This window comes from Streptopelia decaocto (assembly GCF_964273445.1).
Source record: "Streptopelia decaocto genome assembly, chromosome: 2".
NCBI lineage: Eukaryota > Metazoa > Chordata > Aves > Columbiformes > Columbidae > Streptopelia > Streptopelia decaocto.
In genome coordinates this window covers 31305123-31377211 of record NC_138655.1, presented here as the reverse complement: position 1 = coordinate 31377211, position 72089 = coordinate 31305123, and the positions used below count along the sequence as shown (strand labels likewise).

General features: G+C 39.0%; 2 protein-coding genes across 3 annotated transcripts; one reads left to right on the top strand and one right to left on the bottom strand.

The window, feature by feature from the left end:
• Nucleotides 1–12255: 12255 nt before the first annotated feature.
• Nucleotides 12256–49154, top strand: ZC2HC1A (zinc finger C2HC-type containing 1A). 2 transcript variants are annotated; one of them, XM_082046961.1, is made up of 10 exons: nucleotides 12256–12356; nucleotides 24079–24152; nucleotides 24831–24947; nucleotides 25157–25292; nucleotides 27963–28111; nucleotides 29094–29193; nucleotides 30102–30210; nucleotides 36537–36659; nucleotides 42430–42531; nucleotides 43230–49154. In XM_082046961.1, the coding sequence occupies exons 1-10, from the start codon at nucleotides 12341–12343 to the stop codon at nucleotides 43408–43410; spliced, it is 1107 nt and encodes a 368-aa protein (XP_081903087.1). In that variant the 5' UTR covers nucleotides 12256–12340; the 3' UTR covers nucleotides 43411–49154. The 2 variants fall into 2 exon arrangements, with proteins under 2 accessions (XP_081903087.1, XP_081903088.1); XM_082046962.1 differs by lacking the exon at nucleotides 36537–36659.
• Nucleotides 49155–51841: 2687 nt separating this feature from the next.
• IL7 (interleukin 7) lies at nucleotides 51842–63179 on the bottom strand. The gene is made up of 5 exons (XM_082046306.1): nucleotides 62604–63179; nucleotides 59105–59247; nucleotides 55415–55501; nucleotides 54450–54602; nucleotides 51842–52991 (listed from the first exon to the last, which is right to left on the bottom strand). Exons 1-5 carry the CDS (start codon nucleotides 62611–62613, stop codon nucleotides 52839–52841), a joined length of 546 nt encoding a protein of 181 aa, XP_081902432.1. The 5' UTR covers nucleotides 62614–63179; the 3' UTR covers nucleotides 51842–52838.
• Between the last annotated feature and the right edge of the window lie 8910 nt (nucleotides 63180–72089).

Here is a 72089-nt window from a genome sequence, read left to right as displayed (position 1 = left end):
TGCTTGCATATATTTAATTCATGACAAGTAATTAATTTAATTTAATGTTATGTATCAGCAACAGACATCTCCTACATGCCTCCAAGTTTTATCCTTAGGACATATCCACCCTGGGGACTGACGTACCAGTGAAACCGGGTGATGCCATCTCTCTACTTCACCCATACTTTTTTAATGAGAGGGGAAAATAGGAGGGTCTCATATACTATTAATAAACCCTCTTTTCCTCAGACATGGTGATTTTTGGAACTTATTAACTATATTTGCTGAGGTTGAGTGCTGTCTTCAGTACATCCGACTTTCACATTGTCCAAAACAGCAGCTTTTTAGGCCCGCAGATGCAATTTCCTTCTAATGAAAACCATTACTGTGAGTGGGAACTGTGAGTTGATGCACACAAAATTTTTACCTCCCCATGGGGCTGAGGGGCACAAGAGCCTGGGTCCTTCAATTGAGATGTTCAGTGCTGTATTCTAGAAGAGATCATCCCATGCTTGCTAGACCCTACAGACCAGATACTTTCTAAGATGTGTCTGGTACAGATTGTACATTTTTCCTTCATTCAAAGTATGTAAAGAGAAAGGTAACTTTGTCAACACGATACACTGCAATTAAACATAATTGTAGTAATACATGTGAAAACTGTTGGAGGAATTCTTCATGGTTTGAATGCTTTCAGAGCTGACAGAGGATGTTTAAAATTAAAACATTTACAAGATCAGAGAACACAGCAGACAGCCAGACAATGTGCAGAGAAATTCTGAAAACCTGATGCACACCAAGCTTCTGGTTCAATTTCTGGTTTATAGCAGTGTTTTTAAGAGTACAGTAGGACAGTCAGATTTCTTCTGCAAGGACATGTCATATTAACTGCTTCTGTGAATACCTTTCTTCAAACTTTCCCAGCCTGGTTCTTCTCTTTGAAGGGTGTCACTAGCAACTCTGGTTCTAAAAATGCTGAGCTTTGTCCCCAGTCCTGCTGGTCACAGAATATGTTACCTTTCTGCTCCAGCTGGGACTGGACCTCTCCAAGAGCACACAGGCTTTTGGCTTTCTGTTGCAGCCCCTTGGTAGGTGTGAAGCAGCCAGACATGCCAGACTGAAGAAGAACTGTACAGTCAAGTCAGAATTTTAAAAACTTAAAACATGTTCATGGGTGAAAGGCTAAGAGCCACATATGAGATGTGGATGTAAACTCACACAAAATAAAAAAATATTTATTTGAGGAATTTTGCCCTGGCACTTTTATCTTAATGTTATTTTATACATTATCTGTTGAGAAAATAAAATAGAATACTTCTTAAAATCAACAAACTCCTCAAGGATAACATAGAAGGGGTATAAGGAAAATATCCACCAGCACCACCACACTGCAGTCATAAATGTGTTTTAATCAATGTGAAATACCGTCTTCTTAAAATGTCCTTTGGCACGCAGTATTAAATAAAAGCCAAATTCACATACTTTTTTTATTATTATTATTTTGCGAGTATTTAGCTTTCTTCATACAAAAGAAAGATGACTGTAAGCAAGAGTCAGGGGACACAATTTCAGCTCTTCATTCTGCTTGTGATTTTTTTGTGTGATTTCACTTCCCCTTTCCATGCCTTACACTGCCAGTGTCAGTAACAATTTAAGATCAAAAGATTTCCTTAGTTTCTGGCCATTATTTTGATAAGTAATAGCTTCTATATCCAAATGGGGTTTTTTAGACTGAGTATCTTAGAGCAAAGATCAGCTTAATTCAGGCTCTGAGTTCCTGGTGTGTCTCACAGTATTGAATAAAAATGGAAACCTTCACTCAGTTCCAGTTTTGAGACCAATGTATGCAAATCTTTTAAATCAATATGAAATTCCACAGGTAACCAGAGGAGAGATGGAAACATTAAGCTATGTCTAATCAAATACTCCCCAGTGAAACAAATAATCAAAGATTTTTGCACTTCTGAATTCTACAGTTTGATCAAATAACACAAAGTATTTAACAATATACTTGTGAAAATAATTCTGTGCTAGCATGTGTCCCTTCTATTTCTGTTTTCTGTGATTAAAATGGAAGTATGCCACCACCCAGCTGTTGAATTAGTTCAGTATGATGGGCCAATTACTGAAAATGAAAGCATCGATTAATATTTTTGTGTTTCTTGTTGGATCCCATGTATATTTGGTGACTTTTTATAAAGATGTGGAAAGCTTCATGCCAGGTAATAAATCCACATTAAAGTGGAATATTATATGAGTTCTTTTTAATAGAACTTACATTAATTATCAAAGTCGCTCATGAGCAACTATTCATCATCATGAATAACGTTTTACAATCTAGTCTGTGCCAAATGTGTCAAGACTCCTAGTAAGTATTCACATGAATCTGGAAGTATCAGTGGAGTTGTATCATATGGTCAAATTAATCTTTTATCCAAACATCTAACTACATAGCAAAGCCAACTTGTACAGAGGAAGCCACCTCAGAGTAGCTCTGACTGAGAGCCACTACCTTAACCACAATAACTTTCAGCTTGTTGATAACTTTGATCTATACCTAAAAAGCCATTATTGCAATATTTGGTTGAGTTGGGTGATAGAGAGGCTGAAGAGTCAATTTTTACCACACACATTAAGCAGATGTAGTCACTGATATTTCTTAGTACTGGAAAACAACATGGGACATGCAGATATCTGGCATTTGGAAAAAGAATACCACAAATCATTATGAGACAGAGGGAATTCTCACCATGGTTAGGTACCAAATGCTACTAGTAAGACGTGATAGAGGGAGAAAGGGCAAAGACACATCTGGAGTGAGGTGGTGGTTCTGAAAAGACAAATACTATAAGGCAATCACTGGGAAATCAGCTACAACTAGAACAGGCCTGGAGAATTCATTGATTGGGCTCTTTTTGTTTAATTTAAGGAAATAACATGCAATTTAAACATACTTGGATGAGACAAAACTAATTATTCATCTAAAACTAGATGAAGCTTTAATGGTTTCCTTCTTTGCTGAAGTACTATGCAAAAATGCTTTGTTTTAAGAAGGATTTGTACCACCATGTCTATGGCTACATATTCCTAAAGAGAAGAACGGCAACTGTGCGAATTTAGTCACATCTCACAAGGTGATAAGGGATGATATGGACTACATAATCTATCTAGGTTTTTGTCTAAAAATAGGAGAATTACGAGATCACATTCTGGGACAGAAGATGGCAAGAAGGTGACTATATTAAGTGGTAAATAAAAAAGGAAACCAATATGTGTAAATATCTTCTTTTGAAATAAAAACGAAGTTCAGTCAATAAATTCTGCTCTCACTGTGATTTAATATGCCCTTTTCCTCTGAATGGTAAAGATACACAGTAAAACCACAAGTGATTATAAATATAGATTACATTGTAATGCCTTTTTAATTTCTCAATTAAAGAAAATTTCCTAGAAGGGTCAAACCACCTTATGCCATCCACATTACCATGGTATACATGTGTAATTGTAATTTTAATTGCCATACAAAGCATTTGGAGAAAAGCAGAATATTTCATCATCTGTGTGGTCAATTCTTTTTCCAATGTATAGAAGCAATGAATTTTTACATGCCTACCCAGCAAAGTCCATCTTCTAATCAAACACTTAGGGAACAGAGACTCGTAAAGTGCTTTGTGGAACTCCCTCATATAAAATGGCTTTGTAAAATCAGCTTTACAGCAGTGCTTTGTTTCGCAGTAATCTCTCAGCTCTGGTTTGTGCTTTGCCTTAGAAAACAAGATTGTGTCCTAAACCAACAAGCTGGAGAGTGGAAGTGTGTTGGAAATGAAACATAAACAGTGCAGGGGACTTACTAAAAGTCAATCTGTTTGGCTTACATATTCTGTAGTCTGATTTTGCCACTCATTTTTTAAGAAGTATTCTGCTAGCAGAACTGTGAAAACTAACACCCCACCATTCAAAAACTGTTATATAGGTTGCAAATGCCAATATATATATAAGAAGAAAACAGCAGAGGTACTACATGATGTGAAACTTTAACTGTGTCTCTAATCAGGTCTTGGAAGCAGATAATATACAAAAACTGTGTGTACTGTGTAATTTGCAAGTTCAGCATAAAAATACAGAGTCATAAAAGAGCAGAATTTTGTGCTTAATTGCATAAATTTGGAATTACTGATTTTCTTGAGCCCTGGTTATTGCAAAGTAAATAAAGCTCCTTCAGATAGAGAAGAGCAGCTGAGGCAGTGAGATGGTGATACAAACACAATCCTGTTTTAAGAGAGAAAATATGAGCAAAAGCTGTAAAACAAAAGGAATATGTAAGCAAAGAACTCAATAATCCTCCTGTTTCTTCAGTCTTGAAACTTCAGTTTATCAGTACTGGCTTTACAGATGCCACAAACATACCTTAGTCTGCAGAAGAAAGATGGTATCCTAACCAGAGGAGAGTGACACCACACCTTGGGCAAGAACGAGCTGGTCTTGCTGTCTTCTGGAGCTCTGGTTCCTCCCCTCTGCTCTGGGCAGTATGAGGTAGTTCAAGGACTAGAAAAAGGGTGATGGGAGAACATGTCTGGCAGAAGCACAAACAATTTGAGAAATTGACTTCTCCACAAGTTTCTACTGTTCTAACAGTTTAACATTTTCCATACCTGCTATTTTGGTCCAGTCTCTAAATATTCACCTATCTGAGGGAGCAAAATGTCAGGATTTCTTGAAAACATAAGGAATAAGAAAGGGTAACGTGCAACAGTTCATATTTCAGCCAGACTGAACAGCAATGAACAGGAATGCCTACCTTCCTCATTTTGTCCCTTCTATTTTTGAAATGGCTGCTACAAAACCATGAAAGGATTTGAGCCCATTTAAGTAATCAAAAAATTCACCCCTGTGAGACTTGTATAATGGACCCATTAAGGTTTCATACAGAATCTTAGAGACAGAAAAACCCAATCCTACACACAGAGCTGTATTTTAAGTGTTGAGGTTTTTGTGCTTCTGGATCAGAAAAAGATGAAGCATTTTAATGGGCATTGGATATTAAAACAAACAAACAAACAAACAAACAAAACAAAACAAACAAACAACAACAAACAGAGATCAAGAAGGATATTTCACATCAGATGTGGGAGATCAGAAACTTAGTCTTTTTGCAAATCCTTGGCTTTATTGCTGGAGAAAAACCTCCACATTTTGTCCAACAGGCTGAGCTGAAGTGACTCTTGATTTTATCTGCTCTTTAAACATAAACTAGCAATGGAAGTGTCAGCTCTTTCTTATCCAAAGACTGGGTAATAATTCTAATTTTGATGCAGACAGCCTTCCCTGTCCTGGCACAGCTGTTCATGTAGCCAGCAAGATGGACAAATCTGATAGGGGGGTGTTGGAGCTGGGTAAGTCCCCAAACCACTTGAGCACGTGAACATCTGGGCCAGCACAAGGAGGACAAGGTCAGAATACAGAGCTGAGAAACTATGGTAATTGGAGAAGGACAACTGTTTCTGGTGGCAATGATGGTTTACTGATAATGAAGGTATAGCATTGCTCCAGCAATAGAGTGTCTGGTGGAATAAAATAGTTTTCTTCTGTTGTTTGCTATCCAACTGAAGAGTTAACGCCTCAGATAAAGTCACAGTCCCTGTACTCCTCCTATTACTGGCTACTTCACCTAAGAATATACACCTAACATCATGGCATCCTAGAATTTAAATTATTGTTTTATTTTTGGTTTGGGCATTATTACATCTCATCTGCTCTAATACTTCCAGCTTAGACTCAGCTTTATAAATTGAGCAACTCACGTTTGGAGAAAGTAAAAACTGTTCACTTCAGCACAGCTTACGAATTTTCATTTTGGCCTCTGGTCTTGTTCTATCTAATTGGGGAGTCCTGTAGCAAACAAAACTATAAAAGTGTATTGAAAAAAACCTGGGTGGGTAAAAAGATTGATAGTAAAATCACAATACTGCAATCCTGAATATAAATTTGGACTATAACCCACCAAAGGACAAAAGGCACTCTTGTAGTAATTTAATTGCACAATTATTTTAGTAGGAGAGTAATCATTCTTGTCTGTAGTCCTCGATCAGTGTTAATTGTAAGAAAAAGCTTATTAGGAATATTTAGATTTTAAAGTCCATGTGTGCAAACATATCTGAATTCCCAGAAGCTAGTTGTAGTGCAAAATGTATTAATTAAAATGCCACTGTGGGAAATACTTCTTTATCCAATGTTCATTATTAACATGAAAGACAGCAAACAGGTTTTGATTTTCTATAAAGATTTTAGTCATCACAACAAAGATTCAAATGGTGAAGAAAAGTATTTGAAATGTTAATGAAATTCTGATCATTTTACAGGGCTTAGTCCTCTTATGACACTTCTGCCCCAAATGAAGGATTTGCACAGCTCTGCAAAGATCCAGGACAATGTATTGTCAGACTCTGGATCCCAGAGTCATTTTCTAAAGTGACTACAGATTTGGAGTGCTTTGCTTTAGGGATTTTTTTTATACTGATATACACAGTAAGCCACATTTATTCCATAGTACCTATTGGCCTGTCTGAACTATCTACGAGACTCACAGCCCATTGCCCACAGCAATCTTCCTGACCTGGGGAGACTGTTTGCTATATGAATACTTCTAAATGCCAGAATCCTCTCTCCATTGCATTTTACTAAATACATCCTGTGATCAGTATGTGCCTTTCAGATGATAAGAATCCAGCTATTTTGATAGAGATCTGATAGGACAAGGAGCTGCATGACAAATGGGGCTTACACATAGGCGATGGCTTATGTTTATTGTGTGACCAGTCAGGCTCTGCCAGTCACGAGCATCAAGCCCAGGGAAAAAGACAACCTGGTGTATCAGTCATACACCTGGGATCTGTGAGTATAGTCCTCCAGTTCTTCTGCAAGAGGCCTTGACAGATTCTGGCAGAAATATTTGGTATCACTGCTTCCCTGGTTTCTGAAATTCACGACCCTTTCAAACATCTCTTTTGAAAATGCTGATTTATGCAACCAAAGATCCAGACTAAGCTGTAACTTTTATCTATGCCCACAAAATGTAGGAAATGTCTTTGTAATTTATCAAAAACTTATAACTTATCATTCAGAACTTATCCCTGTGAGCAGACTATTGTTTTTTTACCAACTGTGGCAGGATGCAAACCCCCCTCTCTCCCCCTCCCTCCTTCAGTATGGAAGGAGTAGGCACATCTCCCTCTCTCTCTGCTACTTGAGGCTAACAGCTTCTTTTGTTTGGCCACAGAGCACCCTGGCCAGGGCCATTAAGAGAAGGGAGTGCCCAGGTGCCAGTGAGCCACTGGCCACCTGCGGCCAGTGTGGGGGAAGTTTGGAGGCTTCAGGGGCACCCACAGCCAGGGTGGGGGTGCAGAGAAGCTTCTGGAATGCCTACAGTCAGATCTGATCAGGCTATAAAAAATGGGACTCTCGTCGAGACTCCGCCCATTGTCACGGATCTCTTGGAGCATGAGTGAGATGCTGCCGCCGAGAGCCCCCCCGGGATGGAGACTCCGCTTGCCTTGCCGACACGGGTGTAAGTAAATTAACCCTCACAGGATTGCGAGTGTATCTATACTTTCCACGCACATATGCACGTGTAACTTTCTGTGCTCAATATGAGCACGTGTAAAATTAATCCTCGCATAATCGCGGGCGTATTTTCCTCCCGTGCTTCCACATAAGCACGTGTAACTTTCCGTGCACATTTGCCTGCGTACTTTCCGTGCTTAATACAAGCACATGTAACTTTCCATGCACATTTGCACGTGTAACTTTCCGTGCTCAATACAAGCATGTGTATAAATTATTTCCTCACACAATCACGAGTGTATTTTCCTCCCGTGCTTCCACATAAGCACGTGTAATATTCCGTGCACATTTGCACGTGTATTAACCCTCGCAGGATTGCGAGTGTACACTTTCCGTACTCACTACGAGTACGTGTATCTCTTTAAAATAATCCCACACCGTGTTCAGGCAACTGTGTACTCCTCCGGGACTCAGGGATGGCTCTGGCATTGTTTTGGGTGAAGCCATGTGCATGCACTCTGTGGACCGCCTGTTGTATTAGTTGCTGCCCCTTACTAATTTTCCTCAACTGATATCCGAACCTGTATTTAAGTCACCTTTGGAGTGCTAAAACCCTGTTTCTCACTGGTTTAATAGAAGTTGTTTTGGACGCTGTTGTCCCTTAAACTAGCCTCGGGGTGCCTCCGTGACACCAATTAAAACTGAAAAAAATATCTCTTTACCAGCTGAATCATCGAATCATAGAATGGTTTGGGTTGGAAGGGACCTTCAGAGCTCACCTAGTCCAACCCTCCTCCAATGAGCAGGGACATCTTCAACTAGATCAGGTTGCTCAGAGCCCCGTCCAGCCTGGCCTTGAATGTCTCCAGGAATGGGGATCTACCACCTCTCTGGGTGTGCTGGTTTGACTGAAAATGAGTTAATTTTCTTCATGCAGTTAGAAACCTTTCTTTTTCATAACTAGCACGGTCATTATTTGGACTTAGTTTGAGAACAAGAGATAACACCCCAGCACAGTGTTAATGTTTTTAATTCCTCTGGTCTGAGAGCCAAGGACGTTCCGAGTATTCTACCCACAGCTGTGGTTTCTAACTGCGTGAAGAGTATTAACTCATTTTCAGTCAAACCAGCACACTGGGAAACCTGTTCCAGTGTTTCACCACCCTTATTACAATAATTTACTTCCTCATGTCTAGCCTGAATCTCCCCCCGCCTTTATTTTAAAACCATTACCCTTGTCCTGTTGGAATAGACCCTGCTAAAAAGTCTGTCCCTATCTTTCTTAAAGGCCCCTTTTAAGTACTGAAAGGTTGCAATAAGGTCTCTCTGGAGCCTTCTACAGGCTGAACAACCCCAACTCTCTCAGCCTGTCCTTATAAGAGAGGAATTCCATGCCTGTGATTGTCTTGGTGGCCACTTCTGGCTCTTCTCCAGCAGATCCATGTCTTTCCTGTACTGAGAACGGGGCACATGACTCCAGGTGGGGTCTCACCAGAGCAGAGCAGAGGGGCAAAATCACCTCCCTCGACTTGCTGGCCACGCTCCTTTTGATGCAGCCCAATATACAACTGGCCTTCTGGACTGCAAGTGCACATTGCCAGCTCATGGCCAGCTTTTCACGCACCAGTACCCCCAAGTCCTTCTGCCCAGAGCTGCTTCCAACCCCTTCATCCCCCAGCCTGTATTGATACCAGGGCTTACCCTGACTCTTAGGTGACACCTCTATATTCCTGCTTAATTTCTGAGTTTACTACAGATTACGTTTTACCTCTTTTATTTGGAATTCCTGGAATTTGGCCATCAGAAATCATGTCTATGTTAATGGTTTTGTTTCAGTTCTTTAAAACAAGTGTGAGCAAGGAAGATGTGACTTTTGCATTTAAGGCCATACTTTCTTGGTCCTTCTCAGAGATACTGAATAATCTGAACAGAAGGTATTCAGACTGTATTACTCTCTAGAGGCAAAAATTCCTATCATCATTGCTGCCTCTGCAAAACAACCCATATGGAAAAGGAGCTAAATATATACTGCTGCCTACAAGCTTACCATAACATAGCAAATGTAACCTAAGATGCATTAGTAGAAATACTCCCAGCAGAGATGAAGACCTCAAAGTGATGCAGTAAGATCACCTTTCAGGGACGGTTTAAAATTCTGATCATGTATGAAATATGAACTACCATGGGATAGGTGCAAATAAAGGGTACTGGGATTAATATGGAAATGGAAACCATAGTTTCTGAGGACAGTTCAGTAGAGATATATTCTGTTCAGGCTAACAAGCCAAATACTGAAACAGAATGCATGCTTATGGCCTATAAATACATCAAAGAGATGATAAACAATAGGGAAAATAAAATGAGCGAGAAATCAGTGTTGGTGCAAACATACAAGGTGCAAACTAGCAAATAATAAATTTAGTATAGAATTTGAAAAAAAAAAGTTACAGTAATGTCGTTGCAGAACAGACTTGTATTTGGAGTAGTAGGTCTACAGCAGAATAACACAGGCTGCCTTTTTTTCCCTAGCATGGAGCTAAGGTAAATTTATTAATGCATTCCTGTAGCACAGTGGCTATAACAGAGAACTAGTCCCCTGTTGCCCACATGGACATCACAACTAAAAGCTACTTTTCAGCGTCAGGAGTCTTTTAAGGTATGCTGTCCAGATGCATAGTTACGCAATGGGTATTCACACACCAGCCACAAGAGCCAGGAGATCCTTGTAGCTCTGCAGCAGATGGCCACTTTCCCATTCATTTTATAAGCCAGCTCCTATTTCTTTTGCTTCTTAGATGAGTAATGAGATGGCAAAGTCAATCAATGATCTGCAATCATGTTTGCAGAGTGAAACTCAGCAGTATGTCTGTTTTCAGTAGAGGATTCAGCCTGAAGAAATCTAGGGTAGGATTTGACTACTCTAATGGGGGTGTTGACTATCTACCTGCCTCTTATTCTGAAACAGGCTTTACATTTGGCCAGGTGGGTTGTACCCTCAATCCTATAGACTATATTAACTACAGAGGCAAATCTCTATAGACTACATTGGTGAACTTGACAGGTAGCTCAGATGTGAGCATCACATTGTAGACACCTAAAGATGGGTGAGCTGGAGTTCATAGAACCATTTAGGTTGGAAAAGACCTTTAAGATCATTGAGTCCAACCATGAACTGAACACTGCCAAGTCCAAATTATCTCCTGCTCCAGCTTTTAACAAAAATAACCACAAATTTCAAAGAGGAACAACAAACCAAACAAAACACTCCTCTGAAACCCTTTATTAAATTGAGAACATAATATAAAAATTGTGTTTATATTTTTGTTACAAAATATTTGCCTGCTGAGAGATTAAATTATCCTGGGCCTTTGGTTTTGAATTTGCAGTCCAAGTACAGAAATACCATGGAAGGCAGTGCACGCCTAATGTGCTACCCTAGTGGTTAGGTAAACAGCAAACACTTGCCAGCTACAGGCTCATTTAAGTTTTATGTTAAAGATTTCATGGATAATTTGCAAAGCTTAGGACTCTGCGACATGGTGACAAACTGGTTCCTTCTGGCATGGTCTGTAATTTCATAAGCCTAAACTCTATAGATCAAAGGCAAATCTGAGATGTGTTTTTAGTATGGTTCTAAACTACCTAAAAAAAGTGCAGCTAGAATTACCATATATATTCAAGTTTCTAGTCTCAAAGAATTATTTTAATCATATATTAATCCTGGTTTACATGCTGGCCGTTTGGTATGCAGCATCTGGATGTATTTGTCCCATGCTAAGGGGCTATGGAGTAGATAACATTATAATAATCTCTGATTTAATTTAGGTTTTATGTATTTCTTTTGCTTCCTTTGTGTTGCATTCCCAGATATACTGTGATTGGGAGAGTAACTGTGATTCTACGGACAAGTAAATCTATATCAACCAGCTCGTCTAGAATAACAAGAGAAATGATTTACATGTGCCTGTAAAGATAGCAGGAAGTTCTTCAAGATTTATTGTAGTTTACATAGAAAAACTTTATTTGTTGCTCATGACATATTGCCATAATCAAAATAAAAGATCTTAAGAATTAATTCTAAAATAATTTATTGGAGAAAAAATCTTAAAGTGTTTTTGTTGCCAAAAATGTGGAGGGTTCTTGTAAAAGGAACAGAAGCATTTCAATATGTGTCAAGCATTATTCATATTCATTAGTAGCACCATTTTCCAAAACCTTTGCTCAAATGATATTCTGTAGCAGGAGATACCCTCAGGTATTAATTTCATATCAGCAGCTCTTTCAGTTAAGACAACGACAGGAGGAAAAAAGGGGGAGGAATCCATTGCCTGCAATTATTTTCAGGACATGAATTTGAAAACTATTTTTTTTTGTGGTTTTCTCGTGACTGCCCATAGTTGTCCCCAAACAAAGGGGCACCAGTGGTGGCCCCACGCTGCGCTGCACGCCTGCACCCTCCTCTTGGGCTCACAGGTGCTGAGCGCGACGGGCGGCTGCCGGAGGACAGCGGGGCCCGGCCGGCCAGGGGCAGTGGGGCGGGCTGGCGGCAGAGCGCTGAGGCACAGCGGGCACGTAGGAGGGCTCGGCAGCGGCAGGCGCTGCCCGCGGGGGAGGCGGAGAGACCGGCTGGCTCTCTCACCCCGCCCGCCCCGGGGCTGGGACTGTGGCCGTGAGGAGCCACCGCCCGGGTCCGCCCGCCGCGCGTCCCGGCCAATGGGAGCGGCGGTTGTTAGCGGGCCGGGAGGTGGCGGCGTTGCCACAGCAGCGGCGGGGCCGGAGCGGCCGGTTGGGCAGCGCCATGGAGGGGCTAGAAGGTGAGGAGCAGCGGCGGGGGATTCTCTCCCTTCGCCGGAGCCGCGGTCGGGCACCTGGTGCGGGCCGTGCCTTTGTGCTGCGGCGGGGCGTGCTCGGGCGGCGGCGGGAGCTGCGGGAGCTGTGGCCCGGGCGCCGCCTCTCCTGTTCTCGGAGCCCCCTGAGGCGGCGCGGCGGCCTCGCCTCGCCTCGCCTCGCCTCGCCCCGCTCCGCAGCTGGGAGTGCTGGGGGTGGTGGGGCTGAGGCGGGGCAGTGGGCAGAACGGGGCAGAGTGCTTTTGGGGCGGTGAGCAGCCGGGAGGCAGCGGCTCCCTGCGCGGAGCCCCGCGGGCAGGGGGGCAGGGCCGGCGGGCAGGGCCGCGCTGCGCTTTGTCTCGGGTGCTGCTCGGGTCTCCCAGCCGAACCGCGGGGTTGTGGCCGTTCCCCGCCGGCCCCTCCTGCCTGGCCGAGCTCGGGGTGCCCTGAGCCCGCACGGTGTTGCGCCCTGGACGCGGGGCGGGGCGGTACGGCATCGAGTCGTGCACGCATCTTTGCCAGGCATCCTTTCATGGCGAACAGATGGTGAAGGTACATGTTAGGATACGCCTATAATGTTAGGGAAGTGTCTTCAGTGCAGTGAAGACTAGGTATGTACTTGCTGATAGAGTATTAGCAACTTTATCCTGTGCCAGCTGCGTTAAAGAAGATATCATCACCCTCCAGAGCATCCATCATAACGTAGGTATCGGTGTGGAATTTGTGAAGCTACAGCTTGCTATCTGAGTGTTTCGGTAGTCCTGTCATCACTGTGTTTGGCAAGCTGCTTTAACCATATTACTTAAGAAAAAATACAGACCTGTTCTAACTATCACAAAACAGTCATTGAGCCTTCCATACTGTGCTTCACTAGGTATAACTGAGTGCTTAAATAGGAGTGAGCACAAACTAGCCTTTGTTCTTTATCCCTTCTACCACAGTTGGAGAACAGAAGTAATTCTTACTGAATACATGTCTTCTGTCTCTACTAGATTTTACAGTTATCAGATTCTGTTCTTATGCTTAGGGACTTCATCAATTTCTACAAAATGACTTGGTAGTAAAATGGCAAGAGGTTTTCTTCTGTTTGATTTATTCATTATACTTTGCTGACTATTAATGCCTTTTAAATTCTTAAGGTAGTGTCCAGTGTTTATCGAATAATCCTTTACCAAGCATTCAAATTCTCATGACAGTCCTGTGACAACCATAAGTTGCATGTCCAGAAGTGGAAAACTTGGTTTAATTTCGAGTTGGCTATGTATTTCACTGCAGCTGGGACTGCATATCATCTGCAGCCCATCCATCAATTGATTTGTCGGTGAGCTAACTTAGCAAGGCCCAGCTATGCCAACTGTGTTGTATAAGCTGGAGCACCTTCAGAACAGAGGGTGAGAAGAAAGCAGAAGCCTGAAAAAACGTGTCAGTATTGGAGTACAATTTGTCTGACTTTGCTGATTTTTAAGTCTTCTGGAAATGGTTTACATTTTGTTTGTATTTCAGTAGGTACTGGGATGATGGGAGGAAGAACTGCTAAGTCATAGGTGAAATCTCATGTTTACTCTGTAAACCTTTTCTTGAAAGTATTTTCAAAAGCTAGAGCTTATCAAAGCATTTTTCCATAATGTGAAACGTTCCTTCTGAACACTCAAGATTAATTTGAGAATAACACAGATGATAAGCCGTTTCTAAAACTTCAGATGTCCTTGCATTGTGAATACTCATATCCCATGCTGTTGTCCAACATCTTTGAATGTTAGAGTTATCAAAAGTGAAGAATATAATATTTTGCATTTTTGTGGGTCACTTCATGCTATGTTTTTCTTTCTGTAACAAGTTCCCACAACATAAAATGCTTCCTTTTTTTGCTTCAAAACATTTGAAGCAAGTGGTTTTCATTTTACTTACAGTTTTTCAGTTTAAGCTGCCTCTCTTGATGCACATTAGGTTAGGCTCAGATACCTTTCTACAGAAACTTTATCCCCAAGACAGGAAAAGTGTAGGCAAAACCAATAACAACAGTAAATTATTTCATAGGATTTTATGCTTTTTTTCCCAGTGATTGCTCCACTGGCGACTCAGAAGTACGTTGCCGCTTGCCACTTTAGAATAAATTTGTGTTTAGAAGCACAGTTGCACAGTCATATCCATCTGATATGGAAGTATGGGCTGCTTCTGAAATCTGGCTCAGCCTCCTCCCTCTATGGTAGTGCTTAGCAAAATCAATTCCCAGCGCTGATTTGTGCAGCGGGTCCTGACAGTTCTCTATGCAAGGGATGCAATTATGGTGGAGCACAAGGCTGACGTTTGGCAGAACTCTGCTGGTGTGTTCTTATGACTGTGGAAGACCCCCTTGGGCTCAGGGTGCTTGGCCTGGACTTTTCACCCTCAGGAGCCGGTGCTTTGTGTTTCTGAAGCTCAGCATTGTAGATGAAAGATCTGTTTTATTTCTGTTTATTTAAGCATGCTATTAGCAAGGAATAACTCTATTCAGTTTATAAGGATTCTTTCCATAGTGTAGAGAGTTGAATGTGTATTAGTTGGCTTGTGGAGCTTGCATTAGTGACATTTAAAAAGCTAAATAATATTTCCAGTGTTGTAGTTGCTTTTTTTCACTGTGCGCAAGTGTAAATGTTCAGTGAAATGACAAAGTAGGTTTCTGTGTGACTTAAATGTTTCTTTTAAAATTTTGTTGCTTTTGTTAAGTCTGTTGCTTTATTATTTTATTTGTATATCAGTATTGTTATATGACTAGGTTGTTACTGTAAGTCAGGTTTATAACTTTCAAGTTTGCTAAGAGGAATCAGTGCACACACATCATTACAAGTGACTGATGCATACTTTGAAAGTTAAATCTAAAGTTGCTAGTTCAGCATTTGTTACTTTGCAGCCTGTGTGCTGTTTGGCTGTTATTCAATTTTTATTTAATTTCTTGGTGAAAATACTTAGAGCAATAGACTGTGTTTTAAAATGTAGCGATCTCTTAGGAGAGGTTAAAAATCCTTTCCTGAGTAGTAAACCATGTGCTGAATCTCAGGACCATTTTCAATGGGTTAATGGGCTTGTTCATCTCGCTTCTGGACGGCAAGAAAAAAACCTGTCACGTTGGCATGTTTTCTCTGTGCTTTGCTGGAAGGAGATGGAGTAGGGCATCCAAGAACTGAATTACTGACTTCATTTAGGCCAGAGCAGTTCAATGGTGGCATCTGATCGGCTTCTCTACAGCCTGTTGTTTTTTCTGGGAGGATGCCGGGAACAGCTGCTTGAGCTGACTAAATGCCTCTTCCCACACTTGTTCACAGCCCACCCCAGCAGGTCGGGACTGCTGCTGCCTGAGGAGTAAAGGGCAGAGGGGCAGCTGTGTCCGAGAGTGAAAGTCCAGCTCTCTGTAGTAGGTAGTAGCAGTGCTGCCCCAGCATTCTCCTTCAGCAGCCAGAAAAGGCTGGTTGTGGTTGGAAGGGGCTGGGTGGCTGCTTGCTCAGGAAATAGCCTGCAGTCTCAAACCCAGAGATTTCCCTTGCAGACGCCAAGTAAGGACTACTGTGATTAAGCATTCAGACTCTGAGCAGTCTGGGTGTGCCCTTGAGGTCTCATAAGAATAAGGGTCGATGTACGGCATCTTCTGCTGAGAGCTGACATCTGTGCTGTAATAGCATTTGTCTATGGACCCTTCTCTGGCACTGATAATGTCTGAGACACCCCGCTCCACCCTGAACAGTGCAAGTATTATAGTTCAGAGTTTTCTATTGGTAATGTGGCTGTTGAAAGCAAATGCTTAGGCTTGCTTTGGCAGAATTTCTGAATAAGCTAATACTCAGTCTTTTTTTTCTTTTTCCCCCATTAGTGTAGGAACTTATTTATTTTTTAAAAACAAAACAATATTAGTATGAGACTTCCTTTCCTTTCCTTTCAGTATTCATCTTTGTCTTGTCTCACTGGATGCACGCAGCAGCTTCCTTACTTTGGCAGCCATTTTCTTAAGCACCGTTTGAGAGAGGCTCCTGCCTTTTGGGAATGCTTCAGCTTTTTTAGATCTCTATGTCCAACAGAAGGAAGAATTAATTTTATGGTACTGTTCTTAAATCAACAAGTTGGAAACTGTTAAAGATTAAAATGCAAAACTAATATTCATATATATTCTTTTTAAGAATTTGTTTCTCATAGTCATTTAAACACTGATAAATATGACTTTGCATTGAACTGCTATGTTTCACTAGGCGCAATTATACCTCTGTTGTGATCTAATTTTGACATCTCATACACTGGATAATTGTGGTCAACATATTTACTTTTTCTGAGGCTATTATGGGGTTTTTTTGGTTAATGTTTATGTTTTGGGGAAGAATTTAAAATTAAAAGTTTTACTTAAGGAAGAATTCTGAAGTTCAGGTTGATATTATAGGAAGTGCGCTATTACAATATGTTTCACCTTTAAGGGAAGGAAGTAATATGTGTGGACAGGAATTTGAGTGTGTCAGATTAGTTTCTTCAGCATTTTAGGACTAGCAGATTTTACCCCTTTTTCTATAGCATTTGTAGAATTCTTGCAGAAGCTAGACTGATCTTTTAATTGAATTCAATTGGTTGAATATAGTGAGAAGATGAATGTATTTTACCTGCACACACACTCAGTTATTATCAAATATCAAATACGGTTATTATCAAAAACAGTTGTTGCATTTCAGTAAAATCTGCTTCCAGGCTTATATTAAACAGTTGACTAGAGGGGTGAGGATTTTACTTACTTTTTCGAGAAATTCTGGGCGGGGGAAGCAAACTAGGAATGAATATATTATAAATGAAGTTTACTATCAAAATTGGTTTTAGCACATGATTTTATTGTTAGCCAAGTAATATTCTCATAAGCAGGCAGGCTTAGATTGGGATTCCTCTGTCTGATTACATTTGGGTAGTAGAGTATGTTAAGTTTAAGGCTAGTTTGAGAAGGCGCATGTTCAGTTGACTGCCTGCTTACAGTCATCATAGTGCTTGCAGCCTAATACAGGAGAATAGTGAGTTTATGATTACAAAACAGAATTGTGTAATGTACATAAATTTTGCAGGTCACATGCTTTCTGGTAGCCTTAGTTGATTGTAAAGCTAATTAATAGACTAGATAATGTATCAGGAAGTCAAATCGATCAAATAGCGTTGCTTATTTGCCTTTGGTTTTGTTGTGTTTCATACACATTGCAGGGGAAGCTCTCATAGATTTTTCTGGATAATCATCATGACTGAGTGCCTCTCTGAAGTGCCTGTACTGATATTAACACTCATAGTATGGGAAAAAATGGGAGGAACTGGAGGTCCATGTAGTTGCAAGGCTACAGTCTTGTTGGGATCACATGTAGATGGTAGGACAGCTCACAGGACTGTGGTGTTGTGGTGGATGAATACAGGTTCTTCAGGAAGAACCAGCTGGATGGCAAGGGTGGAAGTTGCCCTTTATGTGGGAGAGCAGCGGGAATGCATGGAGCTTTGCTGTGGAACCTCTTAGGACCTTATGGATCAGGGTTAGAAGGCAGACCAATGCAGGAATTGTTGTTGTGGGTGTTTAGGAGGCTTCTGGTATGTATTGATGACAAATTCCTGGCCCAGATGGTGGAGGAGCTGACAAGGGAAGGCACTCCTGCTGGTCTTCACACCTACAAACATGTGAAGGTCAGGGGCAGCTTTACCTGCAGTGACCGAGGGATGATTGAATTCAGGATTTTGAGAGGAGGTGGCTGGGCAAGTAGCAGGATCCCAACCCTTAACTTCAGGAGAGCAGACTTTGGCTTGTTTAGGGATCTCCTTGAAAGAGATATGAGATACCATGAGATATGGCCCTTGAGAGAAGTCCAGGAGAGCTGCTTATTTTTGAGAATGTATAGCGTGGCTTTGGCATGTTTTCACATTAAAAGTTAAGCTTCATATGAGGAAGGGAGGAAAGAAGGACAGATGGTTGTAGAAAAGGGGAGTACACCATGATGCAATTTGTGCATCTGCTGCTTTTACAACCATTCTTAACTGCATGCAATTCATTTCTCAGTCACAAAAAAACTTCTTCACAGAATCCTCCTTCAGGTTGTCACTTTGAGGCATTGGGACCCTCCTTGATATGTTATTTTCAAGGAAGTAATATCAAACCAACCATCATCAGACTCATGTTCAATGCAGTAACAGTAATTTTGGCAAATATAATGCGCTAGCATTGTCAGGCTGAAGAGCTGATATAAAAACATGCAGAGGTACTATGAAAATCTTGAGCTTTTCAGCTTGAAGGAGTAGAAGTTATACTGCTTTTTGTTACCTTTTGGAAGCAGAAGTGACAGGTTTATTCAATACTAGACTGCACTGTCAATACAAAAAGTAGAAAAGAATTCATGAGGCTTTCCTCAAAAATTAGGGGTAGATAGGTAAAGGCAGATTTGTCTGCTATTTGTTACATGATTGTGAGTAATCTAGTTGGATTAAAAACTCAGAAACTCTTCCTGCAAGCTGTAGGAATAGCATATAGGTGAGAAGGAATTTGCTCAGTGGGGTACATGATGAACAATGTCAATTACCAAGCAAACTTAGCAAAGTATGGCAAATACTGCCTGCTGTTAAGCAGTATGTCATATATGTCTGACTTTCATTTGCATTTCAGAAGTCATTTTGGCAAAATAAAGAAAAGTTGCAAAACTTACGCCCAGGTTTTCGGTTGTTATTGGCATACTTTTTTTCCACTTTTGTACATTTTGTGTATTCATATTTTCATTTTTTTATGTAGTGCTCTTTAAAAATTAATGCTCTAATTGGTGTTTGGCTGTTCAAAGAATTGTTTCCTACCTATGTCACTGCATTGATATCATTTTTAGGTGACTGCTGTTTATGGTATTTGTCATTAGTCTTTTCAGACTGTTGTTCGTTAACGTGTTGATTAAAAAGTATAACGCAGTCAGTACTGATTAGTGGACATACACAGGAGATTGACAGTCCCCAAAGAACAAGATGTTGTGGCTTGATGATATAGATTCCAATTAATGTGAGGAATGCAATATATTTTTTTCATACCTGAAGTATGTGGAACTCTTAAGTGGAAAATACTTCACTTTTGGATATGAGAGTTATGCTAAAAGCAATAAATAGAATTTTGCAGGGGAAGAATTTGGCAAGCACTCTTCAAACAATAACTTTCAGTAGTTGTAGATGACTTACTGATTTCAAGTAGGTACCTAGTCTCAAGGCTGGAATTCATATCAGAGTGTTTCTGCAAGTTTGAATTCAGTGAGGCTCGATGGTTCTGATTAGCACAGTTGTCTGGCCAAAGTCACTTGGTACTGTCACTGCTGCAGATAAAAGGTTTTGAAGGGTGGTCAGTCAGATTTTATATGACAAAATACTGTTACTAAGTGCAATCTTGTTTCTTTGAAGCATTCTCTACTTTGTATATAAAAGTACAGACACCTGATTTGGTATACAAAGCTCTCCAAATGAGAAAACTGCAATAAAACTTCAATAAATTGCTGTTCAGCAATGCTGAAGACTTCTGCTCCCTCTAGGTATGGAGTCTATTTACACAACTGCTTAATTTGTAAACATGACAGCAAGAGCTAGCATTATGCCTGTGACTATGTCAGATCGACCTTGTGTGCATTGATAGGTCCACACATTGTACTGAGAAATATAAATGCGAGAACAGGCAGCTTGCACTTTCTGCTTTAAATCACTTGCTGTATTTAGACATGAGAGAAGAGAGAGAAAAAAAGTTGTTCCCTGGAAATCTAGGTTTCAAGGAAATATAAACTCATTTATAAGAATATTGAAAGCACTGTGCTACATCTGGAAACTGAATGTACAGCTGTCCTGTCAGGCTTTGAGGTCCACTCAAACTTTATACAGTGAAACTCCAGCTTCAAGAGCAGAAAGTGTGGGTAAGTACACTGTGACTGTATTCAAAAGGAATGTCTGCAATAACTTATGTGTAGGTAGGGAAAAATAATTTTGAAGGTGATTGTACTCTGAAAGTAGCTGGAAGAGGAAGAACTCTGACAGGGACATTTTAGAAACACAAGTGATGGGATTATTGTAGTGCTGCTGGTAAAATTTGCAATCTAGTTGTTTAATTCAGATACCCAGCATCTTACTAGGTTGAACTCTGTTTTTATTTGAGACCTGGCCTCAGGCAAACAGTAGGAGAATAGGGTGGAAAGCTGTTTATCATAGTTCTGGCATCACTTCAGCAGAAGTACTACTTCTTCCTTTGGTATTCACATAACTATTTTGAACATATTTCTTTTTTTTCCCAAAGTGTGTTTAGATTAGATAAACGGTAATAATTATGTCTGTCCTTTTCCAAGTTAACTGTATTCATTCCTGTTTAATACAAGCATGTAAACTGCTGCTGATTAGTGGTAGTAAAGATTATAAAAGGAAAAAGAAGTGTAGCTGCTGAATCTTGGGTGGTCTGTGGTTGTATAACCAAAATGAGGGTAATCCCTGTGTTGTTGCTAGACTTAAAGAAGGCTGAAGAAAATTGCTCTGACACCATCTTACTACCAATCTCTATTCTCAGACTCATATACCAAGCAAATCCTTCTTCTGTTTCTTGATTTGAGGGTTCATTTTTAACCTGTTCCCCCCATCTCCCAATACAACTCAGTTGAACAACCATTTCTGATGCATTTAAAAACAAATAAACAATAAAACCAAACAATCAAAACAAAAAAGCCACAAACAGAACTCTTTTCCAACTTTTACAATTTTATTCTCATGTTTTATTTCTAAATTATCAGATTACATGTTGATGACATTGCTAGCCCTTATGTAAGGGAAGACTCCTGGGCTCCTAGAGATAAATGTTAACTCGTGTTTTTGTTGTGCTTATGGTGGGTTGGTGGGGGTTTGTTTGTTTGTTTCATTTTTTGTGGTGGGGGCGTTTATTTTATGTGTGGTGTGTTGTGGGGTTTTTTTGTTGGTGTTTTGTTTCGTTTTTTTGGTTGGGGAGATTGTTTGATTGTTGTTTTTCGTTTTTGTCATGGTTTAATCCAAGCTAGCAATACAACCACAATAGCTGCTCACTCACCACTTTCCCTACCTGCCCCAAGTAGGGGAGAGAATCGAAAGCGAAGGGAGAAACTTGGATTGAGATAAACACAGGTTAATAAAATAACAAAATACTAATACACTACTAGTAAATATATATATATATAAAATAAAAGATACTGAATGTAATTCTTCACAAACTCGGTCCACACCAAGCAGCCAGTCCCAGGAGGCAGCACCTGGTCCCAAACAGCTGATCTTGAAGAGAGGGGAAAAAAAAAAAAAAAGGCAGAAAGGCCCAAAGGCCTCTGCAAAATGGCAAAAGACCAAACTAAATGTCCCAAACAGACCTCTCCCGGCTTTGACAAAAAGAGCAAAGAGGAACGCATGAGAGAGGGAGACCAGAAGATCCTGACTCTCCTTGAATATGAAGCATGATGCTAATGGGATAGAATATTCTTATTGATCAGTCTGGATATCAGTCAAGCTCTGCCTCATCCATGCCCCTCTTCCTCAATGCCTTTCACCTGTGGGCAGAGCACCAAGTGTCCTTGGCTCTCAGACCAGAGCAATTAAAAACATTAGCTCTGTGCTTGGGTGTTCTCTTGTTCTCAAAGTAAGTCCAAATAATGACCATGCTAGCTATGAGAAAGAAAGGTTTCTATCTGCATGAAGAAAATTAACTCATTTTCAGTCAAACCAGCACAGGGTTTTTTTCATCTTAAATGTGAGGAAAATCACAGAGGAATGATTAAAGGCTAACTGTGCAAATATAAAGGACTGTAGGCTTCCCATTTTTAACAAAACTTAAGGGACTTTAATTTTTTAAAATAACTTCCTTTTCCGCTTTGGCTCACTGATTTGTATTATGGATGAGGAGGTGTTGGCAGTAGAAATGGCTCTTGGCAAGCGTGACTGAGTACCTGCCAGCGGCAGGGGAGGGTGGAAATGCTGTAGGGAAATCCAATTCTGTAACTGTAGCTGCAGTGAGTGCTAACTGGCATTCCTTGTGCACTGGTATGTCCTATGTAAACACTGCTCGATCAGGTGAGCATCTATCAAGTCTACTTCTTTTCATGGTGAGTTTAAACACAACCTTGAATTCTTCTGTTCAGTGAACAGAAGAAAATGGTGGAAAATGTAGTGCTTTTTTCTTCTACTAAGGCAGATGGTTGAAAGAAGTCTTCTCTTGGTCAGATCCTTAATCTTATACTATACACCTTATTTCAAGATCACAAATTCTGATTTATTTCAGTTAATTTCTTACATACACAAACAGTCACTTTGTATTTCTAGAAAATGCCTCTCACTTGTTTCAAAGCTGAGGATTGATTTAGAATAATGTGATAAAAGGAAGTTGAATTTTTTATCACTTTTCATATGATTTATGTCTCTTAAGATGGATTGTGCACTGCAGTATATTAATACATTAATGTAGTTGTGTACAGATGGTGAATTTCATTCAAGTAATTGAAAAAGGCAGAAATAGACCTTATAGTTACATGTTTGGGCTAGAAATCTCACACAGTTTTAATCTTTACATTTGGAAAAAAAGGTTTTCAGTGGGATCCACATCTACATTTGTTTGCCATGAAACATTTTGTTAAATTATCCATTATCTTTGTGACTGGTCCTACAGACGATTGACAGGTGTGTGTGTTTAGATGGAAAATTGTATTTCACTGGGGAACTGGGAACAAAAAGTGATCAAATCATCAAATGTTACTATGTTCATAACTTCATTAATTTAAGCCACTGGTTTCCCTGAAATACAAGTCAATTCAAAGTGGTTTTGTTTTAACTTTGTATAAATAGAGGGAGCTGTATTGTCTGCAATAGCCAGACTGAGTACAGAGAAAGCACCTGGTCACTCTCAAACTTAATCCAAACTTACTGCCTCTTTATTGATGTGTATGTGGTATAAAAAGAACCCTGTATCTCTAGTACAGTGCCAAATAGAATAGATGCCTGTTATTGGGTAATCCTGCGTAGTTTTTCATCTCTGCCATGACTCCATTGCATAATGTGTGCTATATGAATATATTTGCTTGTATAGGCTTGAATACTTTGATTTGTTGGTCTTTTATCTGGTTCTATGATTTTGTTGTATGTCAAGTATACAATTTACATTTTTCTTACCAATGCTTGAATAGTAACATCAGAAATGCTTTTGTAAACTGTCAGTAAAAATCTGAATAAAATATATAGTATAAATAGCATTAAATATTTTTTTCCTTTACAAGAGAAAGTGGAATAGTTTAACATAATAGAGAAAAATAAATGATGGGATGTGACTCATATTTGATACTATAACAGGTGATTCTTTTCCAAAGACAGGAATACCCACTAAATATCATTATTCTTGGTGTGTGTTTTGGCTGTCATTGTGACTTACAGTGAATCTGTTATTTGCATGTTGACATACAGGCATCACTTTAAAGGTTCAGGGTTTCATATTGTAAATTATCAGAATTTATGCTGCAAGTTACCAGGCCTGACTGCTTCCAGAAGTGTATCAAGGACTGATGTATCATCTTTTCCTTTCTGATCTGCATAGTCTCTGCACAGTTCAAAGAATGCATATTTTTGGCAGCAACCACTGTTATGGCTAAGTATATGGAGTTAGCAATCCAGGAAGAAATTTTGATAATGAATTAAATGAATTTTCTTACAGAAGTATGTGTGTTTTGTTTTTTTTAAGGTGAAGTTATAGTGGAAACTGGAGATCTGTTGCCCTGTAAGATTTGTGGAAGGACTTTCTTTCCAGCAGCACTGGTAAGTGGTCTGAGCACTGTTGGCTCTTAGATCTGATAAACTGATAAGAGAGTTAAGCCATGGTCACTATAGCTAAATAAAGCACATCTGGGTGCTTGGTTTTGGTGTTGGTATGGGGTTTTTTGTTTGTTTGTTTTCTCACAAACTATTACTTGTTCTAGTTATCTCACTTTTGAAGCTTAGAAGGAGGTTATTTTTATTTCAGCGTCCCAGCACTTTCTGAAAATACGCGCTTCTAAAATCATCTTCTCTACGGTCACAGAATCATTCCTTGCACATGTAAGCCCTAGCATAATGCAGTGCCAGCTAGTAAACTAAGTGTCTTGTTAGGTACCTTCAAAATGCTGTGTTCTCCAGTCTTAATAGAAATTGCTGTCCTTCAGCATGAATAAGGATTTCAGATACCTCTAATTTGTCTTGACACTCAATGCAAATGCTGTCTACCTGCCATCAAATTTTATTTGCAAGGAGCAAATACATGCACCTCTTATTTTTCTTCTTCATTTTCCAGTTTTTTGTGAGAACGTGTATGCATTTGTGACTTCTGTAGTTCTGTTCTAAAGTACTGGCTGGCATATATGATTGACTGAAAGCAATCTGATCTTATTCATCAAGAGTTGGGCCTTGTTTGCTAATTGATTCTGTATTCTCCTTTTGTTTTTTTTTTTCTACTTGTAGAAAAAACATGGACCCATTTGCCAAAAAACTTCTGCCAAGAAAAGGAAGAGATTTGATTCCAGCCGACAGAGAGCAGAAGGAACTGACATTCCCACAGTAAAGCCTCTTAAGCCACCGGTATGTTATAATTTGCTCTGCATATGAACATTTTAGGAAAACTATGTATGCATAGTAAGAATGCTTATTTCTGCTGGCTATTTGTGATAATTAGATCAACTAGGATCTGGAAGAAATCTACTATAATATTGTGTACTGAAATAAGGCACATACTTGACTTGAAGTAAGAGCTTCATATATATAAAGCTCCTTCTTTTTTGGCTTCTTAGCCAGAACCACCCAAAAAACCTTCCAATTGGAGACGAAAGCATGAGGAATTTATAGCAACTATACGAGCAGCCAAAGGACTTAATCTTAAAGACGGTGGAAAACTCCCTCCACCACCTCCACCATCATATGACCCTGGTATGTAAAACAATGGAGTTCTTTATGGATTTGTTTTTTAAACTTAATTTGTGAAAATTTAAATTGGAAAGGAATTTGTTGGAATACATTATTCACAAGTTCTTGAAGATGACTGTCTGATTATCCCTATGCAGATACTGGTTTGTGACTGTGGGTCTGGCTGACTAGCTTCCTTGCATAGCAGCTTTCAATGCTCATTACTTTTGTTTTCAATGCATTGAAAGGTAGTTGTGGTACTGTGTTATAAACCATGGGCTGGACAAATTGTTTCAACACCTCACTTCTTTCCACAACAGTGTAACTGCTCAGAAAGGGTGGGATACCTTTTTGATTAGCTACTAGTGCTGGGCACCCACAGCCTGTTCATATTGTAGGAATGCAGGTCACGTATGTTCTTCAGATGTAGTCTCTCTCATTTCTTGCTGAGTTCACATTTAGTTTCATGTATGTAGTGCCTGCTCTAGTGTGCATGTGATCCTTCCTCTTGTGGTGGGGGTACTTGTGTTTTGGGTGAGATGTGTGGGATTTGTATTAACAAGGGAATGACAGTCCTCAGGTGCCTTCAGAACCGAGGCTGGGTAAAGCATTTAAACAGTCTGATGTGAGAATAAAATAGATAATAATAGATACTAGATGTGATAGTACTTTGGGGAATATATTTCTTCCTCTTGTCATAAGAGCTCAACCATTTTGGAGTGCCCCTCTCTAACTAGCTGCTAGTCTTTTTCCTTTCAAATAAGAGAGTTCTGTATTAATATTTCCTAGTTAATTGCATGCTTTGCATTTGCAAGCAAGGAGTATCGCTGATTCTTTGATCTCCTGTTCCAGCTTTTCCTTGGAAGTGTGGACTAGCCTCCTGGTATTAAGAAGGACCTTAAGTCACCCCATTTGCATTGAACTTGACTGCATATATGTACTGCCCACTTATTTTGGTTAGTTTGTATTTTATAAAGCTTACATTGAATCCTAACAGTTCTTTGGGACAGTACAAACAGTACTTCCAGATAGCCAGGTGGCTGTCTGGTGCTAAGCATTTTACAAAAGAATGAAGATGCAATCCCTGATTCTTAAGAGTGTACATTAATCCTCTATAGTCTGATCTATTTATTTTAGGGGGCATTCAAAGTCTTTTGTGGGAACTAAGCTGTGCCCCAGCTAGTAATGTCTTTTCTTATTATCTAGGGGGTTCCATAGCTGCTTTATTGATCTGTTTAGCTTTATTTTTTTTAATAAAACTTTGAGCCTGTCTTGGTTTGACCATATAGATACTATGGTTCTTTTAAATTTCTGTCTCTTAAGGTATAGTTTGTGTTTGACTATTCTGACAGTAGTGGAGTTTATATAAAATAAATAAATAAAAATCTGTTGTTATCACATGAGATTCCCAGGCTGTCCCTTCTCTGAAGGATTTCTGTGTTCTTGCTGTGTCCTTTGCTCACACTTCTTGGGTCACAGTTCATGGCTTGGTGGCCACTACATCATTTGACTTCCTCAAAATAGTTTGTTAATCTAAAGGGATAACTACTTAAGCCAGATCTGCTGCATTTGGAGTAGTAACATGTAATACAATTCTTATTTTAAATTGTATAATATTTAACTGTAATCTCAGAGGCAGTGACTGTTGAATATCTCACTGGTTTCTTCAATACATGTCTAAAACCACCTAGGATCATACTAATTTAATCTGCTTTGCCAGTCTCCAGTTCTTCTGAAATTGATGTTTGTATGGTTTTGAATGCTATAATCTGGGGAATTCAACATTGATATCTCTAGACACTAAAATGTCTATCTGAAATTGCAGTCCAAACATTTTGCTTTCCAAGGGCAGTGTATTTTAAGGAGTTTATTTCCAGCATACAGATGTGGGGTCTTTTCGTGTTTTAAACATTTACATAGCCTTTCTGGGGGTTTTTTGTGGTTGTTTTATTTTGTTTTGTTTGGGGTTTTTTTGTTTGGTTGTTTTTTTGTTTGTTTTCCCCCAATGTTAGTAATATTTCCTGCAAGTAGTACTGTTTGTAATGTGACTAAATTAATCTTGAAAAAACACACAGCCATCAATTACCCTGTTTTGCATGTCTCTATAGATATCTCCTAATTTTGGCTGGATTTCCTCTGATTTTTTTTTTTGTTAAATTCCAGATTTTTATTTTTTTTTTAATATTCGTTTCCAGTATTGCAGTTAGTATTTCTCATTTCTTTCAAAATTGCCAGAGGAAACAAATTTTGTTGTCTTTTGCTATTTGTATGGGAAATGTTTTAATGCTTTTTCTTATCCTGAACAAACTGAACTATGTTTTTGAATTTTTTTTTTTTTTTTTAGCCTCTTCTGTTCTCAACTTCCTTCCAGCCGATATCCCTGCTATGTCCATATACCTCTTTGGCTCCCTCCTCTGCTGAATAGCATCTCTCAAAGTGTTTCTGGTTTTTCTTAGTTTTTTTCTCTTCCTCAACTTTCTTTCATTTTTATCTTTCCTTCTCATTCTCATCCATCAAACAAGAAACATGTTTTTTGCTACATGTGGACAATATTCTGTTCCCCAGTAATGAGTATTTCGTTTTCAGATTTAAGAGGCCTTCATTTTCTCTGAGGGTGGGGTTGATCTTAGAAGACTTTAAAACACTTTATTTTTTTGAAACATGTTATTAATGCTAGATTTTTATGTTTTTAAGATTACATTCAGTGTCCATATTGTCAGAGGAGGTTTAATGAAAATGCAGCTGACAGACACATCAATTTCTGTAAGGAACAAGCAGCACGTATTACTAATAAGGGAAAATTGGCAGCTGATACCAAAGGGAAGCTTCCTACTCGAACACAGGTGAACTACAATATTTTTCTTGTAACTTGCAAATCAAGCTTGTTAAATAGTATGTTGCTCTTAAATGGAATTAGATATTTTGTTCTGTACTTTTATTACTTGTGCTAAACTGAAATTAGACACTAAACATGGAAGAGGCTTTTGCTTTCTTATGAGAGTTGCAGAGATCCGTAGATCAGATGGCAGCAGATGCAAAGCCAAAATCAGTCATAAGTGTAATTCAGAGATTTGTGAAAATGGCATGTAGGGGTAGCAGCAGGAAGTAGATATGCAGTGTTTTTAAAGAAAGTTGAACTTCTGTTGTGCAAGTGTTCTGAATCCGATTCAAGACTGTTCCTTAAGTGGGCAAACAAAGGTAGATAACTACAGAACAGCTGTCAGAAATATTTTGGCTAATTACAGGCTTAGAGGATTTCAGGCCTGTTAAGGTAAGAGGTGCAGTAGTTATGATGAGAACAAATGAAGGATTAAAGCATATGTGTGTTTTCCATTTAGTGGTAATGCTCTTTTTTTATGGAAGCTGTGAAGAGTCAAATAGCCAGAAGCAGTTACTTAGTGATTCTTGCACTATATTCCAAATCAGTGCTGGGACTCAGAGCACACAGGTGAGAGGATCTAAAAGACAAAAATGATCCTGTCCTTGAGTATTCTTTTCAAAATTAACTAGTAATGAGGTGATAATGTTAATCCTGTGAGTTCGCTATGGAAAACGATGAGCAAAGCTGTAGAGAGGGGAAAATAAACAAAGACATAGAGTTAAATGAAAAAACAAAACCAGTTAAATAATCCGTCTTACCTAGTATCATCTGTATGTATGAGAAAGCAGAGTAGCAGAAGCCATTCGCGTGATCCTGTACCAGAAACAGTTTACCGAAGTAGGTAATCACAGTTGTTTTCTCGCAGTACCTGAGACAACTACGTGTCTTGTTATATAGATAGTTTGATTTAATTGCTTAAATTTCTAGGTTGTATTTTGTTACAGTGCAAACCTGCTGCAGTTAAGAAGATGCCTTCTGTAGGATCAATGCCACCATCATCATCACGCTTACCACAGCCAAGTGGTGTTAGCAAAACGGTTGTAGGTATGAAATGAATGTTATTAATTCTCCATTTCCTTTCTAAATATTAGTTCTCAAATTATGTAGTGAAAGCAGTGTAATTTTAATAGCCGGAAGGATTTCTACAGCATTGCCCAGTGATTTAAACTGTTGAAGTAGAAAAATTCATAGGAGTTCAGTATTACACAAGTGGGTAAGATGGTGTCTATTTTTCATAATACAATTTTTTTTAATCAATGTCTTTGTGACCTTTTTTTTTTTTTAACTTAAATATATAACGGCTATATAATTTATTGTTGAAATTGATATAGTAGTTTGTAAAAATTCATTTAAAGTTGGAAGGGACACTGCCATATTTCCATCAAGACTCTTGAGCACATAGGATTCTTTTCTCTTTTATATATTGGGTCAAATTAGGTTTTCTTCTGAATTAAACATGCAAAATCATTGTGTGTAGTAATGCATGATTGTAGCTAATATTCTTCTCTCAATGGAGTTTTTTCTGTTGCTTAGTTTTGTAACTAATTTGTATGCTGAATATGATCGTGAATTGGTGAAAATACATAGTCAAGCCATGTATATTGTAACTATGCAAACACTGGTCTTATTCTGATTTCAGATATCATCAGATATCAAACATGCTCTGTTTGTACATACTTGGACATTGCAGACTTCTTTCCTTTTGCTTTTTGAGGAAAGTAATTGAGCCCCAATGTTTTTTATTGGAATAGAACATTATGTTTCCATTGATATCTTCTGTAAATTTCCAGAAACCTATTTGCTTTTTCCTAGTATCTTGAAACTTGTTCTTATCTTGATATTTCTAAAACTCTTGTTTTGAATTTACAATTTAAAACTAAATAATAATTGTATCTTTCCAGCAGCAAAATTTTACATTTTCTTTTATTTCCATGCTTGCTTTCAACTGCAAGGTGCCTCTTCAAATAAAGCACTCTCTTCATCTGGATCCAGTGGGAGCAAAATTCAGACATTATCCCCAGCTCACAAAAACTCATTGGGACCAGCAAGCCCACAAGCAGGGTAAGTTACCATTTAGTGTTGTTGTTTATGCTTTATTTCATATTTTAGTTGTGCTGGTTCTAGAAGTCTCTGTGGTCTGTTTCACTTGCATTTTTTTTTGTCCTGAGAGCTTCAGAAGTGCAGTGGTTTTGAATTTATCCTTTCTTTATAAACACAATTAATGTTTAAGGAACATTTAAGTAGGCAAAGATTTATTTTCTAATCTTAAAAGAACACCAAAGGAGAGCAAGTGATAAAAATAGATATAAAGTAGATGAAAAAGTTATAGAATATGCAGAAGTGGTTGGAGCTATAATTTTTTTTCTTTGTAAAAGTGAAGAGACTTAAAAAAGGAGGAAACATGAAACATAATTTCCTTCAATTTGTGGAAAATAAATAAAGAGGTCTCTGCCACAAGCCAGTTTTGACAGGATCTTCCCTCGTAGTGCAAAAGCGTGGATACTTTGCCTCTTCCCTTTCCTGTCTTAGAATACTTAAGAGGCAAGAAATAAATGAGCTCAAATAAGGCAATGGAAACCAGTACTCTACAACAGCAACAAGAAGTGGTAGATGTAGTTTACTGGAGTTCAGTGAAAGTGCTGGTACAATCAAGGATGTTAGTGATATTTCGCTGGGAGGGGTAGTCAGTACACACTGTCTCAAATAAATATATGGAAGGGATCGAAGTAAAGTAGTGCAATTTTACAGAAGACTGAGGAGCACCAAGGAGTGCTGGGAGAAAACAAAAAATACAACAAAGTGATTGCAGTTTTAATATGGGTGATTGAAGGAGACTTGTTCTTACAAAAATGTGTGTCAGATTGGTGAAAGTTGTATAAGGTGGAGAAAAACAATGGCTTAACCTTGTGAGGAAGAAAAAGGACATTCTGAAAGAACTAATGGGGATGAACAGCTTTATTAATTACACATAACTAGTGATTTTTTGCTTATCTCTCTTAAGTCTTACAAGTTATGCACAAGCTCTGTCACACCTCCCTCGTAACACCATGTAGCATGAGGATGTAGTTCTATCGCTCCATGTTCTGCCCACTCATACTAAGTCTTTCAGACACTTACTGGAGGTAAAGCCCATGAGGTTGTCAGAATTCTTTTCCTTTTTATTGTTTCCCTTCCCTCTGCCCTCCAGTGTCTTTGGTCTACAGTTCAGCTTCACTACTGTTTGTAGGCATCTATGCTTTGACTGTCATAAAATCCCAGCCTCTGTTACTCACTGATTTTTATATCCCATTTTTCCATTTTCAGAAGTTGAATTGACACCTACTGATGAGTGGCAAACAAGTAGGTCTGCAAATCATAGTAAAAAACGCTGGGATAATTTGAAGGCATGTGTCTGACCCCAGTGGTGAATCCCAGCTACCTGGAAAGGCTTTTTCCTGTTGATAGGGTTTCTAATTTCAGTCTGTATTGATTTGTGGGTGGGCACAGATTTGGTCTTCACTTCCTAACAAGGAAGCTATATTAATTTTACTAGTCAGTTGCTCGCTGCATTTACTACTTTGTATTCTGTAGTCTTCCATTTCCTCTTCTGAAGCTTGGAGGAAGAATTGCGACGTGACCAAGCCAAACAGCAGTTAACATGTGGAGAGATGTTTGCACAGGTTCTTTCTCTCTGTTCACACATGCTATTAACTGCAAATAGATGACTTCCGGTTGGCATAGCTCTCAGATAATTATCTCTGCTGAGAGGCAGTGAATGTTAGCTTGGCTTATAACATCACTTAATTGCCTACACGATTTCCAGTGTATGGATGTGAGTGTTTCTGCCTGCAGTCCTCACTTCTCTGTTCTGAAAAGCTTGTGTTCTCTTCTTGTCTTTGCCAACCAGTCCTTATGATTTCTTACTGGCCATTACTAACTAGTCTTCTCACTGTCTTCTGACTGTTAAATGTGTCTCTTTCTTAAGCATTCTACCTGAGATTGAGCAATTCTTTTTTTTGCTTTTGACTACGTTGCATTCACTTCTGAGAACAAGCTAGTCGGAATTTAAGTTGGAAGGAAAGAGGTGTAGGAGCAGTTACAACATAGAAGTGTTAAATGCCCCATATTGGTCACATGTGACAATTTTGACCTTAATAATCTCAGCCATAGTATTGGGTTATAAGGGAAAAATACTTAGGGTTCTATTGAAATACCTACAAAATTACATCAGAGCAGGGACTGGGACACTAACAGTCAACATCCTAAGTGAGAATAGCTAATATTGTAGTGACGCAGATTTTAAACATTAAAACATCTTATAGTTTAGGCTGTAGTGAATTTCAGCTAGAATTATTTTATAACTATTTTATATTTTTATTTTATAAAAGCAATTTTGAAGTTTTATTAAAAAAAAACTTTTATTATGATGAAACGAGGTATTTCTTTTGCTACATTTACAATTTAACCAGTAACATGACAAGTCATAGCATGAGATCTGGGATTCTGTTGTACCAAAGTCAGGCAGAGCTGATGATGTCATGTTCTTCCTTCTGAGTTGTTAGTGGAATGTTAAGAGATCTCATGATTTTTTTTTTTTATTATTTTTGGCAGATCTTTAAGAGCATACACACTTTTTTGACCAGGCTAAGTTCCAGTTGTTGCTGTAAGAAACAAGCTCCTGCAGTTTGCTCTAAGGCAAACTGTGGTTTTTTTTGTCAGGTTGGTTGTGGGGTTTTTTTACATATTTTTGCCTAGATTTTTTTTTAACTCCAGGTTTGGTAGAGAGTTAGTGAGGCTTAACAGTAGGATTACAATTGTATTGTGCAATATCGAGGATGACTTATATGGATATTGGAAGGAAAAAATTGAATCAGACACTGTTACTTTCTGTAGAATCATGCTACTTGTTCTCTGTGGCGAATATGCAAAGTGGCAAGAAACAGCCATCTGCTGGCTAATGTAACAGCCAGTGATTAAAATATACAAGTGTGCAGTTTCCCTCTTGCTCTTTAGGTGGCGTTGTTGAACTGCTGCGTGAAACTTCTGAGCGACACATGAAGCTGTTTCATGTGTTTGTGTTAAACGTGAAGGCTAAAAATGAACTGGGTCTCTAAGGTGTTCAGTTCTGTAAAGGAAAGATTCTAGAACTTCATTTCATATGAAGTTTCATTATTTACATTTCATTTCATTATTTGCAAACAAATTTTATGAACTCCCTTATTTTAATTCATTTTTTATATACTATATTTTTTTTTTTAAAATCTGAATTCTTCTTTTCTGCTCTCCAAGTACAGGAGTACTGAGAGAGCACACGACAGTATCATCAACATAAGCTGGGTCAGTGTTAGTGAGGCTTGCTTTCTACATGTAGATCAAGATGTGTCAACTGAGCTCTGCTGTGAGAGTTTTCTTTTTCTGCCTGGACAGTGTAAGAACACAGGCAGTTATAAGTATTAATGGAAGTGTAGCATAAGGGCATCATTTCTGAGTTCTAGAGAAGCAAGTGAGAGGGAAAGAGTAGAATGTGACTCTGTACTGTAGTCAGTAGGAAAAACTTCGTTCATTTCATCTGTTTGATGTTGAAGAATTGGGAAAAGTAAAACTAATTCTGCAGAGATTATAGTTAGTCTTGTATTTTAATAGTGAATCATGTTAAGATACTAAGTTTGATACATATTTTGTAAGAGTACAGCACTACCTTACATTTCTTGAGGGGTAGGGTAGTTCTAGTATGCTGTCAGAAGTAATCAGATCTTCAGGAGAAGAAAAAGGGGTGGATTCTTCTATCCTAAGGCTACACAAATGGGCTAACTCCACCCTTGCATGCAAACTGTTTTGCATAGCAGAACTTGACACTGCTGTTTGTGGCCAGCCAGAGATCTTCTGCATGTACAAATTGTCTATGTAAATTTCATTTATGAACAGTATGGTTGTTGTTTGTTGTTTTTGGTTTTTTCGTTTTTGGTTTGTTTGTTTTTACTGGGACTTAGATAGTTATGTGGTTTTCAGTATAGAAAATGAGCCCTTAGAAATTACTTTGTCATTTTTATTTTATTTTGGGGATAAAACATACTATTTAATGTTAAGCTGATCAAAGTTATGCCTTCTGGCAGTCATGTCTATTAGTGACAGATCCAGTACTGTCTTACAGCTGTAATGAAATGTGAGTTGCACACTTAACCAGTATCAGTAAATTTTAGGTTACATATATATTTGCCATACAGCATGTGTAGCATTTAAAGACTTTATATTTTTAAAATGGTTTGTTTCTTTCATTAAGACTATAACTTACATAGCTTTGTTCAATGAAATCAAGGTAAATAAGAAATTGTCTTGGTGGTCTTTCATTTCAGAAGATTTTTATGATTGTGCTTTTTTCATTAGTACATGAAAGTGCTGTCAGCTTTGAGTTTTGGTTTTGTTTTGTTTGTTTGTGTGGGTTTTGTTTGTTTGTTTGTATTTAAGTGTGGAAGAATACTGTAGTTATTTGGCAGTATTGTGACTGTTTCTAGGTTATTGTCATCTGTATTCTATGCTGCAGGTACCTGGAGTTCACAGATTATGTTGACAAATTGTTAAAGGTTTAGGAAAAAGCTAAGAAAATCATGATAGGCTGGAGTATGTGGCTTGCCGCATGATAACCATCAGTCTTCCTTCTCAGTCCTTGGGAAATATTTAAAGAGTATGTATTTGGTCAAACATGAATTGATTAACCATTTCCTGACTTAATTAGTTTGAATTATAACATCTGTTTGGGAGACAGAATGGGAAGAACAACTCTAGGGGAGCTTATATTATACCCTGCATTATTTGGGACTGAATTGTCAAGACTAAAATCTCTGTGTTCCCTGCTGACTTGATAATGAATGAATATAATTTAGTACTGTTGAATTGTTCTTCCTTATGGAGAGATTTCCTCTGATGCTTCACAGATGTAATGTGGATTGCGAGGTTCACGCCAGAAGCTTCCCAAAAAACAAATTAAGTTGCAGATATATGGGTTCTGTGCCTTTTAATATGAATTTATTGAAGAAAGAGTATGAAAAGTTGTATGATATGGGTGTCGGAGGTACACAAGAGCCTTTTTTTTATATATATTAAAAGCTATGTTGAAAATAACACTCTTCCTTGACAGCAATTAGCTGCTTAGTAATTTTTCTTGCATTGTAGTTTATTAAGGCTATATGACAAGAATCAGAAAGTTGCATAGTAATTTTAAGAAATTATTTCTCTCTTTGTGAGGTTGTGTTTTGTTGGTTTTGTTTGTTTGTTTTACCTTATGACATCCCTTTAGGGGTGAGAAGCTTACAGAAGAGCTAAGCTTTGCTTACCCAGCCATTTCAATCAATCTTGCTTGGTTTGTTTCTTCATAGTTCTTTAATTTCAGAAAGATCAATAAAAATACTGTGTCATCATTTCCCAGATAAGGCTTAAGTTACTAGGCTTTTTTGAGAATAAGAAGAAATTTCTATTGCATTGTTAATGTAGGACTGGAGATATAATGGGCTTTTTTGCAGGTTTTACAGTATGGTTTTAGATGATAAAAATACGGAACTTTGCTTGAAGACCTAATTTTTCTAATATAAGTTGTAGTTTCTCAAAAGCTAAAGTTATTCTTATGATGATGTGTGGGAGGGGTGGTGGTTTGTTTTATTTTGATGGCTTTTTATTTAATTAATGTTTTAAAAATTTTATTTATAGTTTATTCTTTTTAGTTTGTAAATGTTATCCATAATAGTAAAAAAAATATAGAATTATTGCCTGTATGTATAGTTCTACCTATTATGAACGGGTTTTTTTCATATGAAAACAAAGTTGTTTTTCTTTTAGGCTTTCCTTTGTTCTTTGCTCATCTCCATAAAAGAAAGTAAAATGGAAGGCATATTATTCTCTTTGGGCACAATGTTCCGCCTTTACAAACAGACAGAAGTTAAAAAGGAAAAAATCTCCTCTTGGTAGTTCTAAAGTTAAGGGGACTCATTTTTACATGTCTGTTATAGTAACTTTATTAAGGTATTAGAAAATGACTTGTAATTATGAGCCCCCTTTTCTAGTTGTGATAAGCTTAACCTTATAAGAGCTATTCCTAAAAGAAAAAAAAGCCAAATGCAACTCTGTTGTGCAAATTGTGAGGATAACTGGTGTTAGCTTTTTGTTTTGTTTAAAAAAGCATTTTAAAAAGCAAAAAAACAACTGGAAACCTAATCCAAATATAAGGCTATGAAATCCTCTCTTCTTTAAAATACTCTTTTGTTTCCTGGACTATTGAAGTCTAATTTGCACAATTTTAAAGTTAATGGTTGTACTTTGAGAAGATAAGTATTTAATTTTTTTTTTTTTTTTTTTTTTTTAATAGCTTAAATAGAAATCTAGCAATCTCCTTATGAGTACCCCTTTATATATTTTAGTAGTAAGATGGACAAGTTAGGCCCACCACTGCGAACTGGAAGAGATGTGCAAAGGTTTTATGACACTGACACAAAAACAGGCAGTACCATCAAAAGACCAAATGAGTTGTTGCCTATTAAGAAGTAAGTATTACAAATCAGCTTGGTTTATCTATTTTGCAGAAATGTTACTCTAAAGAATTGGAATAGTAAAAGTGTAACCTTGACAGACATCTACTGCCCAGTATGTCTTCAATATAGATGCTGTGGGAGAAGAGTATGTAATGAAATTAGTATAAGTATCTGTTTCATACAAGGTAAACAACTTCTTAGGAGGACAGGAAAGGTGAAGGTTTTTCTCAGACTTGATTTCTTCTGTCACTGACTGATAATGGACTGAGTAATGAACGTCTATAGTTGTAAACCTGAGATAAAACTGAATTTGCATGATGTAAAGCGGAAGTAAGCATTTAAGCCTGATAGCTGCACAAATATCTGCCTTACAGACAAATATTTTATGACAAAGTAATTTTGTTCTCTTAAAGTCAAATAGTTGTCTATTACTTCTGTAAGATAGCCAGGGTGGTCCAAGACTATAAGCAAGACAGGCTTTGTGATGAGAGGTAAACTCTTGCATTAAGTCAAACTTATCTCATAGAAAGCCTTGTGAATATTCACTAAGTTTAAGATCTAAGTTGGGAAGAAAGGCCATTCCAATATTTTAAAAAGGGAATAGGCACTATATTGTTTTTAATCCTTTGATATAATTTGGAAGATGCCAAATTCAAATGGGCTGATTCTTTGTAAACAATACCTTAAAGAATACTGTGAAAGATAAATTAGTAATGAATTATGTGTCACATACATGGAATGTAATACTTTAAATAGTAGAAAAGTGTCTAAATCTCTTGATGCTGTTTTAGTGTTGTAATCAAAACTGAAGTACCTTTGAGGCAGGGCCAGAATATTTGAACTTGGGTTTCTATTTGAAGAAGCAAAAGAAATGAAGAGGGGCGGGGGGAAGCTTTTCTTAGACAAACAGAAATGTTTTGTTGTTGTTCCTTTACATTCTTGGTTAGAGCTATAAATCCTGTGAACTGTCAAAAATTAGGTCAGTTTTTCATTTTATAATGCATTACTAAGATGTTGAAAATTTGTCTTCATAAGTTACTAAACTTGCTTACAATAGCCCCTATCTCTGGAGCGATTTTTCTTCTCGAGAGAACGTCTTTAAGAGTATAGACACTTATTCTGCTCGTCATAACATCATTATTGTTCTTAATTCACAGACCCAGTGGACATTTGAATAAATCTGCCTTCTTTGCGGGAAGTTATTCAATAGGTTATGTGCCAACAGCACTGGACAGATGTGAATAGCTACTTGCCATTGTTCAATTCAGTGCAGTAGTGTGGATGGTTACAGTTCACAGCAAAGGATTTTGGACTTTGGCATGCATGCTCATAGTTATAAGGAACTTATTTATGATTTTGCACAGAACTATGAGCTGTTGGTGACAGTGACAGCTATCAAGAATATCTGAAAACGCTCTGTCTAGGAAGCAAGCTTGATATTTCAGTATTTCATAACAAAATCCAGCCACATTGTGAATGCATAAATAAAAAAAGGCAAGCTTCTTTTACAAATTCCATTCAGTTTCTAGTTTTGCAAGTAGTGGTAATTCAACTAGACAAATGACATGAGCTGTTTTAGGAAGGGAGGTCCCCTTCTATCTTCTTTCTTTTGAAACTGAGAATGGATAATAAACATCTTTAAAGGTATGTCTGTATTTTAAGAGTTCAAGGTGGCTTTGGTACACAGCCTCATCTGCCATCAGGCTCCATTAATACTTCATTTGATACAACTTAGATTAGGGATTTAGATAATTTTGCAAAAACAAAACAAAAAATCCAACCAAACAGATGAAACAACAGATCTGGACAAGTAGATAGAAGTGGCAGAGGTTGGGCAGATTGGAAGAGACAAAGCTCTGGTGACAAAAATGGAGATAATCAGGAATGTCTGACTTTGTTGGAAGACACCTGTATCTAGAGATCAGATTACAATTTAAGGATGCAATTTCAAGATTTCTCATCATGAAACCTGATGCTAATTGTGTGTCTAGATCTGGGATGAATTAAGTTGTAGACAGTGGCAGCCTGCTACTTCTGTTGATTTACTCATCAAAATGGCAGAAATCATTGCAGTTAATTATAAGACTCATATTAAAGTTTCTAGTCTGAATACATTTTTTTTTTTCTGTACATTTAGAAAATGAATTGGGAAAATAAAATCTATAGAAATTATGCAGAATACTATGTTTAAACATTTCAGAATTAAGATGTCCCATTAAACCTTTAATGAATTATGTTTATCTGTTCCTGGGACTCTGCATCCCTCAATAAACAGTGTGGACAGTGTACTTTCAGTGTGGCTTTTCAATATTCTGCCCTGCCCTCCCCCCACTTACGAATCATGGTTTAAGGACACTGATTTCTGGGAAACTTCTCTAGTATACACCTAGTATTAGAATATCAAGTGAATTTTCAGACTACCTAGTGGCATGAGGGTATATTATACGTATTTTAGAGAATGGAACAGCTGAAATACAGGAAAGAATAGTGGACAGTTATTAGTATTAATTTCTTTCAGATATCTAGGATTCCTAGCATTATGTTAAAAAAAAAATTGCTAATTCAGTGTACACCTTGAAGAGGCTTCACTTAAAGAAATTAATGCTGTTAGTTTTGAAAAAGTAATGTGTTGGTCCCAAGTTGAAAATCCGGAGACAAGTGAGTCAGTAATACTTTTGAAAACTTTAAATTTAACTTGGAGTTGTCTGAATAGGAATTTGAAGGACAGTCATTCTTTGCATCATTGTCTGATCATCCCTAATCCATTATGATCAATACCAATTCTGTGTCTACAGCTGAATTTTTCTTTATGTGCTTTCCTAGCTTCCGTAACAAGTAACAGTTGAGTATATTCGTTCCACTATTGAGATCTAGTGAATTTTACTCAATTATAAGGAAAGGTTTCTCTTCCATGTAAAATGAGATGAGGGAAACGACACAGAGTATTTAGCGTCTGTACTGTTGTGCATACTTGTAGCAATGTAATTTAGGTTACACTTAGAACTTTTATCCTGGCCCTCTATAACTTCTGAAAGACTGACATAACTTTTAATAGGCTTCCATTCTGATAGAACTTACTACTTTTTTTTTTTTTTTTTTTTTTTTAAATTAATAAAACCATCATTAGACTCTCCTTGCTAAATACTGGCTGGTGTTCTGCTCAGTGAGCCAGAATCTTAGGTGGTTCCACTCTACCTGTTGCCTCTAGAAGCCATTTGTGTTAAACCTGAATACTTTAGATAGATATAATTTCACTCAGAATCACAGAATGTTAGGGATTGGAAGGGATCTCGGAAGATCATCTAGTCCAATCCCCCTGCCAGAGCAGGAACATCCAGATGAGGTTACACAGGAAGGTGTCCAGGCAGTTTTTGAATGTCTCCAGAGAGGGAGACTCCACAGCCTCCCTGGGCAGCCTGTTCCAGTGTTCTGTCACCCTCACCATAAAGAAGTTTCTTGTCAAATTTAAATGGAACCTCCTGTGTACAGTTTATACCCATCGCCCCTTGTCTTATCACTGGTTGTCACTGAGAAGAGCCTGGCTCCATCCTCATGACACTCACCCTTTACATATTTATAAATGTTAATGAGGTCACCCCTCAGTCTCCTCCAAGCTAAAGAGCCCCAGCTTCCTCAGCCTCTCCTCCCTTAATCATCTTTGTTGCCCTGTGCTGGACTCTCTCCAGCAGTTCCCTGTCCTTCTTGAACTGAGGGGCCCAGAACTGGACACTATTCCAGATGCCGTCTCACCAGGGCAGAGTAGAGGGGAAGGAGAACCTCTCTTGACCTACTAACCACCCCCCTTCTAACACACCCCAGGATGCCATTGGCCTTCCTGGCCACAAGGGCACAGTGCTGGCTCATGGTCATCCTGCTGTCCACCAGGACGCCCAGGTTCCTCTCCCCTACACTGCTCTCTAATAGGTCATTCCCCAACTTATACTGGAACCTGGGGTTGTTCCTGCCCAGATGCAAGACTCTACACTTTCCCTTGTTATATTTCATTAAATTTTTCCCCGCCCAGCTCTCCAGCCTGTCCAGGTCTCGCTGGATGGCAGCACAGCCTTCTGGCGTGTCAGCCACTCCTCCCAGCTTGGTGTCATCAGCAAACTTGCTGATAGTGCACTCTAGTCCCTCCTCCAGGTAGTTGATGAATATATTGGATAGTACTGGCCCCAGTACCAACCCTTGAGGGACTCCACTGGATACAGGCCTCTAACCAGACTCTGCCCCATTGACCATGACTCTCTGGCTTCTTTCCTTCAGCCAGTTTGTAGTCCACCTCACTACTTGATTGTCCAGACCACACTTGTTCAGTTTAGCTGTGAGGATGCTCTGGGAGACTGTGTCAAATGCTCTACTGAAATCAAGATAGACCACACTTGATTTAATATTAAATTTAGTTCCTGACTTCCACTTTTGTGCTTAACAATTTGATCACTTTTCCACTGAAGTTTTTAAGTGATGGAAGGAGCTGGAAAGTCATCTTTGGCCAACACTCATAACATGAAGGAAGAAATATTTTATGCAACATGTTTAAAATGTGCGTGTTGTTACATTCTTCCTCAGTTGTGTTGGTGTTGCATTTGAAGTTACTGGAAATAAATGTATTTCCTTATATATACTTTGAAAACCAGACCCAGACCAAGTTGTTTATAATTCTGAAAGGAGCAGTTAGGTTCATTTGAAGGGAAGAAAAAAAAAAAATCACTTTTGAGCTTTTCTTGGTTCAGCTCTTGGTGACTAATTTTTTTAAGTGGAGTCTTGTTTCAGTGTTTTGGTTTGTTTTTTTTTTTTTTATAATGTCCATGAGCCAGTCCTATTTATGTGTTGGTGTTCAAGAATGAGAACAGAAAAACTTGGTCATATACAAGATGTCATAGTCACTGCAATCTTGCCAAAGAAGACGTCCCAGTGAATGGTAGTTGTTTTGAGCAATGACAAAAAATTCTGTCCTTGGTCACTGATTACAAAAGGATGCCCCTTCCTATCTCTTTTTCTTAGTGCTACTCAGGTTTTTCAGGGGCACCTGATGTTTCTCTACTCATCAAAGCAAGCAGTGAGATGTTTTGTCTGTTTAGGATGTGCTATGCATTGCCTGCTGGCTTCTTGTAAAACCCATGAGTCTTGAGGAAAGCAGTTTTCACAGCTTTATGCTCATACAGCTGAAGCCAACTTTAAGAACACGGTTACAGGCTAGAAAAAAATGAGGCCCTGATGCTCAATTGGATGGATTCCTGTTACTCCTTCTATTTATATTTGCAATTGCAAAATTTGTGCTTTGAAGAAAGAGTATCCACAGGATTATCTGAGAAGTATGCATCCTAAATAAAGTCTGTGGCTATGAAGCAAAAAAAGAAAAAGTCTTGTGGCTCACTTCATATTCGTTACACAGTGTTGAGAATACGGCATCCTTTCTACATTTTTTTAACTAAGACCTGCAGTCAGCTGCTCTCTGTTTCTCTGAAAGTTCTGCCAGTCCTAAGAAGTGACTTGTAGTCTGTCAAGGTAGACATTAGAACATACTAAATAACCAATAGTGCAGAATCTACCTGTATTTTGGTGTGATAGCAAGTGAAACGCTGTTCCGTTTAGCTTGTCATTATAAGACTGAAGTTATAGTCTAAATGCAAAGCTTTTCTGTGTGCTCTGGGTAGGAATTAAGTGATTTTTTCATACAATTAATTGGTGTGTAGATTGATGAACTAATTTTTTTATATCATTTGTAAATGCATCTTATTTTTGTGTGTATATAATTTATCAGATGTTTATTCTCTTTCAGAGGCACAACAAAAACACGGACGTCAACCCCTCCTGGTGTGGCAAGAACCATGAGCACAGGTGCTCTAACAAACAAAAGAAAAACTAGCAATTCAGACTCAAGGTAGCGTTTAACTTTGTGGATTTTATCAGCAATAATACTTTTATTAAAAGGGAGTACTTATTACTAAAGAAATAGGGGAAGATATTGTTCTCTTCAGTTAATAGATAATTCATGGTCAATCTTATTTGGCGTGTTTAAGATACTTAATATATTTTGCATATTTAGCATCTAACGGAACACCTTTGTCATCAGCTGTCTCAGATGTGCACAAAAAGTTCTTAGAAATGTCGAAAACCTCTTAGAGCTGTTGAAAAAATAAGCAAGTAGTCTTCCAAATGGGAAGTGAGTGGTTCAGTTGAAATGGCATTAAATTTGCATGCCAAGCACACAAATTTTCTGATGTCTGCCCTTTAAAAGGGTAAGATAAAAATCATATTGCTGTTTTAGTCTTTCTTGTTTTAACAACCTAACTTTTAAGTTCTCAAACACTACAGTTAATCTAACTAGATAATCAAATATTTGATGCTTCTCCTAAAATTTCAGCATTTTTTGTTTTCTTGAAAAGAAGAGGGGTATCTGGAGATAAGTAGGGAAGTCTGGGTAGAGATATAAGGTATATAATAAATAAATAAATAGGAAGTGTAAGTATGAAAATGACAGTAACAATAGCAGTCATTCACTTTAAAGATTAGAATAATCTTGCATCAAGTTATGCTAAGCTGTATTACAGAGAATGTTCTTTATCTGGGAATTTCCAGGTCTGACGGTAAAATGGGGTATGACAGTGGAGACCACTCAGTCAATGGAGGAAGTTCAAAAAGCAGTGAAGGAAATTCAGCTGTACATTTATCCAAGTTCTGCCATGAATGTGGAACAAGGTATCCAGTGGAATGGGCGAAATTTTGCTGTGAGTGTGGAATTCGAAGAATGGTTGTGTGAACATATTCTTAAAAGCAAAAAGAGAAATCAGAAGCATCTGCTATGTACTGCTGCATGGAAAGCTAGAGCACTCCGTCCAGTTAGACTTCATGCTGCAAACATGTTGAAACATCACATTGTAATTTTCTGAGTGCAATCTTCTGGTTACACAGTTATTTATAAACAAACATATATACTGTATATAAAAATAGCAAGTACCTAAAACTGTGCCATTCAAGGAAATACTCTTTAATCCCTGTTAGAAATATATAAAATTAAGGTAAAAATGTGTTAAGTAACTTAGGTAGCAGAAGTGGTTTAATGTAGTTTTTATTGTAAATCCTACTAGGTAAAGGATTATTTAAATCACCTATGTAGGATAATACTTACCCATGTATAACTAGCCATGAAGAACTTGGGCTTCAAAAATTTCTCTGTGAAAGCATTTCCTTCATATGTGACAGTAACTTAGATGCTGTGTTGTAAGTGAAAACAACATGAGCAACTCCTTATAAATTCCTAGTTAAAAGTGCAAAAAGTCTGGATTCTTTTAAACTCTTTAACAGTGATATCCCAATTGGACTTTCTAGTAACATCCTAGGGTTTCATTTAAAGAATTTAAGTGGAAAAACTACCTGAGAACTTTATTCACATGTAAGATGAAACACATTTTTTTTTGTGGCTTTCCATGTTCTGTTTTCCAAAGAGAATGTTAATATTTGTAAGGACAAATATGGTATCGTCTTTTTATTAAGTTCCTTTTGTTCAGAAATACTTGTCTTCTTCCTCCTGTGCTCCACTATGATTAGCATCTACAACTTTGATGCTTTTTGTCTTCAAAGGTTTCCAAAGGTCCTGCTCCTTTTTTCTCCTCCCTCATTTCCTGAAGGAGAGGCAAAGTCTCTGCTTATCCTACCTAAATGCTGAACTCTTCTTTTGAAAACAGCCTTCTTGATGTATCCAATACAAAAAAATAAAATAGAGTCCATTAAAATGTAGGTTATTAGGACAGTAGAACTTAATGTACATAGTGACTTTTTTTATTCTTATTCCTGTGCAAATAGCACAGCTCATATGTGAGTGCATAATGGAGTTAACTGTGCTCCACAGGTTTATGTGTTAATACCTTACATGTTTTTTTTGCAATCTTGTCCATTCTTGGGCTCTGAATAGCAGTCTCTTAAAGTTAGTGACAGACTTTGTATTAATTTGTTGAGAAGAAGGGTCAGGCCCTGGAAGAAGTTGTTGTGTTTTTTTTTTATAAATTACACAGGCTATTAAAACCATTCACAAGCCAAATCACTTGTATCTGAATGTAGTAATTTGTTTTGTGAAGTTTTGCTTTGAAGTGCTGGCACCATCTTATGCTTGAAATAACAATCTGAAAGAACTTAATTGTGCCTTTCCCACAATAAATACACTCGTTTTGTCAGAAATGGTTACTTTCAGGTCACAAACACCGTTAGTATCAATTTATATAATTTCTTTCTAGCTTATACAAAAAATAATGTAGTGTTTCATTATAGCAGTATGATCGTTGTTTGCATTTCAAAACCTGTGATCACCATCAATGGGGGCCAATTTTGAAGAAAGTGTGATTGAAGAAAAGCATCTCCAAAGCAGGTACCAGTCTTGGAGGGTGGAGAGATTTAAGAGACTTGATGTGGTCATGTTGCAGGCCACAAGCTATTGATGTTTTAGAATTAGTTCAATGATGTTGAATTGTCTGACACTTTTTATACAAAGAGATTTTGAGAGATTATCCTTCATTCAAGATAGTCTTGTTTTATTATGTTTTGTGTAAGGTGGCTACTGAGCATGGTAGGATGGATGACTGGTAACAATAGTTAGAACTGACAAATCTTAGCCAAATTATCTTCTAGGTAGTTTAGGTTCTAGGATCCATATTTTGGCACATTCATATCTGTACTTGGAAAAGCTGGAATCCTGTGTCCTTTGCATAGATAAGCCTGCTTTAGAAAATTTGCCCTGGGCTTGGGTCACGGAGGTCTGCAGACTGAATTATTGCAAGCTGCATGTTCATCAGCAAAGATCCAAGTCCAGAATAGGTTTGAGTTAGTGAGGAATCAATTCCTTTGTCTGGCTCAATGAATTTCCAGTTCTTGTTTCTGCTGGAAAAATGCAGCCTACCATTTAGTGAAAATGCTTTCTACAAAGAGAAAGTTTAGTAAGGAAATAAATACCTTCCAGGATTTTGAGGATTACCATAACTGTATAAAAAACAGTGACTGTTTCTCCTTGAGTTGTAGGTGGCAGGTTTCCTAGTTTTAAATTAATCCACATGCAGTTACCTTAGTTTCTGCTTTTTGAGCTGTTTGTGTAACTGTTTGCTTCCAATGCAGCACTTAGTAAATTACTCGAGTCAGTCATTTACTTAATTTACAGTTCTTTGATTTATAGCAAGGAGTAGACAAGGGATTAACCTGAACTAAAGAGTTTTAAAAAGATTTCCTGACCCTTCAGTTTGCCATTACAAGAAGGTCTAGTGAAACATAAATGGTTGTTGATAGTAACATTGGGTAATGTGCGTTTAAATCTACAATAACTATAAGCAGACAATGGAAATACAATTGGCTGTGCAGTTTACCACTGTATAGTGAGACTATCAGACGCCTAATATGTTTCCATTTCATCAACTGGTTTTGTTACTGAGTGACTTGAGTCTCTGGTGTTACAGACCATAGACTGTATTATACAGGTTGTGAGCACAGATCACTGTGATTCCATCTCAATTGCATGTTCATTAGGAAATAGTAGATTTGTTTTAATAATGCTCCTGCAAAACTGAGTATGGGAAACAAATTTGCTATATTTAAAGAAAAAATAAACTGTTATGGGAGATCGACTTTGAATCTTTAGGTACATTACATGTGTCAGGAAGTTCCCAAATTTAATTTATAACAACCTAGGTCCAAAACCCATGGTGCTCCGGGCACCGAACCCCCTGCAATGCCTGCTCAGCCTCCTCTACAAGGTGGTAACTCCGAAATGTATTGTAAGACATGACTCAGTCCTCAGGCGTCATGGGAGTTCTCTATTGTCTGAGACTAGGTCTTAATTCACCATTGCAACTGAGAGGTAGCGCCTGAAGCACCATGCCCTAGCCCTCCCCCCTGTATCCTGTATATGGATACATACACTGACAGTATTCCAAAATGTCTCAAGAATCAAAATATTTATAATTGTGAAGATAAAACTGCTAGATGATCTGTGCACCACTGATGCACTTCACTGATGAGTCTGAATTTACCCAGTGTCAAGCTCTGGATGCCCTGTTAAAAGATGTTTAACTTAAAAGCCTTAGAGTTCATGTGTAAAATTAGGATGATATGTTTACTCCACTTGGTATCTGTCTTTCCAGTTCTCTCTGTGTGTGTATATATATATTGGATGTGTGCATGAACACACCTGTATTTTCTGAGTACTCGTAAGTTATACAAATGTAAAAAGTTGTTTTGGTAGAGCAAAGTTGATACAAAACAGAACTGGATGCTGCTGAAGGATTGTGAAATCTCGAACAGCAGACTAATGTAGTTACTGTCCATTTAAAGTGAACTTTATTGATGTGATTCTTTTAATAATTTGTATACCAATGTCTGACGCTATAACAGACTTTTACTGTCTGCCACTACATCTTCCTAACGTGCTTACTTCGGTTCTTCCATACAATTGAAAAAGAAAAAAAAAAAAAAGTCAAAGGTAAAATTCCACATAAGGAAAAGGCTGGTTTTGAGGTCTGGCCTGAGGATATTGGCATTTCCATTCTACTTCTGTGAATATCTGTTATACAAGAGACATCTCTGTGCCAGAAAGGAGCACAGGATCATTGGAACTCTACTGATACAAGTGCAATGGAGTTATGAAAAATACCAGTTTCACTGGTCGAAACAACATAGTATAAGGCTTAATCTTTACATGATGTGTCATACACAGGTTTGTATTTATGCATGATACCCTAGGTAGTTTCACATCTGAAATCTCTAAATATACAGCAACTTTGGTTAATGCTACAGGGATAGTTATACCCCTAGTCTTACACACCGCTCCAGGGGAGTGGGTGTGGGGAGGTGCTTTACCACCGTTTCAACTTGTACCTATGAGATTAGCATTTAGGCAGAACTTTTCAAATTTGCCAAAGAGACTCCAGGAGCCACTGAGCTCCTGAGTGGGTGTGAGGGGCTCACCCCACAGAGCTGGGTGGGGGAGGTGGCGTGCGGGGAGCTTCCCATGGTGCTCCGGGCACTGAACCCCCCGCAATGCCTGCTCAGCCTCCTCCACAAGGTGGTAACTCCAAAATGTATTGTAAGACATGACTCAGTCCTCAGGCGTCATGGGAGTTCTTTGTTGTCTGAGACTAGGTCTTAATTCACCATTGCAACTGAGAGGTAGCGCCTGAAGCGCCGTGTGCAAAGCAAAGGGTTTTGTGATGCCTGGTTATGCAATCAGTGGAAGGAGGTATGGCTGTAGTAGTTTAAATGTTAATAAATGAGGTCTGTAGCAGTGCACACTGGTGTAGGCCCTGTAAATACTCTGAGTATAAAATGAAATGGTATTGTCTATGTATTGCAAAGTTCTCAAGAAGTGCTAGTTTCCATCACCTAGACTTCATAAATGTGCAAAGAACAAACTTGTTACAGGGTTTTTTTTTTATCTTGGATGACAAATGTGTGTTTTATAAAAGCACTTTTGGCATTTTTAATTCTTTTCAGTTTGACTAAGCTATGAATAATTATATGGATTGTATGACAGTAGAATTTTCATTTTTGGTGAAAGTGGTTTTGGTGACCGATGAAAATAGTTTTATTGCCTTTCACATAAAACTCACTCCAACTCGTGGTGGTTTTGTTGCTGATGTTTTTGTTTTGTTTTGTTTTCAACTTGCTAAGTAAGATTTGAGTTACCTAATTGTGTTGTTGGAAGAAATCATAGAAAAAAGATTCTCTAGCTGTGTTCAGCAGTTACTTGGTAGATATTTTCTGCCCAATATTCACAATATAAGAGATTACTCTTGCATACTAGTTCAGTGGGTTGTTTTGTTTTGATATGTCATTCTAGAATATACATTTCTGGAGGATCCTCCTTAGCCTCATTCCATTTCATGTTGCCAGAAAAGAGCTTATTCAGATTTCCTCTAAATTAGTGTTTCTTCTTTACAAGAATAATCAATAGGGAAATCATATTTCTACAATATGAACATCAGCTTTTGAGTTAGCAAATCAAATATTCAGTCTGATATAGCTGAATATTGGACTTAAGTTCCAAATACTAGTGCATGGTTTACCATAGTTCTGTATTTGGATTTCTGGCAGAAGCAGGAATGGATTTGGGTCTGATCTGTAAAGTACTGAGTGTTCTACGACTGTTACAATACCTACTTTATATGATTGCTCTAGGTCCTGGTTTCCATCCTTCATATGATATACTTAGTGTGTATCTTCATAAGTTTATTTATTGATGTTCCATGTTTTTAAATGAAGTGTTTATTCATGTGTTCGAGGTAATTAATTTTGTCAGCACTGTGTTTATTATGTTTGCCTTGCTCCTCAGAACATTAAATATTTGTGTTTGTGACCATCCAGTATTTTTTTTGCAGAATTCCTGGGTTTGTTTGCATCTTATTTGGTATAATATGTTTATTTTAAACTGTCAGTTCTATTTTAATAAATGTAAATCACTACCCAATGCTAATTTGCCACTTGTTAACAATAAAGCAAATATGCCAATAAAACTTTGTGATGCACACATTTTTGGAGCCAAATGTGAAATTGTCTTAAATAAAATAGCATAGGTATAGGTAACATCATTTCAACTGTATGAATAGTGTGATGTCTTTGGTCTCAGGTGCACCAGCCCTGATGTGAGGATCATCCACTGTCCTCTCCTCTAGTGATCGGGGAGACAACCACTTGGTTATTCCTTTCAAAGGACAGGTCTTTTTGATTGATTTGTGAGATGACATTTGGACTCCTCAGTCGCCTTGAAAACTACTCTATACCAGATATTTAAATCAATGTGATCTGCTTATATGAAGTTAACTCTCTGTCTCTTCTTTTTCCCAACTACATAGTGACTTTAGTTTATACAGAGCCTATCACTGTCATACCTGTAGTAAATTATTGTTGTTTTTTTTTCTTTTTAATAAGGCTGTAAGGTATAATATAAAATCTAAGCTTGATCTGGGCTTGTTCTCCTTCATGAGGTTAGAGCACTTGTGTTGATGAAATGATTAAGCAGGGAAAAAAATAAGTTCTATTTTTCACTTATGTGAGCAGAAATTGTAATAAGGGTTTGGGTTCCTGATTTTTTTTGCTAAGCACGGATGAGTAGAGACCAATTCCTCTTTTCTTTCAGCTTTTTAGGGGAAAGATCCTCCTACTGGGCTCTCTGTTTACTTCATCACACCCTGTTCAGAGGAGGGCAGATAGGTTTTCCCTTCATTCGGGATGAAATTCATTTATGTGCCAAGGGTCTGCGAAATCTGTTGTCGCTGCTGAGATTCCGTGAGATTCCTCATGCTGGCATCCTTGTTCTTCTAGTTCATCATGAACTATTCCAATCAGACAGCAGGAGAGAAAACAAACAACAAAAAGAACCCAACAAAAACCTCAGCAGCTGCTGAATGAAACCCGTCATAAAGCAAACATCTCTTTTTCTCAGCACAAAGCTGAAGAGATAGAACTGGAAGGAAACACATAACCAGCCAGGAGAGGTTTACTCCTGCATCTTCATCTAAAGAACTACAGCTCTAAACATCTGTTTGGTGGTGTAAAGTAGGATTTGAGCATTCTCTTCCAGTGGCCTTCCTTAATCTGCCTTCCTAAACACCAGAAATTCTTCGGTCTCGTTATCAACCACAGAGCATCTAACTAATTTTTACTGCTAGAAATGCACGTGGTCTTGCTCACAGAGGTTAGTCACCCCTTTCTGCTTTCTCAGCAGCAACAGTACTAAATTTAATTTTGATACTTTAAATACCTAAATTATTTTACCTTGACACCTTCCCATAAATTCCTTTTATTTCTAAATTATGGGTTTGACCTCCTTGTATTCCTTCTTTGCTGTGGCCAAATAAATAAATATAGAAATTGAAGTGGCAGGGTGGTAGGCATGGTGGTGATACCCTGCAAGGTTTTCATCTCTTCGCCCATTCCTCAGAGCAGTTTATTGCTGTCACATTTCTGATTTCAAGAGAGACCAAAGAAGGTTCTCGAATGGAAGGAACAAATCACAGAACACAAGTCACTGCATTTAGCAGTTAGTCTTTGCATGCATGTGGTGACTCAGGAAATTTGGCAACACAAATCAGGCAGGATTTTTATTAAGAGATGCAATTGGCGGGGTGGGGAAGTGGAATACAATTTCATAATCACTCGATTTGAATTTCTTGTCTGGATCTAAGCTTGATCTTTTTAGCAGGACCGGCCTGAAACTCCTTGATTTGCCTCAAGATTTAAGTAGTGGGCTGCTGCTTAAGTCATTTATGCTGACTGAAATTCCAGTTTTCTAATAGCTAATATTGCATTTGTTGTGTGCTTTTAATTCCCACTGATCTTTTCTTGATAAGTGGTTATTAGCAAATAAACCTTGGCTTTAAACTGTTCCAGAGTTTCCAAACAAAAACAACTGTTCTTCAGTCTCTGAGACAATTCCTCAGTCTCCTGGGACTTTTTCAGTAGAAGGGATTTCCAGAGAAGCCCTTACAATAGCGGTTACGTTCTCTGATCTGCAGTATGATATTGGGAAATCTGTTTCCTGTTACGTAAAAGAGTTATGGGTTGGGTTTGTGTTTGTTGTTTTGTTTTGTTTTCTGTGTTTGGAGTTAAAGTTGCAATCTCTTGCATCAAGAGCTAAAAAGAATATGTGAGAGTCTCAGTCAGTTTTACAAAGATACTACTCCTACCTCAAGAAGTTTCTTCACCATAAATAGATGATGTGTTGAAGGGAGTGTATTCCAGGAAAGCGTAACGCTATGTTTACTTTGCTCTCAACCTCTTCTCTCACCACTAGCAGTAGGGCACGCCAGGTTTCATGGATTCAGTACAGTGATCTTAGCCCAGTCAAAGGAGATCTATGCAGTTCTTTGAAGCACATCCCACCATTTTTTCAGGTCTTTGCTCTGAATACAAACAATTTTTCAGAGTAGTTCCACGGAAAATTTAGCATAGATACAACAATGTATGTTGCCTTACTCTGAACCAGGAAACAACAGGCTGGCTTAACTAAAAATTTCCTGAAGCATTTAGTTCAAGGCAGATTCCTGGTATGGAAATACTTACCTAAACTGGTGAGGTTATGAGCAACTAAGAAATGGGTATTTTATAATGGGAAGTCCCAAGCAGCTGGAGGTTATATTACCAGCTGTGCTTTTAATGACTAACTATGAAAAAAGGCTAAAAAAGGAGTAATGACAACCAAAAAGTCAGCAACCCAATTCCATAGGAGACAAATATTTTATTACCAAAGGAGTTATAATATCAAAGTAAGAAACTGTAAAAGAGTTATAAACAACTATAAAAATACTTCTATTTATCCAAAATTAAATATGAACACTTTATTAGTTAAATGCCAATATATTATTCTCTGAAAATATTCACACATTTTATGTCACGTTTGTCTAACATGTTAAACACGTTATGTAAAATAATTGCATATAAGAAATCACAATCTGAAGGCAAGAAATTCTAGCTCCTCCTGCAGCGAACTCCGTGATAACCAAACCCACAAGGCTGGTGCTGCTTCCAGTCAGCTGAACAAACTTGCATTCAGGCATCTCCTTTCTCGCTTTCCGTAGGTCTCACTGTCTTGCCAGTAGACGTGTGCTACATCTCTCAAAAGTCGGTACCCTTCTTAAGTTTTTCAAAAAGTTAACCTTTTCCCTGTTTTTCCAAACATTAATCATTTTGCAGACCCATTAGATACCCATGCTGACAACATTATTGCATCAGCAGAACAGACCAAGATGTGCTGCTTGTTTGGTAAATTGTTCCTTTTGGTCCTTGATGCGTTTTATATAGACGTAAGGAAACCAGCTATTTTCCATACTGTTTTCTTCACCTGCAGCTTCTAAGGAGGTTTTATAAATTGCAGTAGGTGTGTAAATAGATTGCTTTTGTATGACGTTATAATGTAGTTACTCAAAAGATCAGAAAATTTAAAGCCGTTTCCAGAGCACGAAGGTGGAACACAGCCTTCTGCAGAGTCCTTTGTTTCAAACACTGGTCCTTTATTTCCACTTCTTGGATTTCAGCAGCTTGGTTTAGCCGTTTCTGCTCATTCCGTCTCCAGGAAGAAGACATGGTAGCTTTCCATCAGAATTCTGGCATAAAGTGTTCAATATAAGCGAGCAGAGTTACTGGAAGAATGCACGTAGAATGCAAAGATACCAAGTAATGCCACTTAGGGAAAAAAAAAACAGGATTCGCCTGGAATCACCTGGAAATTATTTTTTCAAATTTATTCCAGCAGGATCGAAGGCTAGATGTATTTTCTTTCAGTTCACAAAATTCTTGGTTACATTTCTTTTTGGACTGTTCACCTGTTTCTGTATCTTCTTTATTATGTGTATTTAGCTGTGTGCAAACCTGAAAAAGAAGAGTTTGTATTGTTAATTGAGAAGTGCTTATTCTTATCATATAGACATCTTTTAAAACAAACTGATTCCATTACATCTCAATAAATAATAGAGATATCTTACATGGTAATTAAGCCAGAAAGCTGGGCTACTCATGAAACGTGCCGTGGTGGAACACAGCCTGTGTCATTCTGATGCCCTCACTCTAAGTACAGCCCTGATTGGCCCCTGCCCACGGAACTGGGAGAATGTGGCTTTAACACAGAGCAAATGTGGGTGGCCGAAACCAGTGTGTGCAACTGAGAACATGTACATCCTCTGTCAGTGGTTTAAAATTTATCCTCCATTATTTGAAGGACTGGAAAAGTAAAGCCAAACCTCAAAAGATATGAATACATGTGTGGTACCTTGAGGCTGGTGGAACAGGACAGACCTGTTCCCAGAGGTTGGTGCTGTGGCCTGGTGTTCGCGATCCCACTCGGAGACAAGATGACTGTAGTTCTTGTCCATATTCAATGACTGTTCATGGTTTTTACCAAATGACTTTAATTGGTCTTTAAATAAAACCAGGCATCCAGGAGGTTAGGCGGTTCAAGGGTGACACACTTTGAGTTCTATGACATAACTGGGACACTGTTCATGGTAAGGCAAACATTGGATTCACCACAGGTGGCTAAGCAAAATACAGACACCAACATTACTGTGAAAATCTGGTCCTAGATGATAAGAGTTTCTCCATTTCAAGGAAAAAAATAATGAGTTAAATGCAGCCTTCAATCTGACTATGTAAGCCAATCATAAAGAATTATATCCTGTGGTGCCTGTGGGGAGGCTTTTTGATGTTGGTCAATATTTTTGTGTTCAGTAAGTAACTGTGATCCACACTTAAAAGAATGTTCTTCCTTTGCTATGGTATTCTCTAAATCATTGCACTAGATTTGAGTGACATATCAAAGAGCAGATTTTGCCGATGACTACAAATGCAAATATTTTCATATTTAACTGTTCTTGTTGAGCTTGAGATATGGTAGTTAAAATAAAGATCAAGGATCAAAGGGTTAAGGAAAAAAGAGGAACAACTAATTATTTGTTGAAAGAAATTTAAACATTGATGCTAGGGTAGAATCCCAGTAGGAAGTAAAAGATATGCTTTTATACACTAGAGAAGTTCAAGGCCTTCTTTGTACAAGTGTGGTCTTTGTCTCTCACAGGAGAATGAATTAAAGTATCTCAGTATTGAAACAGGGCGTAAATTTTCATTATAGACTTCATAATCATTGACTTAGTCTTTGCAATGGGCTTAAAGTCTTATAACAAGACATACGCTATGCAGAGCAAAATTCATCATGCATTTAATGTGTGCACGATAGTTGCACCTTTGAGAGGTAGATATAAATGTCTGCACCGAAAGGCCCTAAGGAATGAGCCACCTACTTCCAATAAACTGTAAACCATCATTGTTACTCACCTTTTCTTTTTTATGTCTTTCACATTTGCACTGTAGGACCTGTAATGTCCCACATGAGACTAGTGCTGCTTTCCATCTGAAGTCTTTGCTGATTTTTTGCTTATGAAAGAATCTGAGCATGTTACATGCCATACTCTGTAGTGATTCTATTTCCTGTAAAGAGAGCAGGAAAAATATGTCCTGAAAAGTCTATGTACCATTCATATATTATAATGTTGGTTTGTTTTTAAGAAAAAGCTCCATCAGTTAACATTAGTTTATTTTGCTTTCATAGTGTCAGTCTTTTCCAATAAAACATGACCAATCTGACCTACCTGCCATCTATTCAAAATGTTTAAAGTATCAGTTTGTAGTAGTAGTAGTAGTAGTAATAATAATACTACTACTACTAATAATAATAATGTAGGGGTGTTAAGGAGAAATTGTAGCCAAAATGAAATCGCCTGATGTAGTTAGGAGAACAGTGAATGATGTTTGGAGTTGGTCCTTTTATCAAGTTGTGACAAAATTTGCAGCAGCAGCTGAAAATTGTGCTTTCCATCATTTGAGATCTGCCCAAACTACTACTTCTAAAGCATTCAGTTCTGAAGTGAAAAGCTTAGCTAATATGTTTTCTGTTGAAAAATTAAAAGAGATGTTGGGAAATACTTATGTTTACTTCCATTCGCAAAATCAAATAAGTTTTCTGTACTATTTTGGGTAAGAATATAAAATAATCTTTATAGTAGGGAAAAATAAAGCACTTAAGCACTTCTTAGATATGGAATTGCTTAATATTTTAATTTTTAAAATATCAACTTATTTGACAAATTGTATGATTCCAAATTCAAAATAGGAACAACCCTGAATATCATGATTTGACTATTAAAAGACAATTTTATTCTCTATCACAATAGATTGGACTGTACAAAGAACCCATTTGAGTTTGTTTTCTCTAAAGTAAATGTTGAGAAGTTAGATTTTACCTGAGTATCATTGCAGAAAAACATTTTGGTATTTTCATGTTTTTTATTCTTGCAGCACCTGTCACGATACACTGCAGACATATTTACCTGTAAAATATAATACGTTTAATCATGGAAGTACTTTTAATCAAGTGAGCCAAGTTTCTCACTAACAGCTGATTATGTCAACAATAAATTGTTCTGCAGGATCTCCTGAGGTATAGCAGGGTTGGTGTAAAATTCTGAGCTTTCATAGAATCATTTTGGTTGGAAAGGACATTTAAGATCATTGAGCCCAACACTGCCAAGTCCACTACTAAACTATGTCCCTAAGCACCATGTCTACACATGTTTTAAACACCTCCAGGGATGGTGACTCAGCCACTTCCCTGGGCTTGTTCCAATGCTTGACAACCCTTTCTGGGAAGACATTTTTCCCAATATCCAATCTAAACCTCCCCTGGGACAACTCGAGGCCATTTCCTGTCATCCTATTACTTGTTACTTGGGAGAAGAGACCAACACCCTCCATGCTACAACCTCCTTTCAGGTAGTTGCAGACAGCGATAAGGTCTCCCTGGCCTCCTCTCCTCCAAGCTCAACATCCCCAGTTCCCTCAGTGGCTCCTCATAAGACTTGCACTCCAGAACCTTCACCAGGTTTGTTGCTCTTCTTTGAACACACCCCAGCACCTGAATGTCCAGATATGATTTCTAAAGGTATTCACAGGATCACACAGAATCACAGAATGGTTAAGGTTGAAAGGGACCTCTGGAGGTCATCTGGTCTAAACCTCTGCTCAATCAAGCAGGGCCAGTTCAGATGGCTTTTAAATATCTTCAAGGATGGACACTCCACAACATCACTGGCCAACCTGTGTCAGTGCTCAGTCATCCTCACAGTGAAAAACTGTTTCCTGATGTTCAGAGGGAAACTCTTGTGTTTCAGCTTGTGCCTGTTGCCTCCGGTCCTGTCACCGGGCACCACTGAGGAGATCCTGGTTCTGCCCTCTTTGTACCCCCCCTTCAGGTGTTTATAGATATTGATGAGATTCCCCTGAGACTTTTCTTCTTCAGGCTGAACAGTCCCAGCTCTCTCAGTCTTCCTTGTTTGGATGGATGCACCAGGGCCTTTATCATCTTTGTGGCCCTTTGTTGGACTCTATCCAACAACTCATAACTCTCTTGTACTGGGGAGCCCAGAACTGGACATAAATATTTTAATTTTAAATCTCCATATTCTATCAAATTACTTGGTTCTTTGTATGTACATTTTAAAACATACAAGAATATTTAAATCTTACATAGATATCAAATACAATATTTGCCAACATTTGTCTCAATAAATGCATGCCCCACTCAGCTAAACAGATTGTAGCTCTCACTTTTCATATGCACTAACAGAAGATGTCCTAAGCAATACATCTTGCTCCCTTTGTGTGACCATAATCTTTTACTCATTGTTTATTCTCTTTTTTTTCTTCTACTTTCATGCTTATCATTAAGGTGACAACTGAACCCAACTCAACAAAATTCCTTCCATTTCTTCTTCAGCCTGTATCCAGATAACCTAATACAACCATAAGGGCTTTTAAAAAGGCAGCTCTTGACAATACTATATTAGCTCTCCTCACTTAGAGATGCATGTGAACACATCAGACAATGTAATTCTTAAAGTTTTTCTGCTTGTACCATAAGAGAATAAAGTTTTGCTGCAGTCAGACAGCACCAAGACTTATAAATAAATAGTCACTCTAAAACCTGTATATCTGTGGCTTAATTTGCTAACTGCTAAGGGATTTACCCATTCTCACTGACTTTCTCAGATCATCATTAGTATAACGTACAGTAACAGTTTCTGAAGATAGTTTAGTGGCTGTGACTAAGGGAAGTCCCAGCTTCAGAAAAGGCATTAGTGAAAATTCAAATTAACTTATGGAGGTCTAGTATATAACCCACTAGTCATCTCCATAACTGCCTCCAAATATCAGGATGAATAATTGAAAGTTATTTACTTTGGCTCTGTAACTGGAGGAAAGTTCCTAGTGGACAGTTGATATCATCCAAACGTCATTGTCCGTAGTATTTGGTGTTAAGTTATAGTGACAAGAATATACGCTATTTTTACAAAGAGCATAAATTAATCTCTCTGAAACTGGGAACAATAAAGACAGGAAAATGAAGAAAATTGCAGAGTAGTTGCTTGTGCATACCTATTCTAGGAAGGAACAGCTTCAAAGTTCACTAGATTGCCGTTACTTTCACAAAGATTAGTTGATTAAGATGCCCCAACCCTGGAGACATTCAAGGCCAGGCTGGATGGGGCTCTGAGCAACCTGATCTAGTTGAAGATGTCCCTGGTCATTGCAGCGGGGTTGGACTAGATGACCTCTGAAGGTCCCTTCCAAACCAAACTATTCTATGATTCATACTGTTTTCTCTTGTAGGTCAGCTATCTTATAGTACCTGTTCACCAACAGGTTTTGTTTTGTTCTCTATGAAACACTTGTCTTTGTCAGAAATAAGATGACAAAGTAAAGGGGCTGCTTCTCCATTCTAATATGGCCACTAATATTTTCCCCAGCTTTGGTGCCTTGTTCAGAATAAGGTCATTTATCTATGGATAAGTGCCTTTCTCACTTCATGATCTCAAGAAACCCAATATAATCAGAATGTTTTTGAAGATCAAATGATCATTTCCTGACCATAAAGTATTTAGTTTCCAGATGAGGGCTGATGTGTCTTAGTAGGGAAAAGTTGTAAAACACTGGCATAATGATCTGAAGGATGGTGGTGGATTGTAAGTGTGAAGAAATACAATGGCTCCTGATTTCACCTTTGGAAAAGCACTGTATATCACTCGTATTTCATGCAAATAGATCTTGATTTAAGACTGCAACAGAATGGTGAGTTCTTGTTTAGTGAGAAATGGTCAGAAAAATCCCGTTTTCGTAGAAATGCCTCTGGTAACCCAATTTTAGAAAGCGCTCTCTGCCATGGAAGTGTTCTTGGCAGATGAATTTAATTGTTAATAATTCATGATGAAGAGTTGGAAGGTAGGTTTTGAGCATGGATTTGTAAACTGTTAAGATACTTTTTTGCAAAGCTGTAATAAATCTGGATGATAAAGCCATAATGGAGGAGATTTACAATGGTCAAAGTTACGTTTTTCTACACTGACATCTAGAAAAGTTGATTCTGTGTGGGCTAAACAAGATAAATTAACAAGTAACACACTTTTATTGTATGAATTTTGTGCCTCTGCATTTATATTCAATGGACAACACAAAACTTTGGTCAAGAAGTTTACAATCAGTAAAAAAAAATTACAGGTTGTATAATGCTTTCTTCTCTTGTTAAGGAAATGTAACAGAAGTAGTCATTAAATTACTTCAGGAAAGAGTACTCTTTAATGTAATATTATACTATTTAGGGCCTAATGGTTCATGTGTCTAACTACATGGTGTGCAGGCAAAAACATCTGTATCACAGTATTCGTACATGCAAATAGGCAGCATCCACAGATTTCAGAGATTTTAAAGAGACTGAATTGTTGCAAGCCCTCAAATAAAGCCACCATTCCAGGATAATGTCTGATTTAAAACTGGTCTTTTATTGTGTGTTAACATTAGAGCTTTTTCTTTTTTTATTACTATTTCCTATAATCTAAAAATGATAAACATTTTTAGAAAGCCCAAGAGCTATTACCTACCAGCTCATTGATGTCGTAGCTTAGTATATTCTCATACTTCACACGGATTTCAGTTGTTTTATTTCCCATTGCACAACTAGATGAATTCACTGGAGACAGAACAAGGAGCAGGGGCACAACCCAAAAGATAGATCTAAAAAAAGCTGGATTACAACAAGAGCGGTTAAGTACATATTAAATGCCATAGAGTGTTAACCAATATATTCTGTAATGTGTTTACATATTTTAAAAGGGATCTTTATACAACCAAATGACCTGTGCCTTGAGGGAAGGATTCAGATCCAGATTAAGACACTATTTGGGTGTCTAAACTCCCTCATACTCAAGGATGATTTAGCCAGCATGGTTAATAGCCTACAGCTATTGAGCTGACCAGGTACTTGGTGTCTACTTGGGCTGAATTCATCTCCAGGCTTCACTGCAAGCACTGACGAGGTCTCTCTATTGACCATAATTGGTTCATAATCATCTAATACACATGTAGACAATTAAGTGTCTTAGTCAGGTATCTGTAGACATTGAAGTGTCTTAATCTGCAGCTGAATCCCATCCTAATTACCAATTTTTCTTATGACAGAAAAAAATCTACAAATGCCCATGAATACATCTTTACATCAAAAGTGTGTTTAAACATATTTTTGGGCTGACCAAATAGACAAATCCATACCAGTGGCCGTAACATCAGTTAAGGTGGCAATACACCCTCTCTGCAAGATTTCAGTAGTCTTTTGGAGGAAATCTCACTGCCCCTCACTTTATTTTTCCCTTTAGTGAACCATCTTGCTTAGCTCAGCTCCCTGATCTGCTGTCCTCACATGACTTCCAGGAAAATATGAGTTCTGTCAGGATGGACAGAGAGAAAAGACTGAAATATCAGAGGAGCCTGAAGGGATTGACAGGATAACTACAGGCTGCAGGTGACTGGCCTGATACTGGGAACAAGGGAGACTGGGTATGGAACGATATCAGGATTAGAAAGCTCATAACCGGACTCTGGCCTACAGCTAGACTGGCTAGGATGATGCTTAAATGGAAGGTTTTAGAAAACAACAACAACAACAAAAACAGAGCTAGAAATTTAGTTTGGAAGATTCACAGCAGGTTCCCAGACTAGTATGAGCTGTTTCTACCCATCTCTGTTACTCAGTAAGAACAACAACTGCATACAGAGTAATTGGGGTTGCAGCGGGAAGGGCAGAAGGGATGCCCTGACCCCAGCTGCTATTTTCCATCTTCTCCATTGAGGATGAGAGCATTGCCTACAGCCAATCCAACACTTGGACATGGGTGTCTCTGGACTTGGAATCACTAGTAAATCCCAGCTGCAGAGAGAAAACTTGAATAACTAAGAAGAAAGCCATGGAACTTGACCATAATCTTTACTAAACCACCCAACATCCATGATGCAAGAACTGCTGTCACACACATCTGCCCTTCATAGAAACACAGTCCCTTGCAGCCCATCCCAGCTGACTCCCACCACACACTGCTGCTTCAAAGCAGAATGCAAAACACTTTTCCTGACTATTAAAGCCTTTCTTTCTGATAGATTTTTTGTGAACACACTGTTATGTACACCTCTGTCCTAGAAACAACTGGATTTTTTTTACCTGTACAAGCTGAATGACAAAATTATCCCTGTGGCAAGCTGCCTGATAAACTACAATGGGAAATTCTATGGCCTGGAAACCAAATTTTCTAACCTTTTCTTATACTGATCAACAGAGGTCTATTCATACGTCACAAAATCTAGACTGGAGAGCTACATGGATCTTAAATGGATCCTATGTGTAATAAATATAAAAACTAGCTAAGGCAAATATATAATGATTTTCAAGCTCCAAAAGGATAACTGAACTCCACAGAGCTTTACTTTTGTAGGCCTCTATGCTAACTATATCTATGCCAAGCGAATTATTAATTTGTAGGACTGAGATTTAATATTTTAAAAGAAGTGTACAAAAAATGCAAGAACTCAATTACAACACATTTTTCTAATATACCATTGCACCTCTTGGTTCCAGTGGGAAAAAAAAAAATAAAACACAAAAAAAACTGCAATGCTTGTTTCCAAGTAACAGTGATACAAGTGACTTGCATATGCTGCTTCCAAGTTATGCTTCAAAAGACACAAATAACGATCTTCTACATTCAAAACAATCTGACAGATTCCATCACTTAAAACTTGGCTTGTCCAGCAACAAGTGGAGATAATAGGTGAAAACTGCAAAGTCACTTCTTTTATTTTGGTGTTCTCTGTATTATACAGATTATTATTTTTTTTTTTTTAATGAGGAAATTACAGAAGCAAAGCAGATAATTCTGAAAGAGATGTTGCATACTCATGACCCCTTGCAGGATCATGATGAAACCTGTTCAGATGTTCCTAAATGAGTCCTTTGGAACACATTAGATGAGTGTCACAAAATGAGGTCCTGGAGCTTTTGACTGAAAATTGAAAGAAATTTTCTTAAAGTTGGGTAACTTCAAAAGAAGTGGAATTGACTACGCTAAATATGGAATTGACTACGCTAAAGAATGGGAGTGTGTATTACTGGTAATACCCCATCCTTTTGGTAAACTCCCAAAAACCTCATATCTGGAAAGCCCCAAAAAAATCTCCCAAAAAAAGCCAGGAAGAGGTAGTATTCCACTATTTCCAAATACAAAGAAGCCCCTCTTGTTTTTCTAATTAAAAAACCCCTCTTGTGCATGCAGCCTGCAAGTGGCACTCCAGGCGCGCCCCTGCCGAAGGCGGGTTCCCGGCCGGACCCCGCGGCTTCCCTGCAGCAGCGGGCTGCCTGCGGGACCTCCCGCCTCCCCCAAATCACTGCATCTCCGCGGACGGCACCCTCTGCCCCGCTGTCCCGGCCGCCCAGCCCGTCTCCGCAGCCCGCAATCCCCAAGGGGAGCGGTTAATAGCAAGGTTTTCCCGCTCTGCAAAGGTGCGGCCAGGCGCTCCGCGGGTCACTCCTGCCGCCCGCCGGGCGAGGAGACGGGGCTGCGCCGGCCCGAGGGCGAAGCATCCCCGGAGCTGCTGAGCGGCACCTGCTCCGGACGCACCCTGCGGGGCGGCAGGTGCCCGCGGAGCAGCGCGGAGCAATGCAGAGCAATGCTTCCCCGCAGCTCCCCCGCCTCGCACTGCCCCGCTGCCCCCGCCACTCCCGGGCCCCGGTTCCCGGCAGCGGGCGGGATGGGAATCGGGCGCTTTTGCTTTCATTCTAAGGGCAAAAGGAAAAAAAAAACAAAACTGGGAATTTCCCGGACCGTCACCGCGGGTTTAAAAGGGCACCGGGCGGCAGCCCGCCGCCACAGCAGGAGAAGCGGCGGGGCCGGGAACGCGGAGACAGCGGAGCCGGTAAGGAACCCGCGCGGCTGGGGGTGCGGAGAGCCGCTGCGGAGCCGGAGCCCAGCCCGGGCGCAGGTGGCGCGGTGCGTCCCGCGCGGCTCTGGACGCCGACCCTGCGGAGCGGCGCGGTGCGCAGTGCGTGCTCCTTACCATGGAACATGGTCCGCGGGGGGGTTGGCAGGGAGCTGCGCCGGCGGCTCCGCGGTCATGGTGGCGGCGCCCTCTCGCCCATGGTGTCCGCAGGCGGCGGAGCGCCGCGCAGGGGGGCGAGAGGAGCTGGGGCGGCCGGGCGGGATTCAGCAGCACCCCGCCGCCCGCCTGCCCTGGGGGGGCGCGGCGCTGTCAGAGGCGGCTGCGGGACGGCAGGGCTTGGCTTTTCCCATGGGGCTTCCGCCGCCGGCAGGTAGTTTCACTTTCTGCTCCGCCGACGGCCGCGGTGCTCCCCGCAGCGGCGCCGGGCTCCGCGGCCTCAGCGAAGCGAAGCGAGCGCGGGCGGCCGGCCGGGCGCCAGGGGAGGAGGCATCCCCCCTCCGCCGCGGGAGAGGTTCGGCGGGCGTCCCGGGCCGAGCGGAGAAGACCGGCGGCGGGCAGCGGCTGGGACCGGGGCCGGGGCGCACTCGGGGAAGGGCGAGAGCGGCGAGCGCCGTCGGGATCCCCGCGGGCGGCCCGGAGCGGCTGTGGCGGGGCCGTGCTGTGCCGGCGGGGGTTACATAGAGCCCCGGCTACACGCCCAGTACCGTGTGCGCGGCCAGGGAGGGAAGGATGGACCTTGGCAGCGCGCGTGGAAAGAGCCGCTCATCCGCGGGGACGAAATCCTTAAAAAAATTAAAAAAGGGTGGAATTAAAAAAAAAAAAAAAAAAGACACACGTGTTCTGGAGTCGCTCTTTTGGAGGAAAGAGACTTGGTTTGTGAGCTGCTCCGCAGTGCCCTATCGCTCGCTCAGTTGTCCCTGAGTGCGTCCCGGGAGGCGGGACTGCCAAGAGGGCTCCGTTTCTGGTCGAGGGTTACCCCAGGATGCTGGCACCAGATCAAAGGAGCAAGGTGGATAGCTTACTGCAGACCTCGCCCATCCACCCCTCCCCCCAGTAGCTCATCTTGAGAAATCTGAGAGGGTTAACAAGAGGAGATGGATGGCTCAGGAAGGTGTTTAAGTGTAGAGGAAGTTCAAGTTCTAAAAGACATAACTGTAGCCAGATTTTTTTTTTTTTTTTTTTTTTGGTAAATTGAGAATGCGAAAGTTTATGCTTTGGTGAAAAGGCTTGGAATAAAATAAGGTGTGAAATGTCTTTGTAGCAGCCCCTTGACATCCCCTCCTGCCTAATGTACTTTTTGAATGATGAGTTCTACATCACTTTTTCTGCTCTGCAGCAGCACAGAGAGCTGATTCCCTAGCCCCTCTCCCTTCTTGTAAGGGATGAATACTGGGGTGTGAATATCAAGGAGCAAATACACAGACTTGGCAAAGGAGTAAACTGCTCAGGATGTTTTCCTCCTGTTCCCTCATCCTGGAATTGTGCCACTTCACTCACACGGGAGGAGGCACTTAGCCCTCTTTACTTGTCTCTGGACTACACTGTGCTTTGGATTGGGTATATATTTCTCATTAGTTTTTATTTGGAAAAAAATTGGATCAATCCTCTTCAGAAGTAATCTGATAAGATTCAAGAGTGAGGGTGTTTTCCACCCCTTCAGCTTTGAGAAGGTTGACTTTTCTAACAATTTCACATCACTACTATACTGTTTGGGCAGGGGACAGTGATCAATATCAACACAGCTTTATACAAAGAGCAGGCACCTGCCTTTGCTTGTTCCCTTAATGTGTGCTGCACTGGATGTGAGGGATGGCTCAGATCTTGAATCTGGACAGGGATTTTGCCTCACTAATAGCTACATCATCTAGTTCTTAAATGTTTCTTAAGTTGTCACCCTTATTTTAATTTGTTGCCTTCTCTTCACTCTTCCTCCAAACATTGTCTGAAAACACCCCTTTGTGAATATTTGAATTTTCTGGTGTGTGCAGGTCAGAGAATGCCATGGAACTCTTCTTTTTTAGGGGAAGAGTACCTAGTGTAATGCAAGCAAATTTACGACCAGCTGTTTCTAGCATCCGGCACTTAGAAACTAGCACTTTCAAAACTCGGAGGCTTAGGAAAAGCTGCATTATAAATCGCCAGTCATGCAAAAACATATCCACAAGATCAATTTTCCTTCTAGGCAAGTACTGATTCTGATTTCTTGTGATAATACATGTGTGCTCACAAAATCAGGTATTTTATACAGATGCTAGTAAATTGTCAGGGTGTAAAATATAAGGCAAGATGACTCTAGCTGCTTTGATTATGGTAGTTTTCTGTCTGTCTGAACCATCATAGAGACAGATTATCGTTTCAATTTCAGTTTTAAAAAATAGTAGGGTTCATGGCGGAAGTCAGGGTAGTAGCTTTACTCATTAATGGGAATGTGATTCTGAAAGGTGATGCTTGAGTGTCAATAGTTTTGCTCTTTTCTTTGTAGTGGCAGGGTCTTGTCGGCTGTTTTTAAGAAGAGGAAGAGTCTGTCTGTTGAATGTATGTGGAACTTTTGCTTTAGTCGAAGCGACAAATAAATGCTGTGATCTGTACGTTGGCCCTAATCATGTATTTAGATCTCAATCAATTCGTGTTATGTGACCTAACCTTGGACCGTGGCATACACGTACAATATAGATGTTATTTAATGTATTCATGTGTGGAGGGTGTTTAAATACGCAAGGTTTGACAGTAACTTTTATATTTTGGATCATTAGATGCTCTTCATTTTTGAAGTATGTCCTTTAGTGATTTAGTAATGATTTTTTTTCTGAAAAGCTTACCTGCAGAAAGATCAAGTACAAGTCTTCAGAGGACTATGTTCATCAGACACAATTGCCTATTTTTTAAAGAATGAACAGAAACCAACCAGTTGAAATTTTAAAATAAATAATTTAAGACTGATTCTATGAATATCACCTTAATAGCCCATTTTAATCAAGAACTGATGAAAGGAGCCTTGAAGGTATAAATGTTTAGTCCGAGACTTAGCTAATCTAAATGACTGACATGGGTTTGCCCATTTTGAGAAATGCAGTTGGTGCCGAAATGTAAATAGCAAGCTCTCCCTCTGGAGCTGAATTAAGCCGTGGTTTGACTGTGGCTGTGGGTAAAAGCTTCACGGAAGGAACAAAACTGAAACATTTCTGCAGAATTTCTCAGGCGTTAAGTGTCCCACTTCTTTTTAATACCTTGACAATTTATAGGGCTGTCTGTTTTAACAATAGATATGTTAGCTTTGCTATGTAAATAATTTGAGTAGGTAAAATTAAAAACAAGCAGCTTCTCGAAAGATGTAGTCTAATGCTGAGCATTAGTGCAAATATATGCAGTTTTCTCTTTCACATTGCTTTCAAAAATGATTTTTAAAACTGTAAAAGAAGGTATTGCAAATTGCATAGCTAACAGCTGAAAGGCACCAGTAATTTTATCTGCTCATGGATGAACATATTCAATGATCCCGTTCAGTACATTTTCCGAGGACAGTTTATCTAAATGAGTTCAAATTTAAAGATCCATTGTCTCCTGACTTCATCAAATTTATTCTTAGAAAAGTAGCTATTTTGGCATTACATATTAATCTCTACCAGGATACCAGTATTCCTGGGTAGCTACTTGATTGCAAAGCACATGATTTCTTGTTAAGATTCAGTTCTCAAAAGACTAAGTACTTCTGGGAATGTCGCTGTCTTTCTGCAGCTGTTACTTGTCAGCTTGAAAAGACATTTTGCTTATGACTTTAGATTTTACCGTCAGCTGCTTGCAAATATACAGTACCAGTAGTGAATGATCGTATTATTGGATAAAATTAGTTGAAAAGTTATAATTTTTTTATTTTATTTTTGGAGTAAAATGTATGTGTTGCAGTCGTCACAAACTGCTGTAACTCAGAAAAGTGTGGCCACTGTTATTAATGTTGTTATTTTTAAGAATAAATGTGTTGGGTACTTAAACTACTCTCATCTAACTATGGTGGATGGGGAGAAGGAGAAACATATTCCCTCCTACCCACCCTCCAAAAAAATCCAAAACCATAAGAGGATCCCTGTTTAACTGGGATTTGGAGTTAAGTTTATTGTGCACCCAAAACTCGATACTCAGGTCTGGGAAGTTCTAATCTTCTGTTGTATTTAAGCAAGGCCAAAAGACCTAATTTTGTCATTGCACCAGACCACCTGTTTTGTTGAATTACTGCTGCTACTTTTTCTGCACATATTTGCCCTGTCATTGGGGCGTGTGCTGAAAAAAACATGAACAGACTGATGAAGTGGTTTTTAATGCAGAATTACAGAATTATATCTTACATTCACTCAAATGTTAAGTATATATCTCTTGTGTGTGTGTGAGAGAGAGAGAAATTCAAGCTAATTTTCCCAGCTGAGGTTCGGAAAGAAAAAAGATGGCTTTGGAAAACCATTAAGATAAGAACTGTGGAAGCGTGGGAAGCTCACAGGAAATTTTTGTTGTCATGCTGTGGAAAAACTTATTCCTTCAATAGAAAGTGGTAATTCTTTTACCTTCCTGTCTTGTACTACAGGAAGATGCCAATAAAGATTTTATCACAGTAACATGCCCCATAAAGGGATTTTGATAAACCACCTCTGGGAAGGGAGAGTTTCCTAAGAGCAGCACTACTGCTGTTGAGGAGATGGTGTAAGGCAGTTAGTAGTGGGAATCAGGATCCTCACTCCTGGCTGCCAGGAGCACTGCCCACAATCCCAGCCGTCCATCCATCCCAGAGCTTGGTCTCTAAGTCCGGCTTTGCCCGTGCTGGTCTGACAGTATGAGGAGGCTGGTACCTCTTTGAGCTTCCAGCCTGTGGGTTATGATGCTCAACCCAAGGAGCAAGAAACATCCCCCTGCTAGCACCTTCTGGGCTCTCACTGCCCCTCCTGTTACAGCTCTTCTTCTTGACGTTGAATTATTGTATTTGAGGGTTGATTGCAGATAGGAAGCGGGGTGTTAGTTCAGCACACAGGGGAGAAGGCTCAATTTCAGAAACGCACATCTATCTTTAAATGAGGCAGAGCAGCCTCCACAATTTCTCCAAGAGCTTTGGTCCCCACTCACCCAGTGGTGGGTCAGACAGCAGGCAGGCATGGGGATTGCTGGGCATTGAGCGCAGGATACAGTCCTCCTCCTCCTTTTCTTCCTCCTTCTCCCCCTCCTCTTCCTCCCAGCGATGCTGCAGGCCAGGCATTGGGCAGATGCCTGCAGAAGGGCCATGGGACACGACAACTATTCCTGGTTCCATTTGTTGGTGGCCGGGGTGTGCCCGCAACCCAGCCCTTACTGTGCCCGAGAGTCACACCAGCTGCTTGCCTCAGCTCTGTGGCAATGAGAGGCTTCAGCAGGGTTCTCCACTGCACCCAGTGGTGGCTTTTGAGCCGGTTGTTATCTGATTTGGTGCCTCAGATGAGGTTCTTGTGTGTGGGAGACATGAATATTTCATCCGGGAGAAATTATGAAAATCCTGCATCTGCTTTAGTGAGCCACAGAAAAAAGAAGGGCTTGGGGGGGGTTCTGTCAGTTTATTTATTTTTGCTTTTCCTACTTTAAAAAGTACTGTTTCAGGGAGCAGGGGGGATGGTCTTTGCAGATATTCGCCCGTATTGAAATTATGAAAATTTCATTGCATTTTAGGGTCTTGGAGGGTCATTTGGTTTTGGTCTTGTGCTTTTAAGAGGTTTTTTCCAAAATTATAATCGATTACATTTTATGATTTGTGTGAACCTATGCGTCTTTTAGTGGTGGCTCTTTTTTTTTACAAAGTTACAAATACAAGTACAAAAAGGAGTTTGTTGAACTTTTCTTTTTAATTTTCTCTCCTCCATTGCCCATTATTTATCTTCAGAAAATGTGGTTGGTGAATAACAGCCACAGCAAATTGTCCCTGAAATATTACTCCACTTCTTTGTTTTCCTTTTTCTATTTTATCTTTTAATTTTTATTTATTAATTTATTTATTTTAAGAGAACTGGAACTCTTCCTCCTGGTTTTAAAAGCAGGCAGAGGTTCACCCTGGAAAGTGACAGCAACTTTGGTGGATTAAAGGTTTAGGTGTCTTACTAAATTCATTGAAAGACCTTTCTTTTTCAATCTGAAAGTTTTTGGTTTTGTTTGTTTGGTTTTGTTTGTTTGGTTTTTGTTTTTGTTTTTTTTTTTTTGTAAAATCCCTTCTCTGAAAAAATCCTTGTTTTACGAAAGGATATTCTGTGTCTTTCATGCATAAAAGAGTTGGCTAATTTCTCCAAGTGTGAAAACAAAATTGAATGTGATGAATTCTGTGAACTTCAGGGTTTTTAAATTTTGTTAACCATGCCTTCCCAGTCTTGCCAACTTTTACTTGACTTTTTCGGTCCAGCAATGTGTCTAAATCTATGCACTTTAAAAAATCTTATGAATCTTATAAAATGCACTCCGAACTACTAAGGAGCTGCACTTATTACATGGTAGCAAACTATCTTGAAGAGGAAGACTGTTCTTAAAATTGATTTTTAAAAAAATCAATTGATACAAAGAAAGTGTTTAAAACAGAGATCATGTGTTTTAAATGTGGACTTTGTGGGCCTAATCCTGCAAGCATGTGCCTGATTAGCCCTGATTTCAGCACTCCTAACATACAGGCTTCTTTTTAAACAAAAGATTCGTCAGCAGATTTGAAGCTCTGCTGAAAATAAAGCATCTCCACCTTGAGGTTTTGCGTTATTTCTGATATTTATTTTGCTGCTGTGTGGAGTTACACTAAAATAATTTCAAACACATCTCTGTCTTTAAAGATCCCCGTGATAAATGTGCCTTTCTCTCTTTGCAGTGAGTGTGAGATGTGTGCCTGGTTAGAGCCGCGGAGGAGTGAGGGTTAAGAAGAAAGCAAAATTACCATTAGAATACAGTGTGCTAATGCAATTTACCCAATAAACCTCACTTGGCAAATTAAAACAGTTGATGCATTATGAGACTTTAATTTGCTTTTTTACAGAGAAAGTATGCTTAAATATTACATAAATACTTAGCAAATGTGTTTTATAGGAACAGTGTACAGGCACTGTGTGTTTTGTTTTATCGTAACCATTTTAAAGGGCTGACTTTGAAGCAATCCATGGATACGTGTGCTTGTTCTGTGGTGTTTGAGCCTTTCGGTGTCTTTGATTTATGTTGCCTCCTTCAGCAGAGGTAACAATACTGGCTCTTGAAGATGGCAAGTGACCCGAGATGAAAATGTGTGAAGACTCATAAATTTTTTCCAACCTACAAAAATAGATCAAATAACAATGTAAACTCTAAAACTAAAAGGAAGAAATGAGTGAGTGGTCAATAGTAACTTTTTTACTGTTTTAAATTACATTCAGAAATTGTTCTCAAAATTTTCAAGTCACATTTTTAAAAATGATGGTGAAGGACCAAAGATAAGCATAGTTGTCCAGACTCTCTTTTCCTTGCGCCATAATTACTACTGGCTAATTAATCAGTCTTTAATAAGCTGTTGTGATTTCAGGAACTTATTCTAGAATACCGCGCTTTGCATTGAAGATCCGAGTCTCTTTCAAGGTAGATTCCTATTAAAATGACATTTAATTTTGAAGGATCAACAGCAATGGCAGATGGAGCTAATGAAGGTTAGTAAATCAATAGAAAAGCTTTCCTGACTCAGCAGTTTGTAGCCCCTTCCTCTCAAGAAGTATTGAAGAAATGTACTGTACATCTCTTATTTCTTAGCCCTGGCTTATTTGCTTGATTTCTGGGCCATCCTGTTATGGAAGGAAAAATAACTTATTAGTAATTCACAGGCTGTTTCACAGAGTTCCATTTTGCCACCTGTTTTATTTGATGTGTTTTTATATGGGTACTGAGAAGCTGTGGCATTTTCAGTGTGTGTCACACCCAATGTTGTCTGTTATCTTTTCTGACCCAGATGATACAATTTAGTGCCTTTTTTCTGTGTATGGTTAAGATTAGGGAACAACTGTGAGAAAGGCAGCTGAAGATGTTTCTTGGTAAGACTGTGTGACTGGGACATTTAAGGACCTGAATGGGGGTTGCAGTAGGGGGACATGGGACTCTTTGGGAGTGCTAGTTCATTACTGGCAACCTGGATCCCTAAATTAAGAGTGGTTTTATAAAGTGGTAGAACTGCCACAACTTCTTCCGTGGAGGCAGACTCTTGCAGACATCATGGCATCATATACGTTGTCTTCATTTGCTTCTGAGGAGCACCCTAGAAAGTGTTCCCTGTGCCATGGTGTCTTCACATTTCTCTTATGATCCCTTAGGGCATTTCTGGTACTGCTGATGCACCCATACTTGGGGTACCCCTGGGAAAAATACCAGTCTCAAATCCACGTGGCATCCTTCTCGGGCTTATCTTGCTTGCCCCGGTTCAGTATTCCTTGTCCCCTGCTCTGCTTATAAGGGTCTTGTTTGAATAGAAACATTACCCAGTCATGCTCATAACACAGCTTGTGAACCTGGGCAAAAACTCTTCCCCAGTGCTTATTGGTGTATATACTAGCAGGTCAAAACCTCAAGGACTTGCTTACATGGGTTTGGATCTGGACAGGATCTTCTATCTGCAGTTCCTGAGGCATGAGTTAAAACTGCTGTAGCCTCCATTTCCGTGGCATGTAAGGCTCTCCTCCTCACTAGGAACAGCCTCTAGGCTATAATCAGAACTCACTGCTGTCCTTAGTTTGGCAAGCAGAAGACTTGGGAACTTCCTGGGTTTGTGTGTTTTTAGGAAAGAGGCTCTAGGAAGTGAGTGTCTAGGAGACAAGATAGAAAGTACTAAATGTTCTAATTCTAGTAAAAGGAAAAAAAAAATCTTTACTGTTGTATAAACCAAGGTACCTTGGTTCTTAGCACTCAGAGATGATAAACAGAGAATGTACCCATAAAAAGTTGGAGTCAAGGTCTCAATGCAGTAGAGAATTCAGTTCCATGGCAGCCAGTGACTACAGACCCCTCAACAGCAGCAGCCTCTCCTGTGGCCTCACCATAGATGAGTAAAATAAAGAAACAAGCCTGTGCTATGTGAGCAGGTCACAATATTTTTAAAAGCCAAGTCTGTCTCACAAGCGGTATTTTAGTTGATACGGCAGTGCAAAGCTAACATTATAAAAAGAGTTTGGACTGAAATATCAGGAGTATTTTCCATTGAAACTGTAACAATCTGAAGATATAATGGTGCTTGGGCATCATCATTATCACCACGACTTAGACTCCATCTCCCAAGGACCAGTCTTTCTTGGGCATTGCAATTCAGCATGTGAATATTGGTGTGCATATAAATTACCAACAGGCATCTAGTGTATAGGAAGGGCTAGCAGTTATCAGCTTTTCCACTTTTGCTCCTTGAAAGGTTACCAGCCTCCTCCTGTTCTGTCCTTCCTGTTCACACTGGTTGGAGTCCATATGCAGCACCAGGCTGTGTTCCCCTTCTAATCTGTATCCTCTGCTCATCTAAATGCCACCTGAGGAAGGATAGTGGAATAACTGTTAACCAGCTGCTGAAATCAGGCTTAAGCTCACTGGAAACCTGCCTCTCACTGACTCTGTCAAAAGATATCTTCT

Coding starts and splice junctions, on each gene's coding strand:
- ZC2HC1A (XM_082046961.1), top strand. Junction 28,112..29,093: donor AGCTTCCTACTCGAACACAG/GTGAACTACAAT, acceptor ATTTTGTTACAG/TGCAAACCTGCTGCAGTTAA. Junction 42,532..43,229: donor ACTAGCAATTCAGACTCAAG/GTAGCGTTTAAC, acceptor GGGAATTTCCAG/GTCTGACGGTAAAATGGGGT.
- IL7 (XM_082046306.1), bottom strand. Junction 54,603..55,414: donor TTTTCTGCAATGATACTCAG/GTAAAATCTAAC, acceptor CTCTCTTTACAG/GAAATAGAATCACTACAGAG. Junction 52,992..54,449: donor AAAGACATAAAAAAGAAAAG/GTGAGTAACAAT, acceptor CTTCTTTTTCAG/GTTTGCACACAGCTAAATAC.